Source organism: Carcharhinus amblyrhynchos, chromosome 21 (genome assembly GCF_965287045.1).
Source record: "Carcharhinus amblyrhynchos chromosome 21, sCarAmb.v2.hapA, whole genome shotgun sequence".
Taxonomy (NCBI): domain Eukaryota; kingdom Metazoa; phylum Chordata; class Chondrichthyes; order Carcharhiniformes; family Carcharhinidae; genus Carcharhinus; species Carcharhinus amblyrhynchos.
The window spans coordinates 43,460,746-43,532,834 of NC_137344.1; positions in this window are offsets into that span (position 1 = coordinate 43,460,746).

Sequence of the window (72,089 nt, forward strand, 5' to 3'; positions counted from 1 at the left end):
ATGGGTTGAATGGCCTCCTTCAGCACTGTAGGGATTCTATGATTCGAAAGATCCCAAAAAGCAGACCTGCCTTGAATTCCGTGTGCAAGCTTAGCTACACCCAATTATATGACTTTACCTGTCAATCAACCTCCTTATCTGCATTATCCCAGAGGAAAACTCAAAATAACAGAAACCTGCATTAGCTCAAATCAAAACAAAGATTGTAGCAATTAAGATGAATTATGCTTCCACAGTAACAATACAGTGCTGCTGGATCCAGACAAAAAGGATTCAACGATAGAAACAAATTGCTACAACAGATCCTGCACAAGAAACATGACTAAAATACAACTCTTAAAGGCACAGTATCATCACATTATGAAAAAAAATTAATTTCCTGTTGAGTATATGAAGGAGTGCAAGAAAACTCTGAAATTGTGCAGCTTAGGTTGGCTGGCCATGCTAAATTAACTCTTAGTATCGGGGGACTAGTTAGGGTAAATATGTGGGGTTACAGGGATAGGGGCTTGGGTGGGATTATTGTTAGTGCAGATTCAATGGGCTGAATGGCTTTCTGCACTGTAGAGATTCTATGAAGTATACTTATTAGAAGGATATTGACCAATTTGTATACTTTTGTGGTATTCACTGAAATATAGGCTGAACTTTACTGCCCCGCCCACAATGGGAATTGGAATGGATGGGGAGGTTAGGACCTTATCCTCACCAATCTACCTGTCACAGATACATTTATCCATGGTAGTATTGGTTGGAGTCCAATCCCTGTGGAGATAAACTCTCATCTTCACACTGAGGATACCTGCCACTGTGCTAAATGGGATGGATTTTGAACAGATCTAGCAACTCAAAACTAGTCACCCAAGAGGTGCCCTGGGTCATCAGCAGGTGAAGAATTGCATTCAACCACAATCTGTAATCTTACGGCCCAGCATTTCCCCCACTCTACCATTACCAGCAGATCAACCCTGGTTCAATGAAGAGCTCAGGAGTTTGCCAAGAGCAGCACCTGGATATCTAATAACGAGGTGTTAACCTGGAAAAAGCACAGGACTATTTGCGTGCTAAACACGTGAGCAGCAAGTGATAGAGCTAAGCAACCCTACAATCAACGTATCAGATACAAGCTTTGCAGTCCTGCCACATCCAGCCGTGATTGGCGGTGAATAATTAAACAACTCACTGCAGGAGGAGATTCCAGAAATATCCCCATCCTCAATGCTGGGAAAGCCAAGTACGTCAGTGTAAAAGATAAGAACATAAGAACATAAGAAATAGGAGCAGGAGTAGGCCATCCAGCCCTTCGAGCCTGCCCCGCCATTCAATAAGATCATGGCTGATCTGTCGCTGCTCAGTTCCACTTTCCCGCCCTCTCCCCATAACCCTTAATCCCCTCTCCTATCAAAAACCCATCAACCCGCGTCTTAAAAATATTTAGCGAGGCAGCCTCCACCACTTCAACGGGCAGAGAATTCCAGAGATTCACCACCCTTTGAGTGAAGAAGTTCCTCCTCAACTCCGTTCTAAACCGCCCCCCTTTTATCTTGAGGCTGTGCCCCCTAGTCCTATTGTCTTTTTTGAGCGGGAAGAGTCTTTCCACCTCTATCCTATCCATCCCATTCATCATCTTATACGTCTCAATGAGATCTCCTCTCATTCTTCTAAACTCTAACGAGTACAAGCCCAGTTTATTCAGCCTCTCCTCATAGCTCAACCCCCTCAACTCCGGTATCAGCCTAGTAAACCTCCTCTGCACTCCCTCCAAGGCCAAAATATCTTTGCCCAGGTGCGGCGCCCAAAAATGCACACAGTACTCCAGTTGCGGCCTCACCAATGCCCTATACAGCTGCAGCAAGACCTCCCTACTTTTATATTCAATCCCCTTCGCTATGAAGGCCAGCATCCCATTCGCCTTCCTGACCACCTGCTGCACCTGCAAGCTGGGTTTTTGCGACTCATGCACAAGGACCCCGAGGTCCCTCTGCACCGTTGCCTGCTGCAGTTTTTCGCCCTGTAAGTAATAGTCCTTCCTACCATTCTTCCTACCAAAGTGGACCACCTCACACTTGCCAACATTAAATTCCATTTGCCATTTCCTGGCCCATTCGCCCAGCCTATCTAGATCCTTCTGCAGACTCTCCACACCCTCCGCACAATTTGCCGTTCCCCCAATCTTGGTGTCATCAGCAAATTTCGACACTCTACACTCGGTTCCCTCCTCCAGATCATCTATATAAATGGTAAAAAGCTGAGGCCCCAGCACCGACCCCTGGGGCACTCCACTAGTCACCATCTGCCAATCCGAATAGCACCCGTTGACCCCCACTCTCTGCCTCCCATTTGACAACCAATCCTCTATCCACGCTAACACCCTACCCCCAACTCCATGTCCCTCGACCTTCTGCAATAACCTCTTGTGAGGTACTTTGTCAAACGCTTTCTGAAAATCTAGAAAGACCACATCCACCGGCTCTCCTCTATCCACCGCCCTAGACACATCCTCATAGAACTCCAGTAAATTTGTCAGACACGACTTCCCTTTAATGAAACCGTGCTGCGTCTGCTCTAACAAGCAATTCCTTTCAAGATGCCTCGCAATTTCCTCCTTAATGACAGATTCTAACATTTTACCTACCACAGACGTTAAACTAACCGGCCTATAATTCCCCGCCTTTTGCCTGGCACCCTTCTTAAACAACGGCGTAACATTAGCCGTTTTCCAATCATCCGGCACTTCCCCGGAATCCAGCGATGTTTGGAAAATAACCACCAAGGCATCCACTATCACCTCCGCCATTTCTTTCAGAACCCTTGGATGCATTCCATCCGGTCCTGGGGACTTGTCCACAATCAGCCCCTCCAGTCTGTCGAGCACCGCCTTTCTAGTAACAGTAATGTCATTAAGACCCTCCAGTCCTACCACCTTTCCATCGCTAACACCCGGCAAATTATTCACGTCCTCCTCCGTGAAGACAGAAACAAAAAAGTTATTCAATACCTTAGCCATATCCCCATCCCCTACCACTAGGTCCCCTTTCTCATCCTCTAAAGGACCAACATTCACCCTAGCCAGCCTCTTCCTTTTTATATATTTATAAAAACTCTTGCTATCCTTTTTTATATTAAGCGCTAGCCCAGCTTCATAGTTTCTCCTACCCTTCCTTATCAACTTCTTTGTCAATCTTTGTTGACATTTAAACCTCTCCCAATCCTCTTCTCGCCCACTACTCTTAGCTACTCTAAATTCCTCCGCTTTTAGTTTAACACTTTCCTTCACCTCCTTTGTTATCCACGGCTTATTACCTCTCCTCCTACTATCCTTTTTGACCATCGGAATAAATTTCCGTTGAGCACCAAGAAAGATCTCCTTAAAGATCCTCCACTGCTCCTCAACAGACCCTCCCTCCAACGCGCTCTCCCAGTCCACATTCGCCAATTCTTCTCTCATCCTACCGTATTCCCCTCTATTCAAACAAAGGACGCGTGTCCGGGAACCCACTTTCTCCTCCTCCATCTGCACCAGAAACTCCACCATACAATGATCACTCTCCCCAAGAGGATCCTTCACCACAAGGTCCCTAATTCTACCCGCCTCATTACATAGCACCAGATCCAAGATAGCTCGCTCCCTCGTCGGCTCCAACACACACCGTTCGAGGAAACTATCCCGGCAGCATTCCAAGAACTCTTCCTCGAGCCCCCCACGTCCAACATGGGTCGACCAATCAATATGCAGATTGAAATCCCCCATAACTACGGCCATCCCATTCCTGCACGCTGCACTGATTTGCGCGTTAACAGCCCGCCCCACCTCCAGATCATTATTCGGGGGCCTATAGACGACACCCACCAGCGTCTTCCTCCCTTTGCTGTTCCTAATCTCCACCCACAACGATTCCACCCTCTGCTCCTTGGCTCCAATATCATCCCTTGCTACCACCGTGATGCTATCCTTAATCAGCAGAGCTACGCACCCCCCCTTTTCCCTCCTGCCTATCCTTCCCATTCACAATCACCTTTCACCAGATGTTTTTGACTTGGTTGGATTTTAATTTGATCTATTATTGCCACATGTGTACAATGAAAGGTATTGTTTCTTGTGTGCTATATAGACAAAGCAAACCATTCATACAGAAGGAAAGGAGAGAATGCACTTAGATTTTTGTGCCAGATGGGATGATCCACCATGGCCTTCTCCAGAGATCCCAAACATCACAGATGCCAAGTCTCCAGCCAATTCAATTCACTTTGTGAGATATAAAGAAATGGCTGAAGGCATTGGATACTGCAAAGGCTAATGGTCCTAACATTTCAACAATAGTGCTGAAAACTCGTGCTCCAAAACTAGTCATACTCCAAGCCAAGCTGTTCCAATACAGCCACAGCACCAACATCTACAATGTGGAAAATTGCCCAGCTATGTCCTGTACACAAAATGTGGGTATGCCGGCGTTGGACTGGCGTAAACACAGTAAAAAGTCTGACAACACCAGGTTTTAGTCCAACCTATTTATTTGATAATATACTCACAAGCTTTCGAGGGGACTGCCTCTTCGTCAGGTGAATGGAGCGTTCTGGCCTCAGACAGAGCATATAAAGCACAGACAGTTTAGAGATTACTGATTAAAATGCAAATCCTTACACCTAACCTGCTGTTCAAGACCTGAAGTGGCTGATAATGCGGCCTTCACGACACACGACAGCGCAGAGTCGCTGAGCAGAGACTGATAGCCAAGTTCCGCACACATGAGGACGGTCTCAACAGGGATCTTGGGTTCATGTCGCACTATCTGTAACCCCCGTGACTTGCCTGGGTTTGCAAAACCTCACTTACTGTACTGTCTGGAGACAATACACATCTCTTTAAACTGTGATCAGTGCTCCTTCCACTCACATTATCAGCCACTTCAGGTCTTGAACAGCAGGTTAGGTGTAAGGATTCGCATTTTAATCAGTAATCTCTAAACTGTCTGTGCTTTATATGCTCTGTCTGAGGCCAGAACTCTCCATTCACCTGACGAAGAGGCAGTCCCCTCGAAAGCTTGTGAGTATATTATCAAATAAATAGGTTGGACTAAAACCTGGTGTTGTCAGACTTTTTACTGTACACAAAAAGCAGGACAAATCCAACTTGGCCAATTACTAGCCCATCAATCTATTCTCCATCATCATTAAAGTGATGGGAGGTACCATTTACAACACTACCACTTATCCAGCAATAATCCGCTTACTGCTGCTCAGTTTATGTTCTGTCAGTGCAACTCAGATCCTGACTTTGTTACGGCCTTGGTTTAAACATGGACAAAAGAGCTGAACGCCAGAGATGAGGTGAGAGAGACATTGACATCAAGGCTGCATTTGAATGAGTCAGGCATCAAGGAGCTCAAGCAAAAATGCAAGCAAATTGAAGTCAAGGAATCTCTCCACTGGAAGGAGTCATATCTTGCACGTAGGAAGAGCAAGGGTCAATGATCTCAACTCCAGGACATCGCTGCAAGCATCACTCAGGATAATATCCTAGGTGCAGCCATCTTCAGTTTCTTTATCAATGGCCTTCTGTCCATCATAAGGTCAGAAGTGAGGATGTTCATTGATGGTTGGACAATGTTCAGCATCATTTGTGCTTCTCAGGCATTGAAGCAGTCTGTGTCCACACGCAGCAAAACCTGGACAAGATTCAGGCTTAGGCTGATAAATGGAATGTTTGTGCCACGCATGTGCCCAGGCAATAACCATCTCCAATACGAGAGAACCCAGCCAATACCCCTTGACATTCAATGGTATTACCATGCTGAATCCCCACTATCAATATCTTGGGGGTTACCATTGACCCAAACCTGAACTGGACCAATGATATAAATACTATGACTACAAAGAAAGTCGGGAGACTGGAAATGTTGTGGTAATTAATTCATCTCATGTCTTCCCAGAAAGTCTGTCCATCATCTACAAGTCTGGAGTGTGATGAATACTCTTCATTTACCTGAATGAGTGCAGCTCCAACAACTCTCAAGAAGCTTGACATCATCCAGGACGAAGCAGCCCACTTGATTGTCACCCAATTAATCACCTTAAGTAACCGTTCCCTCCACACCATCCACAAACATTCGCTCCCTCCACAACTGATGCACAGTAGCAGCAGTGTGTACCATCTACAAGATGCATTGCAGCAACTCACCAAGGCTCCTTCCAAACCTATGACTTTTACCACCTGGAACAAGAAGGTTAGCAGATATGTGGGCACACCATCACCTCCAAGCCCCAGACCATACTGACGTGGAAATATATTGCCATTCCTTCACTGTCATTGAGTCAAAATCCTGGAACTTCCTTCATATCAACACTTGGGAGTATGCCTACACCCTATAAGTGTAGTGGTTTGAGAAGACGGCTCATCACTACCATCTCAATGGCAATTTGGGATGGTCAATAAATGTTGGCCTAGCCAGCAATGCATACATTCCATTAAATAATAATTTGTTAAAAAGTATCATATTCTCTTATCTGCTCGATGTTTAATTAACATGTTGCAGTGCAAAATCTTGTGTATAATAAATATCTGATTCCACTTTAGGTTATTTGAATATGAAAGTTGGCAAACTGGCTTCCTGTGAACAATGTGCACTCTTGGGAAAATATTTATAGTTTCTTAGAAGTAGAAATTGCACTATGTCTTGGCTGTCTAAGTCTCCCTATACGAGCAGCACAATTGTTAGCACTGCCGCCTCACAGCGCCAGGGACCCAGGTTTGATTCCCAGATGAGTCACTGTCTGTGCAGAGTCTGGATTTTCTCCCCATGTCAGCATGCGTTTTCTCCGGGTGCTCCGGTTTCCTCCACAGTCCAAAGATGCGATGGCCATGCTAAAAATTGTCCCTCAGAGTACGCAAAGGGGTGCTGGAATGCGGCGATTAGGGGATTTTCACAGTAATTTCACTGCAGTGTTAATGTAAGCCTACTTGTGATATTAATAAATAAACGTTAAGCTTTACTTCAACTCATGTTGACATGTCGTTTGCAGAGGAATGACATAGTGCCTCTTAAAGACACGAGCACATGTGTGTGCTCTGCTCAAACCAGAAGTAAAACTAAAAGTGGATCACATGATATATTTCCCTCCTAGTGATGTGATGCTGATATTCCTTAATGTTACATTACAACACAAGGTTCTGCTGCAAAGCGAACATGAAATGCTGTTTCTAATTCTGACCACCAAAGGAACTTTGAGGTATTTCAACTCATAAAAGGGAAGCATTGAAAATAGACATTAGGAGTTAGGAATATGGATAATTAGACATTAACATTTGAAAGTAGGATATTTATCTCAATGATTGGAATGATGTGGCAGGCATGATAGTATAGATAAGTCATTGGGAACATTTCTGGTTTCCTCCCTCAATCCAATAATGTACAAATTAGGTTGACTGGCTGTGATAAATTGCCCCTTAGTGTCAGGAAGACTAGCTAGGTGGGGTTACAGGGATAGGGCCTGGGTGGGATTGTTGTCGGTGCAGAATTGATAGGCCAAATGTCTTCCTTCTGCACTGTTGGGATTCTATGATTCACACCTGATAAGACGTTGATTTTGGTGAATTTGGGTTCCAATGAATCTTGCCTTAATAAACTGTAATTCAGAAGACATAACACTCAGGAATAAATGTGTTTCAAAAGCAGTGAATGTGGAGGGATTGAGATAATATTGTAAACCACAAGAGTCATCATCAAATCATTGATTAATTTTACCTCAGCGACAAGGTGGATTATGCCCACTCCAGCCATTTCTATTCCTCACAAAATATATAGTTATTCATAACGGTTGCTCTCTTCAGCTTTTGGTAGCTGTGTCTCGGGCACCATTGATGACAATCGGCGATGCTTTTGCAATCAAGTCACATTTTGGATCATCAGTCTCAATTCCAATGTTTATAGCTCTATGTATTTGACAAATGAACGTGGCAGACAAATTACTAACATCAACATCATGGCTAGGTACAGAATATAATCAAAAATCAGGCAGGATACAGTGAGTGTGGGAGGAAATTGAAGAAGGACAGAAGTAGGGTAAAGGCAGCAAAGTAGAAAAGATTGGTTGGTAACATAAAAAGGAATTCAAGAATCTTTTATAAATAGAAAAAGAAGTAAAATGATGGCTAAAGGTGGTGATGAACATCATAGAATTGTAGAACACTACAGTGCAGAAAGAGGCCCTTCAGCCCATCGAGTCTGCACTAACCACAATCCCATCCAGGCCCTACTCTCATATCCCTAAATATTTTACCCGCTAATCCCTCTAACCTAAGCATCCTTGTACACTAAGGGGCAATTTTAGCATGGCCAATCAACCTAACCTGCACATCTTTGGAGTGTGGGAGGAAACCAGAGCAGCCGGAGGAAACCCACTCAGACACGAGGAGGATGTGCAAACTCCACACAGACACAGTGACCTGAGCCGGGATTCGAACCCAGGTCCCTGGAGCTGTGAAGCAGCAGTGCTAACCACTGTGCCGCCCGGTATATGGACAAGATTGGAAATGTTCATGTGGAAGAAGAGAATGTGACCGAGTTACGAAATGTTGACATTTTGGCTGGAATCTTACCATCCCACCTGCCTTGGGAATTGGAGCAGGCGAGAGGCGGACCACGGAAAGGTCCATTGATCGCGGGCGGGATGTTCTGGTTTTGGGGCGAGTGAGGCCAGAAAATGGCACCTTTCATCTATCTCACAGACAAAGAGGGTGAAGTTAACGTTGTAGTTGAATAGAATAGAATCACTACAGTGCTGGAGGAGTCCATTCAACCCATTGAGTCTGCATCACCCACAATCCCACCCAGCCCCTATCCCTGTAACCCCACTTACCCTTGACACTAGGGTTGATTTAGGGCCAATCACCTAACCTGCACATCTTTGGATTGTGGGAGGAAACTGGAGCACCCGGAGAAAACCCAGCACGGACACGGGGAGAATGTGCAAACTCCACATTGACACTGACCCAAGACCAGAATTGAACCCGGGTCCCTGGCGCTGTGAGGCCCTCGAACCTGCCCCGCCATTCAATAAGATCATGGCTGATCTGTCATGGCTCAGTTCCACATTCCCACCCTCTCCCCATAACCCTTATATAAATGTTTCTGCCCAGTTGCAAAGTAGGTTGCAATCAATCATGATGGGAATTTCACATTTCACTAATTGGGTCATGCATGGCACCATGGATTGTGTGGGGTTGCCAGCTCTCACAAGTGGACGTTTTGGCCCAAGTTAGAGAGTAGGTTGGTACTTGGTCTAAGCAGCCAATGAGAATAATCCGTCATCCTATGCTCTTCCCAAACCCCACTGTGCAGATGGATCTCGGTTTGCTCGATCTGAAGCTGCCGTGTTGGTGGCGGCAGTGGAGGAAGAGGAGGAGGCGACTCAGGAGGTGGCGGGCATGGAGAGACCACCGCAGGAGCAGCCACCACCAGACCCTCAGGAAGGAGGGCAGGGTGGTGCCGCTCAGGGCCAGGAAGCAGGTGAGTAGGCTCCCGAGAAGGTGCACAGAAGGCAGAGGGTGCCGAGGTCAAGGAGGTACAGACCCCACAATTCCTTCCTCGGAGGGGATGTACCGTCACCAGCTGCGTCTGTCCAAGACCACGGTGTGTCACATTTGTGAGGTGCTCTCACACCTGGCACCTTAGGGGAGGGACGGCTACTGGGCTCCCTGTGGATGTGAAGGTGACAGCTGCCCTCAATTTCTATGCCTCTGGGTCATTCCAGGCTCCCAATGGCGACCTAGCTGAGATCTCCCAGGCCTCTGTGCACAGATGTGTGCGGCAGGTCACAGATGCCCTGTGTGCCCGGGCAGGGCAGCCCATTAATTTCGATACGGGCCATGCACAGCGGGAGGCCCGGGCTCTCGGCTTCACTTCCATCGCCGGGATTCCCAGCGTGCAGGGCACAGTGGATGGCATCGCCTTGTCAGCCCCCCATGCAGGGCCGCAGCAATTTGTGAACCGGAAGAGGTTCCACTCCCTGAACGTCCAAATCGACTGCGACCATCGGCTCGAGATCATGCAGGTCACCACGCAGGGAGCGTCCATGACAACTTTGTGATCCGGCAGTCGGAAATCTAAAATTTTAATGTTTGTAAGGTGTTACCAAACTTGCCAAGGACAGGAGCAGAGATCAGGAGTAGTGATCTGGGCAAACGTAGATATTTGCAGGTCAACGTAGATGAGTGTGAATTGAGCCTCTTTGGGGGGAATAACATGGGCAGACAGTGCAATCTTGACTATATTATTTTGATGGATGTACAAGAACAGGTGGATCTGGGGGTGTATACCCAGAAATCATTGACGGCAAGTTGACAGTATGATTAAGAAAACATATGGGACAATTGATTTTGTAGGGAATTGACTACTAATCATTGAATAGAATCATAGAATCTGACAGTGCAGAATCTGGCCATTTGGCCCAACGAGTCTGCACTGGCCACAATCCCACCCATCCCCACAACCCCATGCATTCATCCTAGCTAGTCCCCTGACACTAAGGGGCAACCCAGTACGGCTCATCCACCTAACCCGCACATCTTTGGACTGTGGGAGGAAACCGGAGCACCGGGAGGAAACCCACGCAGACATGGGGAGAATGTGCAAACTCCACACAGGCAGTGACCTGAGGCTGGAATTGAACCCCCGGGTTCCTGGCGCTGTGAGGCAGCAGTGCTAACCCACCGTGCCACCCAATGGAAATCTCAACCTTTGCTAAGTACTGTTTAACCCTTTAGGAAGAATGTCTCGAAGAGGATACAACTAAAGTTCACCAGGACAATTCCAGGGCTAAGCGACTTCAGTTATGTGTAAAGATTGAAGAAACGTAAGGAGCAAGCTGGGACAAACTGTTTTCCCTGCTCAGTAACAGGAGGTCATTAGATTAAAATACTTGGTAAGCTATCAGTAGAGGAGAAATTAGAGAAAATATTCCTTCAAATATTCAGATCAGGAAGGCACTAATAGTGGAATCAGATCTCTCAGGAACTCATTTAAAGTTTGAAATATTTTTGAAAAACACCAATTTACATGATAAAAAAGTGGTGTGCAACTCAATTAGATAGTTCAAAGGGCCAGCATAGGCACACCAGGGCTGAATAGACTCTCAGTGCTTTATTCATCTATTCTACAATTATAGAATGAGGCTGATTATGCGGTTTGTCCCAAAAGCTGCAGGGTTAATAACAAAATAACTCAGATTCAAGCAGCATTGTCAGCATCCTTGGTTTCAATCACGATTTAATGATATATTATTGTTTGCGATCCATCAGGGTGGAAGGCTATATTAAAAAAAACTGGGCGCATTAAAATAATAATGCAGAATCAGATAATCCTTTCATGAATCTTGAGTGTTCACAACACATTAAGTGAGCTGCCAGCTTTAGCTCAGTTTATACCTTCTATAGAAACCAGCGGGAAAGAGAAAACATTTTAGATTGCCAACCGGAACAAAAGACAAGCAAAAATTTCATTCAAGGCAGCTTTGCTTTTAGGAATAAGCATGGGGTAAATTAGTAATGGGTATTTTCGTTGACTGATCCGAACCTTGAAATGACACTGTCTGATAATACGTGTTGGCTTAAGCCTTTCATATTAAATTTCTTTTTTGGCATTATTATGTATATGACAGCCTATTTAAAATAATTATTCAAATACTCCAGTCCCAGGAGGAGACAGGAGAACCTGGCATTAAGATGTAGCGTGATAATACTGCACGTCATAATTCCCCGACTTCCCTCGGATAACTGATGGATTAGTCCTGCACAACACCACAGGTCTGTGATTAATTCGCCTCGGATGGAAGAATGAGTATTCACAAGCCAGTGGAGATGTTGATACTGGTCCCTGCTCACGGCAAACGCTGTGGGCATTGTTGTAATGTGGTGATCATAGCCTTGGGCTTTTAACTCCCACACTGTTTTTAATAGAAACCAGCCTGACACCCCCTTCCAGTGAATACTCCACGTGGATTATTATCAGCCCACGCTAACCAATTTCATTATCAATAGACCTTGAATAGAAATTACATAATATTCAGCCTCATATGACTTTTTTGGCCATGTCTCAAGTATCAGGAGGCTGATACCGGAGATGAGGGGGTTGGTATGAAGAGAGACTAAATAGACCGGGTCTATACTCGTTGGAGTTTAGAAGAATGAGGGGGGTTCTTATAGAGACGTATAAGATAATGAAGGGGATGGATAGGGTACAGGTAGAGAGATTCTTCCTGCTTAGAAAGGATAGCAGGACTAGAGGGCACAGCCTCAAGATAAGCGGGGGGGGGGATGCAGTTTAGATCGAAGTTCAGGAGGAACCTCTTCACTCAAAGAGTGGTGAATCTCTGGAATTCTCTGCCCGTTGAAGTGGTGGAGGCTGTCTGGCTAAATATATTTAAGTCACGGGTAGATAGGTTTCTGATAGACAAGGGAATTAAGGGTTATGGGGAGAAAGCGGGAAAGTGGAACTGATCCACTTCAGATCAGCCATGATCTTATTGAATGGCGGGGCAGGCTCGAAGGGCTAGATGACCTACTCCTGCTCCTACTTCCTATGTTCTTATGATGTGGAGATGCCGGCATTGGACTGGGGTAAACAAAGTAAGAAGTCTCACAACAGCAGGTTAAAGTCCAACAGATTTATTTTGGTAGCACAAGCTTTCAGAGTGCTACTCCTTCTTCGGGTGAGTGAACTGAAGAAGGAGCCGTGCTCCAAAAGCTTGTGCTACCAAAATAAACCTGTTGGACTTTAGCCTGGTGTTGTGAGATTCTTACTGCGTCTCGTTTATACAAACTCACCCCTATATTAACGGGAATCGGAAACTTATACGGAGTTTGAATCATTGAATGGTTTCAAGAGGGAAATAGACTTATTTCTAATATAAAAAAAGGGAAAGAGGGATATGGAGAACAGGTGAGGAGATGGATTTGAGACCAAGGAGAGATCAGCCATGATCTGATTGAAGGGCCGAGCAGACTCGAAAGGTTGAATTTGCCCTTATTTGTTTGCCCTCATATTATTTTATTGGCCATGTCTGGATTAGACAACCTCACCTTTGTCAAATGGGAATTGGAACGTACTTGGAGTCTGAATCATTGAATGATTTTAAGAGGGTGTTATCGGACAACAGGTTTTATGAAATTGGGTACACAATAGGGAAGCAAACTACACTCAGAGCCTCCCCGCTAAAGGTCACAAGGGAACAGACACAGACGAACAGGCAAGGACATGCTTTTAGAATGCAAATGAGGGCTAGCACACAAAGGGAACCAGATAGGATGGCACCTACAGGAACTAAATTAAAAAGTACACCAAATCAGCACCTCTGATCTAATCAAGCAACCCTCTATGGAGACACCTAAAGATTAGCATAACTAAGGAAGCATCCCTGGCCCCACAAACCAGCCAAACACCCATTGTTCAAACCCCGGAGATTGTAGACCATTAATAAACCCATCAGACAGAAACGATTAACACACACTTAAAAACATTGTTACAAGGCTTAAAAGACATCAAAACAGGATGGTCAGAGTCGAATACGGCAGACAAACCTTTAGCGTTTGAATTGTACAATGTATCAAGTTCAGGTATAACTGTAGCCCATTGCGGCGGGCCTTTAGAGTGCTTTCGGGACAGTTCAGTTTGTATGTCCTGACTGCACCTCCGTCGATGTAAAAAAATAAAGCTGCACTGCTGTTGAACCTGACCCTGAGTCCGTAGTGGTTGTGTTCACCCACTCGCGCTAACATGGGAGGAGATAGCCATATTTCTAATTAAAAAAAAGGAAGAGAGATATGGGGAATAGGTGAGGAAGTGGATTTGAGACCAGGGAGAGATCAGCCATGATCAGGTTAAAGGGCGGAGCAAGCTCGAAGGGCTGAATTTGCCTACTTCTGTTCCTAATTCTTATTTCTACGTTCCTAACCAATTGTAAACAATGTTATGGAAATTTATTCAATTCTGCGCCTTCTACAACATATGTAATTGTTACTTGTCAGAGGGACCCAATTAGAATAATAATACACCAGTTATTAGTTAATTAACATGTTGAGCAATAAAGGGGTTAATTTTATTCCCCATTATCAGGCTAAAGTGTTTGCTGCTTTCCCCTTGATTTCCCGTTACCAGGTAAGTTGGCCAAAAGCAGCCAACTCACTGATACAAAATTGTCTTGATGGCAGTTCTTGTGCATGTACTCTTTAAACTAAATATCGAGATCTGGGTTGGAGTCATAAGAACATAAGAAATAGGAGCAGGAGTAGGCCATCTAGCCCTTCGAGCCTGCCCCGCCATTCAATATGATCATGGCTGATCTGAAGTGGATCAGTTCCACTTCCCTGCTTTCTCCCCATAACTCTTAATTCCCCTGTCTGTCAGAAACCAGCGCACACGGGTAAAATTAAAGTCACCTCTTTCCGCTGGTCTGACCTTCACAACAATATATGATAACAATTACATAACAGAACCTGCCAAGACATTCTATGGAGAAAAGGTGGCCATGCCAACAAGGGAAAGTACTGGGCCAGAGACAACCCTGAAAACTATCTAGCTGGTTGTAAAGACATTTGCTAATTGCCCGCTCCCTATTGAATTCAGCTTTAGATTTTTCTTTCACATTCACTGCAGATTTATTCTTGGCACAGTGAGAGACACAGGGCAAGATTTTCCAGCCGCCTTCGCTCCAAGACCAGAAAGTCTTGCCCGAGGTCAACGGACCTTTGCATGATCCTGTCCCTCTGCTACAATTCCTGTGATAGACAGGACAAGAAAATTACGCCCACAATGTCCAATTCCATTTTCTCTGGTATCCTGGCCAATATTTATCCTTCAACAAACATCAATAAAATAGATCATCTTGTCATGGTCACATTATTGTTTGAGTTGCACTTCCTACAGCACATCAGACATTACCCTTGAAAGGAGTCAATTAGTTTAGTTAAAAGCAAAATACTGCAGGTGCTTCAGCTCTGTCGAAGTGTCATCCAGACTCAAAACATTGGCTCTATTCTCTCCCCACAGATGAGGTTTTCCAGCATTTCCAATTAGTTTAGTTGCCTGGACAGCTTGTTTGTGATGCAGAGTGATGCCAATAAAATGGATTCAATTCCCATACCAGCTGAGTTTATTCATGAAGGCCCCGCCTTCTCAACCTTTCCCCTCAGATTATATCCCACCAGTCAGCTCTCCCCCTCAAAGGGAAGAGCAGCCCATGGTCATCTGGGATTACGGCAACCTAAAGAAACATATTGAATTCTGAGATTGTGAAAGGTGGACGGAGGGAGGGAGGGAGGGAGTCAATGAGTGAGTGAGTGAGTCAATGAGTGAGTGAGTGAGTCAATGAGTGAGTGAGTGAGTCAATGAGTGAGTGAGTGAGTCAATGAGTGAGTGAGTGAGTCAATGAGTGAGTGAGTGAGTCAATGAGTGAGTGAGTGAGTCAATGAGTGAGTGAGTGAGTCAATGAGTGAGTGAGTGAGTCAATGAGTCAATGAGTGAGTGAGTGAGTCAATGAGTGAGTGAGTGAGTCAATGAGTCAGTGAGTCAATAAGTGAGTGAGTCAATGAGTGAGTGAGTGAGTCAATGAGTGAGTGAGTGAGTCAATGAGTGAGTCAATGAGTGAGTCAATGAGTGAGTCAATGAGTGAGTCAATGAGTGAGTCAATGAGTGAGTCAATGAGTGAGTGAGTGAGTCAATGAGTGAGTGAGTGAGTGAGTCAATGAGTGAGTGAGTGAGTCAATGAGTGAGTGAGTGAGTGAGTCAATGAGTGAGTGAGTGAGTCAATGAGTGAGTGAGTCAATGAGTGAGTGAGTGAGTCAATGAGTGAGTGAGTGAGTGAGTGAGTCAGAGTGAGTGAGTCAGAGTGAGTGAGTCAGAGTGAGTGAGTCAGAGTGAGTGAGTCAGAGTGAGTGAGTGAGTGAGTGAGTCAACGAGTGAGTCAACGAGTGAGTCAACGAGTGAGTCAACGAGTGAGTCAACGAGTGAGTCAACGAGTGAGTCAACGAGTGAGTCAACGAGTGAGTCAACGAGTGAGTGAGTGAGTCAACGAGTGAGTGAGTGAGTCAACGAGTGAGTGAGTGAGTCAACGAGTGAGTGAGTGAGTCAACGAGTGAGTGAGTCAACGAGTGAGTGAGTGAGTCAACGACTGAGTGAGTGAGTCAACGAGTGAGTGAGTGAGTCAACGAGTGAGTGAGTGAGTCAACAAGTGAGTGAGTGAGTGAGTCAACAAGTGAGTGAGTGAGTCAACGAGTGAGTGAGTGAGTGAGTCAACGAGTGAGTCAACGAGTGAGTGAGTGAGTCAACGAGTGAGTGAGTGAGTCAACGAGTGAGTGAGTGAGTCAACGAGTGAGTGAGTGAGTCAACGAGTGAGTGAGTGAGTCAACGAGTGAGTGAGTGAGTCAACAAGTGAGTGAGTGAGTCAACAAGTGAGTGAGTGAGTGAGTGAGTGAGTCAACAAGTGAGTGAGTGAGTCAACGAGTGAGTGAGTGAGTGAGTCAACGAGTGAGTGAGTGAGTGAGTGAGTCAACGAGTGAGTGAGTGAGTGAGTCAACGAGTGAGTGAGTGAGTGAGTCAACGAGTGAGTGAGTGAGTGAGTGAGTCAACGAGTGAGTGAGTGAGTGAGTCAACGAGTGAGTCAGTCAGTCAACGAGTGAGTGAGTGAGTCAGTCAGTCAACGAGTGAGTGAGTGAGTGAGTCAGTCAGTCAGTCAACGAGTGAGTGAGTGAGTCAGTCAGTCAGTCAACGAGTGAGTGAGTGAGTCAGTCAGTCAACGAGTGAGTCAGTCAGTCAGTCAACGAGTGAGTGAGTGAGTCAGTCAGTCAACGAGTGAGTGAGTGAGTGAGTCAGTCAACGAGTGAGTGAGTGAGTGAGTCAGTCAACGAGTGAGTGAGTGAGTGAGTCAGTCAACGAGTGAGTGAGTGAGTCAGTCAGTCAACGAGTGAGTGAGTGAGTCAGTCAGTCAGTCAACGAGTGAGTGAGTCAGTCAGTCAACGAGTGAGTGAGTGAGTCAGTCAGTCAACGAGTGAGTGAGTGAGTCAGTCAGTCAGTCAACGAGTGAGTGAGTGAGTCAGTCAGTCAACGAGTGAGTGAGTGAGTCAGTCAGTCAACGAGTGAGTGAGTCAGTCAGTCAGTCAACGAGTGAGTGAGTGAGTCAGTCAGTCAGTCAACGAGTGAGTGAGTGAGTCAGTCAGTCAACGAGTGAGTGAGTGAGTGAGTCAGTCAACGAGTGAGTGAGTGAGTGAGTCAGTCAACGAGTGAGTGAGTCAGTCAGTCAACGAGTGAGTGAGTGAGTCAGTCAGTCAGTCAATGAGTGAGTGAGTGAGTCAGTCAGTCAACGAGTGAGTGAGTGAGTCAGTCAGTCAGTCAACGAGTGAGTGAGTGAGTCAGTCAGTCAACGAGTGAGTGAGTGAGTCAGTCAGTCAACGAGTGAGTGAGTGAGTGAGTCAGTCAACGAGTGAGTGAGTCAGTCAGTCAGTCAACGAGTGAGTGAGTGAGTCAGTCAGTCAACGAGTGAGTGAGTGAGTCAGTCAGTCAACGAGTGAGTGAGTGAGTCAGTCAGTCAGTCAATGAGTGAGTCAGTCAGTCAGTCAGTCAACGAGTGAGTCAGTCAGTCAGTCAGTCAACGAGTGAGTGAGTGAGTCAGTCAGTCAACGAGTGAGTGAGTGAGTCAGTCAGTCAACGAGTGAGTGAGTGAGTGAGTCAGTCAACGAGTGAGTGAGTGAGTGAGTCAACGAGTGAGTGAGTCAGTCAGTCAGTCAACGAGTGAGTGAGTGAGTCAGTCAGTCAACGAGTGAGTGAGTCAGTCAGTCAACGAGTGAGTGAGTGAGTCAGTCAGTCAACGAGTGAGTGAGTGAGTCAGTCAGTCAACGAGTGAGTGAGTGAGTCAGTCAGTCAACGAGTGAGTGAGTGAGTCAGTCAGTCAACGAGTGAGTGAGTGAGTCAGTCAGTCAACGAGTGAGTGAGTGAGTCAGTCAGTCAACGAGTGAGTGAGTGAGTCAGTCAGTCAACGAGTGAGTGAGTGAGTCAGTCAGTCAACGAGTGAGTGAGTGAGTCAGTCAGTCAACGAGTGAGTGAGTGAGTCAGTCAGTCAACGAGTGAGTGAGTCAGTCAGTCAGTCAACGAGTGAGTGAGTGAGTGAGTCAGTCAACGAGTGAGTGAGTGAGTCAGTCAGTCAACGAGTGAGTGAGTGAGTCAGTCAGTCAACGAGTGAGTGAGTCAGTCAGTCAACGAGTGAGTGAGTGAGTGAGTCAGTCAACGAGTGAGTGAGTGAGTCAGTCAGTCAACGAGTGAGTGAGTCAGTCAGTCAACGAGTGAGTGAGTGAGTCAGTCAGTCAACGAGTGAGTCAGTCAGTCAATGAGTGAGTGAGTCAGTCAACGAGTGAGTGAGTGAGTGAGTCAGTCAGTCAATGAGTGAGTGAGTCAGTCAGTCAACGAGTGAGTGAGTGAGTCAGTCAGTCAACGAGTGAGTCAGTCAGTCAATGAGTGAGTGAGTCAGTCAGTCAACGAGTGAGTGAGTGAGTCAGTCAGTCAACGAGTGAGTGAGTGAGTCAGTCAGTCAACGAGTGAGTGAGTGAGTCAGTCAACGAGTGAGTGAGTGAGTCAGTCAGTCAACGAGTGAGTGAGTCAGTCAGTCAACGAGTGAGTGAGTGAGTCAGTCAGTCAACGAGTGAGTCAGTCAGTCAATGAGTGAGTGAGTCAGTCAGTCAACGAGTGAGTGAGTGAGTCAGTCAGTCAACGAGTGAGTGAGTGAGTCAGTCAGTCAACGAGTGAGTGAGTCAGTCAGTCAGTCAACGAGTGAGTGAGCGAGTCAGTCAGTCAACGAGTGAGTGAGTGAGTCAGTCAGTCAACGAGTGAGTGAGTGAGTCAGTCAGTCAACGAGTGAGTGAGTGAGTCAGTCAGTCAACGAGTGAGTGAGTCAGTCAATGAGTGAGTGAGTGAGTCAGTCAGTCAATGAGTGAGTGAGTGAGTCAGTCAGTCAACGAGTGAGTGAGTGAGTCAGTCAGTCAACGAGTGAGTGAGTGAGTCAGTCAGTCAGTCAACGAGTGAGTGAGTCAGTCAGTCAGTCAACGAGTGAGTGAGTGAGTGAGTCAGTCAACGAGTGAGTGAGTGAGTGAGTCAGTCAACGAGTGAGTGAGTGAGTCAGTCAGTCAACGAGTGAGTGAGTGAGTCAGTCAGTCAACGAGTGAGTGAGTGAGTCAGTCAGTCAACGAGTGAGTGAGTGAGTCAGTCAGTCAACGAGTGAGTGAGTGAGTCAGTCAGTCAACGAGTGAGTGAGTGAGTCAGTCAGTCAACGAGTGAGTGAGTGAGTCAGTCAGTCAACGAGTGAGTGAGTGAGTCAGTCAGTCAACGAGTGAGTGAGTGAGTCAGTCAGTCAACGAGTGAGTGAGTCAGTCAGTCAGTCAACGAGTGAGTGAGTGAGTCAGTCAGTCAACGAGTGAGTGAGTCAGTCAGTCAGTCAACGAGTGAGTGAGTGAGTCAGTCAGTCAACGAGTGAGTGAGTCAGTCAGTCAGTCAACGAGTGAGTGAGTGAGTCAGTCAGTCAACGAGTGAGTGAGTGAGTCAGTCAGTCAACGAGTGAGTGAGTGAGTCAGTCAGTCAACGAGTGAGTGAGTGAGTCAGTCAGTCAACGAGTGAGTGAGTCAGTCAGTCAACGAGTGAGTGAGTGAGTCAGTCAGTCAACGAGTGAGTCAGTCAGTCAATGAGTGAGTGAGTGAGTCAGTCAGTCAACGAGTGAGTGAGTGAGTCAGTCAGTCAACGAGTGAGTGAGTGAGTCAGTCAGTCAACGAGTGAGTGAGTGAGTCAGTCAGTCAACGAGTGAGTGAGTCAGTCAGTCAATGAGTGAGTGAGTGAGTCAGTCAGTCAACGAGTGAGTGAGTGAGTCAGTCAGTCAACGAGTGAGTGAGTGAGTCAGTCAGTCAACGAGTGAGTGAGTGAGTCAGTCAGTCAACGAGTGAGTGAGTGAGTCAGTCAGTCAACGAGTGAGTGAGTGAGTCAGTCAGTCAACGAGTGAGTGAGTCAGTCAGTCAGTCAACGAGTGAGTGAGTGAGTCAGTCAGTCAACGAGTGAGTGAGTGAGTCAGTCAGTCAACGAGTGAGTGAGTGAGTCAGTCAGTCAACGAGTGAGTGAGTCAGTCAATGAGTGAGTGAGTGAGTCAGTCAACGAGTGAGTGAGTGAGTCAGTCAGTCAACGAGTGAGTGAGTCAGTCAGTCAGTCAACGAGTGAGTGAGTGAGTCAGTCAGTCAACGAGTGAGTGAGTGAGTCAGTCAGTCAACGAGTGAGTGAGTGAGTCAGTCAGTCAACGAGTGAGTGAGTCAGTCAATGAGTGAGTGAGTGAGTCAGTCAGTCAATGAGTGAGTGAGTGAGTCAGTCAGTCAACGAGTGAGTGAGTGAGTCAGTCAGTCAACGAGTGAGTGAGTGAGTCAGTCAGTCAACGAGTGAGTGAGTCAGTCAGTCAACGAGTGAGTGAGTGAGTCAGTCAGTCAACGAGTGAGTGAGTCAGTCAGTCAACGAGTGAGTGAGTGAGTCAGTCAGTCAATGAGTGAGTGAGTGAGTCAGTCAGTCAACGAGTGAGTGAGTCAGTCAGTCAACGAGTGAGTGAGTGAGTCAGTCAGTCAATGAGTGAGTGAGTGAGTCAGTCAGTCAACGAGTGAGTGAGTGAGTCAGTCAGTCAACGAGTGAGTGAGTGAGTCAGTCAGTCAACGAGTGAGTGAGTCAGTCAGTCAACGAGTGAGTGAGTGAGTCAGTCAGTCAACGAGTGAGTCAGTCAGTCAGTCAGTCAACGAGTGAGTGAGTGAGTCAGTCAGTCAACGAGTGAGTGAGTGAGTCAGTCAGTCAACGAGTGAGTGAGTGAGTCAGTCAACGAGTGAGTGAGTGAGTCAGTCAGTCAACGAGTGAGTGAGTGAGTCAGTCAGTCAACGAGTGAGTGAGTGAGTCAGTCAGTCAACGAGTGAGTGAGTGAGTCAGTCAGTCAACGAGTGAGTGAGTGAGTCAGTCAGTCAACGAGTGAGTGAGTGAGTCAGTCAGTCAACGAGTGAGTGAGTCAGTCAATGAGTGAGTGAGTGAGTCAGTCAGTCAATGAGTGAGTGAGTGAGTCAGTCAGTCAACGAGTGAGTGAGTGAGTCAGTCAGTCAACGAGTGAGTGAGTGAGTCAGTCAGTCAACGAGTGAGTGAGTGAGTCAGTCAGTCAGTCAACGAGTGAGTGAGTCAGTCAGTCAGTCAACGAGTGAGTGAGTGAGTCAGTCAGTCAACGAGTGAGTGAGTGAGTCAGTCAGTCAGTCAACGAGTGAGTGAGTGAGTCAGTCAGTCAACGAGTGAGTGAGTGAGTCAGTCAGTCAACGAGTGAGTGAGTCAGTCAGTCAGTCAACGAGTGAGTGAGTGAGTCAGTCAGTCAACGAGTGAGTGAGTGAGTCAGTCAGTCAACGAGTGAGTGAGTCAGTCAGTCAGTCAACGAGTGAGTGAGTGAGTCAGTCAGTCAACGAGTGAGTGAGTGAGTCAGTCAGTCAACGAGTGAGTGAGTGAGTCAGTCAGTCAACGAGTGAGTGAGTGAGTCAGTCAGTCAACGAGTGAGTGAGTGAGTCAGTCAGTCAACGAGTGAGTGAGTGAGTCAGTCAGTCAACGAGTGAGTGAGTGAGTCAGTCAGTCAACGAGTGAGTGAGTCAGTCAGTCAGTCAACGAGTGAGTGAGTGAGTCAGTCAGTCAACGAGTGAGTGAGTGAGTCAGTCAGTCAACGAGTGAGTGAGTGAGTCAGTCAGTCAACGAGTGAGTGAGTGAGTCAGTCAGTCAACGAGTGAGTGAGTCAGTCAACGAGTGAGTGAGTGAGTCAGTCAGTCAACGAGTGAGTGAGTGAGTCAGTCAGTCAGTCAATGAGTGAGTGAGTGAGTCAGTCAATGAGTGAGTGAGTGAGTCAGTCAGTCAACAAGTGAGTGAGTGAGTGAGTCAGTCAGTCAGTCAACGAGTGAGTGAGTGAGTCAGTCAGTCAACGAGTGAGTGAGTCAGTCAGTCAGTCAATGAGTGAGTGAGTGAGTCAGTCAACAAGTGAGTGAGTGAGTCAGTCAGTCAGTCAACGAGTGAGTGAGTGAGTGAGTCAGTCAGTCAGTCGAGTGAGTGAGTGAGTCAGTCAGTCAACGAGTGAGTGAGTCAGTCAGTCAGTCAATGAGTGAGTGAGTGAGTCAGTCAATGAGTGAGTGAGTGAGTCAGTCAGTCAACGAGTGAGTGAGTGAGTCAGTCAGTCAACGAGTGAGTGAGTGAGTCAGTCAGTCAACGAGTGAGTGAGTGAGTCAGTCAGTCAGTCAATGAGTGAGTGAGTGAGTGAGTCAGTCAACGAGTGAGTGAGTGAGTGAGTCAGTCAACGAGTGAGTGAGTGAGTCAGTCAGTCAACGAGTGAGTGAGTGAGTCAGTCAGTCAGTCAACGAGTGAGTGAGTGAGTCAGTCAGTCAACGAGTGAGTGAGTGAGTCAGTCAGTCAGTCAACGAGTGAGTCAGTCAGTCAACGAGTGAGTCAGTCAGTCAACGAGTGAGTGAGTGAGTCAGTCAGTCAACGAGTGAGTGAGTGAGTCAGTCAGTCAGTCAACGAGTGAGTGAGTGAGTCAGTCAGTCAACGAGTGAGTGAGTGAGTCAGTCAGTCAGTCAACGAGTGAGTCAGTCAGTCAGTCAACGAGTGAGTGAGTGAGTCAGTCAGTCAACGAGTGAGTGAGTGAGTCAGTCAGTCAGTCAACGAGTGAGTGAGTGAGTCAGTCAGTCAGTCAACGAGTGAGTGAGTGAGTGAGTCAGTCAACGAGTGAGTGAGTGAGTCAGTCAGTCAACGAGTGAGTGAGTGAGTCAGTCAGTCAACGAGTGAGTGAGTGAGTCAGTCAGTCAACGAGTGAGTGAGTGAGTCAGTCAGTCAGTCAACGAGTGAGTGAGTGAGTCAGTCAGTCAACGAGTGAGTGAGTGAGTCAGTCAGTCAGTCAACGAGTGAGTGAGTGAGTCAGTCAGTCAACGAGTGAGTGAGTCAGTCAGTCAACGAGTGAGTGAGTCAGTCAGTCAGTCAGTCAACGAGTGAGTGAGTGAGTCAGTCAGTCAACGAGTGAGTGAGTGAGTCAGTCAGTCAACGAGTGAGTGAGTGAGTCAGTCAGTCAACGAGTGAGTGAGTGAGTCAGTCAGTCAACGAGTGAGTGAGTGAGTCAGTCAGTCAACGAGTGAGTGAGTGAGTCAGTCAGTCAACGAGTGAGTGAGTCAGTCAGTCAGTCAACGAGTGAGTGAGTCAGTCAGTCAGTCAACGAGTGAGTGAGTGAGTCAGTCAGTCAGTCAATGAGTGAGTGAGTGAGTCAGTCAATGAGTGAGTGAGTGAGTCAGTCAGTCAACGAGTGAGTGAGTGAGTGAGTCAGTCAGTCAACGAGTGAGTGAGTGAGTCAGTCAGTCAGTCAACGAGTGAGTGAGTGAGTGAGTCAGTCAGTCAATGAGTGAGTGAGTGAGTCAGTCAGTCAACGAGTGAGTGAGTGAGTCAGTCAGTCAGTCAACGAGTGAGTGAGTGAGTCAGTCAGTCAACGAGTGAGTGAGTGAGTCAGTCAGTCAGTCAACGAGTGAGTGAGTGAGTCAGTCAGTCAGTCAACGAGTGAGTGAGTGAGTCAGTCAGTCAGTCAACGAGTGAGTGAGTGAGTGAGTCAGTCAGTCAATGAGTGAGTGAGTGAGTCAGTCAGTCAACGAGTGAGTGAGTGAGTCAGTCAGTCAGTCAATGAGTGAGTGAGTGAGTCAGTCAGTCAATGAGTGAGTGAGTGAGTCAGTCAGTCAATGAGTGAGTGAGTGAGTCAGTCAGTCAACGAGTGAGTGAGTGAGTCAGTCAGTCAACGAGTGAGTGAGTCAGTCAGTCAGTCAACGAGTGAGTGAGTGAGTCAGTCAGTCAGTCAATGAGTGAGTGAGTGAGTCAGTCAGTCAACGAGTGAGTGAGTGAGTCAGTCAGTCAGTCAATGAGTGAGTGAGTGAGTCAGTCAGTCAACGAGTGAGTGAGTGAGTCAGTCAGTCAACGAGTGAGTGAGTGAGTCAGTCAGTCAGTCAATGAGTGAGTGAGTGAGTCAGTCAGTCAATGAGTGAGTGAGTGAGTCAGTCAGTCAACGAGTGAGTGAGTGAGTCAGTCAGTCAGTCAACGAGTGAGTGAGTGAGTGAGTCAGTCAGTCAATGAGTGAGTGAGTGAGTCAGTCAGTCAACGAGTGAGTGAGTGAGTCAGTCAGTCAGTCAACGAGTGAGTGAGTGAGTCAGTCAGTCAACGAGTGAGTGAGTGAGTCAGTCAGTCAACGAGTGAGTGAGTGAGTCAGTCAGTCAGTCAACGAGTGAGTGAGTCAGTCAGTCAATGAGTGAGTGAGTGAGTCAGTCAGTCAACGAGTGAGTGAGTGAGTCAGTCAGTCAGTCAATGAGTGAGTGAGTGAGTCAGTCAATGAGTGAGTGAGTGAGTCAGTCAGTCAACGAGTGAGTGAGTGAGTCAGTCAGTCAGTCAACGAGTGAGTGAGTGAGTGAGTCAGTCAGTCAACGAGTGAGTGAGTGAGTCAGTCAGTCAACGAGTGAGTGAGTCAGTCAGTCAACGAGTGAGTGAGTGAGTCAGTCAGTCAGTCAATGAGTGAGTGAGTGAGTCAGTCAATGAGTGAGTGAGTGAGTCAGTCAGTCAGTCAATGAGTGAGTGAGTGAGTCAGTGAGTCAATGAGTGAGTGAGTGAGTCAATGAGTGAGTGAGTGAGTGAGTCAATGAGTGAGTAAGTGAATATATATTATTTATATAAAAATGCAAGTCTTTCTTTTATTTCTATTACCTCACGGGCTCCAAAATGATTATCGTCTGGTGGCTCTGACATCCATCATTATGAAGTGCTTCGAAAGGCTAGTCATGGCACGAATCAATTCCGGACTACCTGGATCCACTACAGTTCGCCTAGTGCCGCAACAGGTCCACAGCAGATGCCATCTCCCTGGCCCTGCAGTCAACATTGGAACACCTAGATAACAAGGACACCTATGTCAGGCTCCTATTGACTGACTACAGCTCAGCGTTCAACACTATTATTCCCATGAAATTCACCTCCAAACTCCATGGCCTGGGTCTCTGCACCTCCCACTGCGACTGGACCCTGAACTTCCTAACTCTCAGACCACAATCAGCAAGAGTAGGCAACAATACCTCCTCCACGATCATCAACAACACCAGTGCTCCACAAGGCTGTGTTCTCAGCCCCCTACTATACTCCTTATATACTTGAGACTGTGCGGCCAATTTCCTTTCCATTTCGATGTTCAAGTTTACTGACGACATCACCATAGTGGGGTCAGATCTCAAACAATGATGAGACAGAGTACAGGAATGAAATAGAGAATCTGGTGAACTGGTGCGGCAACAATAATCTCTCCCTCCATGTCAACAAAATGAAGGAGATTGTCATCGACTTCAGGAAGCATAAAGGAGAACATGCCCCTCTCTACATCAACAGGATGAAGTAGAAAGATCCGAGTGCTTCAAGTTTTTAGGTGTCCAGGTCACCAACAACCTGTCCTGGTTCCCCCATGCCAACACTATGGTAAAGAAAGCCCACCGATGCCTCTACTTTCTCAGAAGACTAAGGGAATTTGGCACGTCAGCTACAACTGTCACCAACTTTTACAGATGCACACTTACAGAAAGCATTCTTTCTGGTTGTATCACATTGTGATATAACTCTTGTTCTGCCCAGGACCATAAGAAACTACAAAAGATCATGAATGTCGCCCAATCCATCACTCAAACCGGCCTCCCAGCCATTGACTCTATCTTCATTTACTGCTGCCTCGGCAAAGCAGCCAGCATAATTAAGGACCCCATGCACCCTGGACATTCTCTCTTCCACCAGGAAAATGATACAAGAAGTCTGAGGTCACGTACCAACCGACTCAAGATCAGTTTCTTTCCTGGTGACTTTTGAATGGACTTACCTTGCATTAAGTTGATCTTTCTCTCTCACCCTAGCTATGACTGTAACACTACATTCTGCACTCTCTCCTTTCCTTCTCTATGAACGGTGTGCTTTATCTGAATGGTGCAAAAAGTATTATTTTCACTGTGTGTTAATACAAGTGACAATAATAAATCAAATCAATGCCATTTGTTCACCAACCTCTGTACAACATAATTAAATCTAAACGTTCTGAGCGCGATTCTCTTTTTAACCTTGACCCTGTTAGGGAAAAGTATTACCATTAGATGTTAAATCTATTCCTCAGAAATCAATAGAATTCTTGAAACGCTGATGTCAAGCGATTTATCAAGCTCATAGTTCTTGCAGTTGTACACTTCCAACACTTGTGAGGACAACTTATCGTTGGGATTCTGAACACGGCACAGTTCCGGGCTCATTATGCAGGCTGCTCAAACCTTTCAAATCCAAGTCTTCATTAAAATCTTTTCATAGTTTCCTGAACAACAAGTTCCTTATCAGAATGTCAGCAAGGCATGCAAACGTAATCATATCTTGCTCACTTGAACAGCTTTACATCTTTCAGCTGTGTAGTGTTAGGGGGTAATTTTATAACACTTAAATTAATTGAGATGATGGCACTACAAATACCTTGTATTCAGCTTTCTAAGGCCTTTTAATTTCTCCACTTGACCCTCAGTACGTCCCTACCTTACACAGTTACAACAGAAGTTAAATTATAACTCCATCTAAAATTAATCTATTTTAACACCCATTCCTTACCAATTCTTTGGTTAATCACCTGATTTCATACAATCATAGAACCCTACAGTGCAGAAAAAGGCCCTTCGGCCCATCGAGTCTGCACCGAACACAATCCCGCCCAGGTCCTACCCCCATATCCCTACATATTATACCCACTAATCTCTCTAACCTACACATCCCTGGACACTAAGGGGCAATTTTAGCATGGCCAATCAACCTAACCCACACATCTTTGGACTGTGGGAGGAAACCAGAGCACCCAGAGGAAACCCACACAGACACAAGGAGAATGTGCAAACTCCACACAGACAGTGACCCGAGCCGGGAATCAAACTCAGGTCCCTAGAGCTGTGAAGCAGCAGTACTAACTACTGTGCTACCGTGTCGCCCCCTATGATATGGAATCATAGAATCCGTATAGTGCAGAAGAGCCCATTCGGCCCATTGAGTCTGTACCGACTCTCCGACAGAGTATGGTTATTTCCTCTCAGTTTGCAGCAGAAGGTCACGTGCACCAGGAGGCAGCACAAAAGATGAAAGGACTACCTTAACTAGAGCCTGAGACCCCTTAAAAGATCTTGGCAGTAAGGCAGTTGAGGAAATGGGCCAACACCCTCAAGGTGGCACAATCTTTTTTCCTTCTCATACTTCCTAGACATTTGTATAAAATGATGGCCATTACAGAGAAACAAAGCAGGATTTTCTCGCTTCACTCACCTTCAAACCAGAAAATCCCAGCCAAGGTCATCGGACCTTTCAATGATCAGCGGTCACTCGCTCCGATTTCCGTAACGGGCAGGACCATGGTTGCACTGTGACTATGGCTGGAGCCTGAATACGCAAGGCTATTTGACATTTCAGAAGGATGGAAGAATGCGCAACGATTTGGGGTAGCTTTGTTAATCATGGATGAAAGCGATGTAGTAGTTGAGAAACGATCTTGGTTGAGAGTAGAATCAGTTTGGTGGAAATGATTAACTAAGGACATAAGTCACTGGTGAATGTAATTTATGGATTCCCTGACAGCAGTGACACTATAGGCTGGAGTATGAATCAAAGAAATGATAGAATTCTCTGGAAAAAGCAATTCAATAATTGTGGGAGATGTTAATTTTCACAAGGATTGGATAAATCAAACTGGCAAATGTACTTTTTGAAGGGTGAGTTCATGGAATGTATTCTGGAACATTTCAGTAATGAACCAGGGAACAAGTTTTTAGACGGGTAATGAGACAGGATTAATTAATAACCCTCACGGGAAAGGATCTCCTCGCTAAGAATGATCATAACGTGATAGAATTTCACAATCAGTTTGAGGGTGAGCACTGTGGATCTGAAACTGGTGCCTTAAAGTAAAATAAAGGCAATAAAGGGGTACAAAGGCGAAGTTTATTGAAGTAGAATGAGAAATTTGGCTGGTGGGTAAGAGGCTAGGGAAGCAATGGAAGACATTTCAGGAAATACTTCATAACTCGCAGCAAAGATGCATTCCATGGCTAAGTAAGTAAGTTAAGGGTAATATCAAAATGAATGAACAGATGTACAACGTTGAACAGATTATTGGTAGACCAGGAGAAAGTTCTGTAACCCAACAAAGAATGACTAAAAAATAATAAAGAGAGAAAAGTATAAAAACAGACAGTTAACACTTCTATGAAACAGAAAATCTGTGACAGTGAATGTTGGCCATTCAGAGGGTGGGTCTGGGAAATTCATAATGGAAAACAAGAAAATGCCAGAGACTAATAATAAATATTTTGTATCTGTCTTCACAGTGGAATGCACATTAACATCCCAAGATTATTCAAAAAGCAGGAGGCAAAAGGGAGGAACTTAAAATAATCACAATCACTAGAAAAATGATGTTAGGAAACTAAAGGATTAAAGGCTGGCAGGTCCATAGAATCCCTACAGTGCAGAAAGAGACCATTTAGCCCATTGAAACTGCACTGATTGTCTCTGAAAGAGCATCTCACCCAGGTCCATCCCCGCCCTATCTATCCCTATAACCTTGCACATTTAGTATGGCCAATCCACCAAACCTACACAGCTTTGGGCTGTGGTAGGAAACTTGAACCCCCAGAGGAAACGAGGAGAATGTGCAAATTCCACACAGTCACCAGAGGCTGTTGAGATTGAAAGACGTGCTGGTCAGATACATTGCCCATGCTAAATTCTCCCAGAAAAGGGGCTGGAGTATGGCGACTAGGAGATTTTTCACAGTAACTTCACTGCAGTGTTAACGTAAGCCTACTTATGACTAATAAACAAACTTTGAAGTTTCCATCACTCACATTTGGTGTATTGAAGCTTTGCTACGTGAGCTCTGGGTTACAGGATCACTTTATTGTCATCATCCAAAACTGACTGGATTCAACCAAACACCACCCGCTGCAACAGTGGGTGAGCACCATCACAAATAAATATATATACATTCCCTGGGGTTAGGTGCTGAATAGGACGTTTGTAGAGTACAGAACACGTGTGAGGAGGAACAACGTCATGCCTAGAAGATCAGTGCCGAACCTTCATAATAGTATAAAATCCCCACAGGAGGAGGCCATTTGGCCCATCGAGTCTGCACCAACCACAATCCCAACCAGCCCCACGTATTTACACTAACTAGTCCCCCTGACACTAAGGGGCAATTTACCATCGTCAATCCACCTAACCCTCACATCTTTGGAATGTGGGAGGAAGCCGGAGCATCCAGAGGACACCCATACGGAGGAGAAGGTGCAGACTCCACACGGATCGTGACCCAAGCCGGGAATTGAACCCGGGTCCCTGATGTTGTAAGGGCAGCAGTGCTAACCACAATGCCACCTTCTTCAGTGGCTTCCCGACACTAACGCCTCAGAGTAGGCTGATCAGACCACGACCAAATCCTACAGTGCTTACCATTTCCTGTTTTATTCACAAGGCATCTGGGATAGATTCCTAGCAAATAAAACAACCAACTGTGGTTAATTTACCAAAGTGCAGCCCAAAAACATGTAAAGATTTACAAAGCAGATAATGTGACTTTTCTATTTCTCAATAAACAGCAGCCTGGAAACCTGTCCTCTCAGCATGAGATATTAAAAGGGTTAATGCTCCATTAAAATAGCAATCAAAGTGACATCATACAAATGTGTTAAGTGTTTGTACTCCATCTCATTCAAGAGCATTTCCAGGCTACCAGTATTTTACACTGGGTTTTCTTTGCAATGGATGCAAATTGTTGGTGCTTACATGACTTGCCTCTTATGTGGACAATAAGCCTGAATTTCCATGTTAGACATCCCATGTAGAATGATAGGACCCCAACAGTACAGAAGGAGGCCATTCAGCCCATCGAGCCTGCACCAGAAACAATCCTACCCAGGTCTTATCCATGGAAACCACTGTACTTACCCTTCTAATTCCCCTAACACTAAGGGGCAATTTTAGTATGGCCAATTTACCTAACCCGTACATCTTTGGACTGTGGGAGGAAATTAGAGCACGTCGAGGAAATGCAGACAAACACGGTGAACGTACAAACTCCACACAAACATGTACCAGGAGGTTACCTCACAAAATGGCCTCACTTTATTCAACTGCCCAATCTTATCTTCAGCTGCCACTTGATGTTCACTTGAAGACTGGAATCTGCGGCATGCTTTGTATGTATCACTTTGTTGTCCCCTATAACCAAAGTCGTGTAACCTGAACTCCAGATCATCCAGGCTTCCTGGTACTGGAGATGATTCTCCCAGTCCGTTACACTGCTCTGGTGATCAGAGGGTGGGGAGAGTTGCATGGCCAGCGATGGTGGGTTGCTATGCTGGCCAAGGATCGAGCTGGCCAGCCGTTAGGAGGCTGGCAGTGTGGGGCCACTACGCACGTGCCAATGTCCACTCTGACAGATTGGCCTATGCTCAGTGGCTGGCTCAGCTCTCTGCTCGCAGCCTCTTCAGAGGAAATAGGTCTTATCCCTGGATTTTCAGTGTGGATCTCCCTGAGGCACTCTACAGTGCTCAGAGTGTTGGAGATTCATTTTGAAAATCCCGCTTAAAAAAAAACAGCAGGAATTACTCAAGGTTATTCACAAATTTGGCACTTAGAATTGTCTTGGGAGAATCCTGACCCATATCTGTCAGTACAGAGCTAGAACCTTCTTAAATTCTGTGGGTATGGTAGCAACAGAGATTGGAGACCAGACTTGTACCAGAATGGTCCCTATGTAGTTTGTCGACCAAAAGAAGCCAGGATCCGTATTCTCCACCGTAAAGAGGAACATTTCCAAGAGGAATGGTGCTTCCTTCAGGAATTACTTTAATAAGAATTGCAACAGCAACTTGCATTTCTACTATGTGTTTTTACTGAGGTGCCTCACAGGCATGTGGTCCAGCAGCATTTAACACTGAGTCACATGGGGAGTTATTAGGTGACTGGTGACTGGGAATTTGGTCAGAAGGGGATAGAGGTTCAGAAAGCAGCAAGCAGGTGGAGGGGTTGAGGGAATGGAATTCTGGAGCCTAGGGAATAAAACAAACTTTGTTCACGTCTGAGATTGAATTCTGAAATTCCTACCCGCAGAATCACGGAGCAAAACAGTGAAGCTTCATCGCAGTCGAGTGCCTCTAAGGGCTAAATCAGATCAAAGCAAATTACTGCTGCAATCTAAAATAGAAAATGCCGGATAATCTCAGCAGGCCGACAGCATCTGGGGAGAAGGGAACACAGCTGATGTCTTGAGTCTGAATGATTCTTCGCCAGAGCTAAATTAGTGTGAGATTTGAAAGCTTTCATGTTGCTGTGAGGTGGCATGGTGGCGCAGAGTGGGTGGCATAGTGGTTAGCACTGCTGCCTCACAGCACCTGGGACCTGGGTTCAATTCCGGTCTCTGGTCACTGTCTGTGCGGAGTTTGCACGTTCTCCCTGTGTCTGTGGGGGTTTCTCCAGTGCTCCGGTTTGCTCCCACAGTCCAAAGATGTGCAGGTTAGTTTGACTGGCCACGCTAAGTTAACACTAATGCCGGGGGTTTAGCAGGGTAAATATGAGGGGTTATGGGAATAGAGCCTGGGGGATTGTGGATGGTGCAGACTTGATGGGCCGAATGGCCTCCTTCTGCACTGTCGGGATTCTATGATATAACAAGGACATCTTTCCTCAGATAAGGACAACAAAACTGCGCACAATACTCCAGGTGTGACGTCACCAACACCACAAACAATTGCAGCGAAACATCCTTGTCTCTATGTTCAAATCCTCTTGATATGAAGGCCAACATACCATTTGCCTTCTTTACTATCTGCACACTTATTTTCAGTAACTGGTGCATGAGGACACCTCTCTCAATTTACACCCATTCAAGTACATAGAACATAGAACATAGAACATAGAACATTACAGCGCAGAACAGGCCCTTCGACCCACGATGTTGCGCCGACCAGTTTTTTAAAAAAAAACACTGACCCACAAATCTAAACCAATCCCTTTTCGTCCATAAACCTATCCATAGATCTCTTAAACGCCCCCAAACTAGGCGCATTTACAACCGCAGCAGGCAGGGCATTCCAATCCCTTACCACCCTCTGGGTAAAGAACCTACCCCTGACATCCGTCCTATAACTACCACCCCTTAATTTAAAGCCATGCCCCCTCGTGCTAGCATTCTCCATCCGAGGAAAAAGGCTATCACTATCCACCCTATCTAAACCTCTAATCATCTTATATGTTTCAATAAGATCCCCTCTTAGCCTCCTTCTTTCCAGCGAAAACAACCCCAAATCCCTCAGTCTCTCCTCATATGACCTCCCCTCCATACCAGGCAACATCCTGGTAAACCTCCTCTGCACCCTCTCCAAAGCCTCAACGTCCTTCCTGTAATGTGGGGACCAGAACTGCACACAGTACTCCAAGTGCGGCCGCACCAGAGTTGTGTACAGTTGCAACATGACGCTGCGACTCCTAAATTCAATCCCCCTACCAATAAACGCCAAGACACCGTATGCCTTCTTAACTACCTTATCTACTTGATTCCCAACCTTCAGGGATCTATGTACACATACACCTAGATCCCTCTGCTCCTCCACACTATTCAAAGTCCTCCCGTTAGCCCTATACTGAACACATCTGTTACTCCTACCGAAATGAATTACCTCACACTTCTCCACATTAAACTCCATCCGCCACCTCGCGGCCCAGCTCTGCAACCTATCTAAGTCACCCTGCAAACTATGACACCCTTCCTCACAATCTACCACACCACCGACTTTGGTGTCATCAGCAAACTTACTAATCCACCCAACTATACCCTCATCCAGATCATTAATAAAAATTACAAACAGCAGTGGCCCCAAAACAGATCACTGAGGCACACCGCTCGTAACCGAACTCCATGACGAATATTCACCATCAACCACCACCCTCTGTCTCCTATCTGCCAGCCAATTCCTGATCCAAGTACCTAGATTACCCTCAATCCCATACATCTGCATTTTCTGCAGAAGCCCACCATGGTGAACCTTATCAAACGCCTTACTAAAATCCATATATACCACGTCAACTGCCTTACCCCTATCCACCTCTTTGGTCACTTTCTCAAAGAACTCAATAAGGTTAGTAAGGCACGACCTACCTGCTACAAAACCATGCTGACTGTCTCTAATCAATTCATTACTCTCCAGATAACTATAAATCCTATCCCTAATAATTCTTTCTAAAACCTTGCCCACAACAGAAGTAAGACTCACCGGTCTATAATTCCCGGGGAAGTCTCTGTTCCCCTTCTTAAACAATGGGACAACATTCGCTGTCCTCCAATCTTCCGGTACTATACCAGAGACCAACGATGACCTGAAGATCAGAGCCAGAGGCTCTGCAATCACCTCTCTAGCCTCCCAGAGAATCCTAGGGTAAATCCCATCCAGACCAGGGGACTTATCTATTTTCAAGCCCTCTAGAATATCCAGCACATCCCCGGTTTCAACTGCAATACTTTCTATTTTACACCCCTGCACCCCAGTGTCCTCCACAACTACATTCATGTCCCCCTGCGTGAATACCGAAGAGAAATATTGGTTCAATGCCTCTCCAATCTCTTCCGGTTCCACACACAACTTCCCTCTACTGTCTATAACTGGCCCTAATCTTGCCCTAACCAACCTTCTGTTCTTGACATACCTATAGAACGCCTTAGGATTCTCCTTAATCCTATCAGCCAAAGTCATCTCATGTCCTCTTTTAGCCCTTAACTCCCTCTTCAACTCCCTCCTAGCCAATCTAAAGCTTTCTAATGCACTACCTGAGCCCTCAAGCCTCATCCGAACATAAGCCTCCTTTTTCTTCCTAACCAACGAATCAACTTTTTTAGTACACCACGGTTCCCTAGCCCTACCAAATCCTCCTTGCCTGACAGGGACATACCTATTGCAGACCCGCAGTAGCTGTTCCTTGAAAAAATTCCACATTTCGGACGTTCCCAGTCCCTGTAATCTCATAGTCCAACCTATGCTTCCTAATTCTCTCCTAATAGCCTCATAATTACCCTTCCCCCAGCTAAAACTACTTACCCGAGGTTCATGCCTATCCCTATCCATCACTAAGGTGAACGTAACCGAATTGTGGTCACTATCACCAAAATGTACACCAACTTCCAAGTCTAGCACCTGGTCTGGCTCATTACCCAGCACCAAATCCAATATAGCCTCACCTCTAGTTGGCCTATCAACATACTGAGTCAAAAAACCTTCCTGCACACTTTGAACAAAAACTGACCCCTCTAACGAGCTAGAGCTATAGCAATTCCAATCAATATTATTAAAGTTAAAATCCCCCATAACAATTACCCTATTACTTTCACTCCTAACCAGGATCATCTCCGCAATCCTTTCCTCAACCTCTCTAGAACTTTTTGGAGGTCTATAAAAGTAATAATCTGTCTTTTTATTACTGCTTTCAAAATGAATAACCTAACATTTATCCACATTGTACTGCATCTGCCTTGCAAATGCCCACGCACTCAGCCTGTCCAAATCACACTGAAGCATCTCTTCATCCTCCTCACAGCTCACCCTCCCACCCAACCTTGTATCATCTGCAAATTTGGAGATAATACATTCAGTTCCCTCTTCCAAATCATGAATATACAATGTGAACTCTTGGGTTCCGAGCACAGATTCCTGCGGAACCCCACAAATCACTGACTGCCCATCAGAAAAAGAACTATTTATGCCAACTCTTTGCTTCCCATCTTCTAAGTGGCTTTCTATCCATCTCAAAACATTATCTGCAATCCCATGTCTTTAACGTTACACAGAAGTCTGTATGTCAGACTTTGATGAAAGCGTTCTGGAAGTCTAAATAAATCACACTCCATGGTTCTCCTCGGTCAACTCTACTAGTTACATCCTCAAAGAATTCTAATAGACTCATCAAGCATGATTTCTCTTTTGTAAATCCATGCTGACTTTGTCTGATTATACCACTGCCTTACAAATGCTGAGTTGTGAAATCCTCGATAATAGACTACAGCAACTTCCCCAGTACCAGCGTTAGGCTCACTGGTCTATAATTCCCCGTTTTCTCTCCACCTCCCTTTTTCAACAGTTGGCTTACATTAGCTGCCCGCCAATCTGTAGGAACTAGTCCAGAGTCCAAAGAATTCTGGAAAATAATTGCCAATGGATCTACTATTTCCAGGACCACTTCCTAAAGTATGCTGGGATGAAGATTATCAGGACCTGGAGATTTATCCACCTTCAATCCCATCAATTTCCACAAAACCATTTCTTTACAAATGCTGATTTCCTTCAGCTTCTCATTAAAATATGTTTCTCTTAGCACTTCTGGTACATTATGCTTCAGTCTTCACAAAGGAAGACATGAAAAGTACAAATTTAATTCCTTAGCCATTTCTATATTCCCGTTAATAAATTCTCCCATTTCTGAATGTAAGAGGCCTATATTTGTTTTTGTCAGTCTTTTTCTCTTTAAGTACCTATGCAAACTTTTACATTCAGTTTTCATACTCTATTTTTCCCTTCTTTAATCAATCCCTGGGCCCTCCTTTGCTGAATTTTAAACTGCTCCCAATCCTCAGGCCTGTGGCTTTTTCTTGACAATTTGTATGCTCCTTCCTTAAATCTGACACTATCTCTAATTTCCCGTGTAAACAATGGTTTGGCCACAATTCCTTTTCCACTGCAGGAACCATTTCCCTCAATAAGACAAGGCTGGTTCGTTTCTACCGTTTGTGCTTCTCCAATCATATTGCTGACAGGAAGGGGGGAAGAGGGGGAATAGACTAGAATCTCAGGCAACACAAGCCATTAAAGGTGTGCTCAATGACCAATACCAATTCAACTACAGAACAATGGAGAATGCAGACAAAGGGAAAGGAAAAGATTGAGGGAGGATATTGAAAAAGGAGCAGCAAAGGAATTAAAATGAACTTACCTTTTTTTAAACTTAGGGCTTCTCCTTCACCACCTAATCCAAATGGGCAATGGGAAGCTGAGCACTTTTGAGGCATCCAGTTGTATTATTAGAACAAAGAACAACACAGCACGGGAAACAGACCCTTCGGCCCAACGAGCCCGCACCGCCATTTTAACATTGTGAGTGCCCTCTTCTGCCTATGACCTATTATGATGTGGACCCTTTGGTTAAATACTTTTGGGAGGGTTTATTAAGCTTTCCAAGCACCCAGCCCTCAGTTTTGCTTATCTGCCCATGGGTACGCAATGAATCTCTACCATGATTATTGGCGAGTGGACATTTGATGAGTTTCAGTGCATTGGGCATCCATGATTACTTCATAGGGCCATCTGAACTCTTAAACAATGAATAATATTTTTAATTAGCTGCTCTATCCGTTCCTCAAAGCCAGTAAGTTTATTCAAATGTCGAGGTCAAGCGCTGACTTATGGAGTAAGTCAAGTTCCCTGACCATTATTTATCCCTCAAATAAAAATCTAAAAACAGATGACATGTTGCTATTTGTAGAAGTTTGACATTCTTTCATTCCTTCAAGGGATGTGGTCATCGTTGGCTTAGCCAGCATTTATTGCCCATCCCTATTTGCCCCTGAGGTGGTGGTGGTGAGTTGCCTTCTTGAACTGTTGCAGACCATGTGCTGTAGGTACACCCACTGTGCTGTTAGGGACAGAGTTCCAGAATTTTGACCCAGCGACAGTGAAGGAGTGGTGAGATATTTCTGAGTCTGAATGGCGCGTGGCTTGGAGGGAAATGTTCATATACTCTCAGCATCTACCCCAACAATGATATTTTTTCTCTCTCACTTTTTGTTGGTGTACTGCAAGATGGAAAAGCAGCTTGTGAGGAAATTCACATTGGTAGTACTAGAATGTTTCTGCCTGTGATTTGCTTAGGAGCTCCACATTTTAACGTGTTCACACCCATATCTCCTCAGTGTCACTGTTTGCTTAGGACCATTTTTAAGATTTCAATCTATTGTGGATGTGCCAATTTTTTTGAAATTATTAGCTTATTTTTTGCATGTTGGCATGGCTAATGAGATATTTCATCAACTTCTGTATCTGTGTCCATTATAAAGCACATCGCAATCTTTGTTGACCATTGCAGCTCTCTCCATTTGTCCACTTCTCGGATTTAGGATGAGGGTGGGAACTTTTTCTGTTTCCCCATCCTCAGTGGTCGGGCACCCACCAGCCTGAACATCGAGGCTGGGTGGGAAAAGGCCACGAGGTGACCGCTTATGGGCCTTAATAGCAGCGTGGCTGAGCTTCGTGTCGGAGGACCTGTGTGCTTAGAGGTGAAAGACTGGTTGCTTATTTTTAACCACGTGGTCTGAATTTTCAGGATGGCATGCACTGGGCATCTGTCAGAGAGTTGGCAGGAATCTGGATGGGTACATGAATAAGGAAGGAATAGAGGGAGCAAGGGCAGATGGTTTTTTTTTAGTTTAGTTAGGGCATCATGATTGGCACAGGCTTCGGGGGCCGAAGAGCCAGTTCTTGTGCAGTACCTTCTTATGATTTGTTATTGAATGCATTCCTGTTGACTCCGACAGGGCTGACTGCCATCGTGTAATGAGTGGTAATCGGCAGCAGGCAGGACAGTATTGCAGTGGCCGGAAGAGCTACTACAGCGCTGTGCCCGAGACCAATTCCCAGGAACCACAGTGAGGAGATGTAGCTGGGGTCCTGGGAAAGGCAGGCTAGGGAATGCCCTACGAGATGGAAAAGGGGCATAATGTCACCGGCAGGGCATAGGGTAAGGGTTCTAGGAGAAAGGGAGGACCAGAGGTCTGAGAGGGAGGTCATCCGCAGTCTGAAGGGGTGGTGTGTCCCCCAACCTTTCCTGCCTGAGATCGAGGGTGGGGACTCTTTCTGTCTCCCCATTCTCAGTCATCAGGCACCCATCAGCCTGAATATTGAGGCTGGATGGGAAAAGGCTATTAAATGTCCATTTAAGGGTCTTAATAGCAGAATAGTTTTGACTTGGTGTATTATTGTCACATGTATTAACATACAGTGAAAAGTATTGTTTCTTGCATGCTATACAAAGCATACCATTCATAGAATGTAGTGTTACTGTCATAGCTAGGACGTAGAGAAAGATCAACTTCAAGCAAGGTAGGTCCATTCAAGTCTGGCAGCAGCAGAGAAGAAGTTGTTCTTGAGTCGGACCTCAGACTTTTGTATCTTTTTCCCGAAGGAAGGTGGTGTGTGGGGTCCGTAATTATGCTGGCTGCTTTGCCGAGGTGACCGGAAGTGTAGAGAGAGTCAATGGATGGGAGGAGTTGACTTCCAATCAGAGGACCTGTCAGCCCCACGGTAAAATTGCACCCAGGTTGGGACAGGTGGGTTCCAGGAGGGAATTTGTCCATGCTACATGACATATACCCCCACCTCAAATCCCACCAGGGCAGGAGCATTAAGTTCCGGCCTCTACGTCTGTGATAGATTCACCCCAAATACATCTCCCATTAACATGTTACTTCTTTGGTGAACAATCTGCTATCTTCTGAAGAGCTTTGAAAATGTACTTCATTTAACACTTCAGTGTAATTGTCCTGTAAATCCAAATTGTTTTTTTAATTAGACCATTTAAGGATCCAATTATCGTAAAATTGGAGAAGTGAAGAAAATGCTGACATCGGGTACAGAAAAATTTATTTCATTGAAGAATTTTTTGGTAACTTTTATACATTAAAACTTTAAAGATGGCTACAACAAAGTAGGATGCAATTATATTCAAGTATACTAATTATTCCAATGGATGAAAGGTACGTATTTATTTACATCTACCAGTTTATGAGTTCCATTAGTTCTGCTTGAGCACATGATGATGATAACTAACTTACACATCTCTCACTGGAGGTTACCATAAGTCAGCCGAGTTGGCAGATCCAGTTCCACTGATATAGGATGAAGCTTTCCTATGGCTGTATGAATATTAAACACTGGGATTTGCAATCGACTGGAGGATTTAGGTTATTCAAGCTTCTACAAACCACAAGTCAGGAGTGTGATGGAATGGTTCCCACTTGCCTGGATGTGTGCAGCTCCAACAACACTCAAGAAGCTGGACACCATCCAGGACAAAGCAGCCTGCTTGATTGGCACCACACCTACAAACATTCAATCCCTCCACCAATGATGCTCAGTAGCAGCAGTGTGTACTATCTACAAAATGCATTGCAGCAATTCACCAAAGATCCTTAGGCAGCACCTTCCAAACCCACAACCATCTAAAAGGATAAAGGCAATGGACACATGGGAATACCACCACATGTAAGTTTCCTTCCAAGCCACTCACCATCCTGACTTGGAAATATATCACTGTTCCTTCACAATCGCTGGTTCAAAATCCTGGAATTCCCTCCCTAACATGGTAGATCAACCCACAACACGTGAATCATAGAACCATACAGTGCAGAAAGAGGCCCTTTGGCCCATCGAGTCTGTACCAAACACAATCTTACCCAGGCCCTACCTCCAATATCCCTACATATGATACCCACTAATCCCGGTAACCTACGCATCCCTGGACACTAAGGGGCAATTTCTTAGCACGGCCAATCAACCTAACCCACACATCTTTGGACTGTGGAAGGAAAGCGGAGCACCTGGAGGAAATCCACGCAGACACGAAGAGAATGTGCAAACTCCACACAGACAGTGACCCGAGCCAGGAATCGAACCCAGGACCCTGGAGCTGTGAAGCAGCAGTACTAACCACTGTGCTACGTGACTGCAGTGATTCAAGAAGGCAGCTCACCACCACTTTCTCAAGGGCAATTAGGGATAGATAATAAATGCTGGCCAGCCAGTAACACCCACGTCCCGCAAATGAATGAAGCAAAACCCTGCAAACTCTTGATCAGGCAGAGATTCAACTTGGAAGATGGGGCAGGGTAGATGGCATTGGACTGATCCACTGGATAGACCAAACCAATGTGTCATCACGTTGGCTGCAATGGAATGGATTTTTTTATTCTTTTAGGGATGTGGGTGTCATTGGTTCAGCTAACACTTATGCCTATCTCTAAGTGCCCTTGAGAAGGTGGTGATGAGCTGCCTTCTTGAAGTCCATCTGGTGTAGGTACACTCACACTGCTGTTAGGAAGGAAGCTCCAAGATTTTGATCTGATTATTTTAATATTCATTGAAACATAGAAGACAGGAGCAGAAGGAGGCCATTCAGCCCTTTAAGTCTGCTCTACCATTCATCACGATCATGGCTGATTGTCTAACTCAATAGCCTAATCCTGCTTTTTCCCCATAGCATTTGATCCCACTTGCTCCAAGTGCTAGCCGTCTCTTGAATACATTCAATATTTTGGCTACTTCCTGTGGTAATGAATTCCAGGGGCTCACCACTCTTTGGGTGAAGAAATGTCTCCTCATCTCCATCCTAAATGGTCTACTCTGTCACCTCAGATTCATTCATCAGACGTGGGCACCACCGCTAAGCCAACAATTATTATCCATTCTTAACTCCCTGCTTAAGGGCATTTAAGAGTCAACTGCATCACTGTGGATTTGGAGTCAGATGAAGGCCAGACCTGGTAAGAATGGCAGACTTCCTTCCCCAAAGGACGTTAGTGAACCAGCTGAGTTTTTATGACCATAGACAATGCTTTCATCATCATTAGACTCTTAATTCCAGATTTTTATTGAATTCAAATTTCACCATCTGCAGTGGTGAGATTTGAACCTGGAACCTCGGAGCATTACCCTCTGGATTACTAGTCCAGTGACAATGCCACTGTGCCATTGCCTCCTGATAGAATGGTGATATTTAGTCAGGATGGTGTGTGGCTTGGAAGGAAACTTACAGGTGATGGCGTTCCCATATGGCTGCTACCTCTGCACTCCTAGGTGATAGAGGTCAGGGGTTTGGAAGGTGCTGTTGAAGGAGCCTTTGTGATTTGCAGATGGTACACACTTGCTGCCACTGTGCGTAAACGGTGGAGAGAGTGGGTGTTGAAGGTGGAGGAAGGGTTGCCGATCAAATGGGTGCTTTTCCTGGATAGTGTTGAGCTTCCTACACTCATCGAGGCAGGTGCAGAGTATTTTATCACACTCCTGACAATCAGACAGGCATGTCAGAGAATCATAGCATCATCATAGAACCCCTACAGTGCAGAAGGCGGCCATTTGGCCCATCGAGCTTGCACCGACAACCTCACCAAGCCCCAACCCTGCAACTCCATATATTTTCCCTGCTAGTCCCCCTGACAGTAAGAGGCAGTTTACCATGGACAATCAACCTAACTCACACATCATTGATACGTGGGAGAAAACCTGAGCACCCAGCAAAAATCCATCCAGACACAGGGAGAATGTGCAGAATCCACGTAGACAGTGACCCAAGCCAGGAATCAAACCTGGGCCTGTGGCACTATGAGGCAGAGGTGCTAACCGCTGTGGCTCTGTGCCGCCCTTGGAAGCGCAATACAGTTCAAGCCAAGTTCAACCCTGGAACACCTAGATAACAAGGACACCTATGTCAGACTTCTATTTATTGACTACAGCTCAGCCCTCAACACCATTATTCACACAAAACTCATCTCCAAACTCCAAGGCCTGGGCCTCAGCACCTCCCTCTGTGACTGGATCCTGAACTTCCTAACTCACAAACCACAATCAATAAGAATAGGCAACGCCTCCTCCACAATCATCCTCAACACCGGTGCCCCACAAGGCTGTGTTCTCAGCCCTCTATAGGTATACACCAATAACCATTGGGCCAAATTCCCCTCCGATTCAATTTTCAAGTTTGATGTCACAACCATAGTGGGTCGGATCTCAAACACTGACGAGACAGAGTACAGGAACGAGATTGAGAATCTGGTGAACTGGCAACAATAATCTCTCCCTCAATGTCAACAAAACAAAGGAGATTGTTATTGACTTCAGGAAGCATAAAGGAGAACATGCCCCTGTCTACATCAGTGGGGACAAAGTAAAAAAGTTGAGAGCTTCAAGCTTTTAGGTGTCCAGACCACCATCAATAAGGTGTCCTGTCCTGGTCCCCCCATGCCAATGTTAGAGTTAGGAAAGCCCACCAACGCCTCTACTTTCTCAGAAGACTCAGGAAATTTGACATGTCAGCTATGACTCTCACCAACTTTTACAGATGCACCATAGAAAGCATTCCTTGTGTTTGTATCACAACTTGGTATGGCTCCTGCTCTGCCCAAGGCCGCAAGGAACTACGAAAGGTCATGAATGTAATGCAATCCATCAAGCAAACCAGCCTCCCATCACTGACTCTGTCTACACTTCCCGCTACCTCGTCCAAGTGGCCCGCGTTATTAAGGACCTCATGCACTACGGGCACTCTTTTCCATCTTCTTCCTTCGGGAAAAAGATATACAAGTCTGAGGTCATATACCAACTGACTCAAGGACAGCTTTTTTCCTGCTGCTGTCAGACTTTTGAATGGACTTACCTTGCATGAAGTTGATCTTTCTCTACACCCTAGCTGTGACTGTAAAACTACATTCTGCACTCTTGAACAGTATGTTTTGTCTGTATAGCGCACAAGAAACAATATTTTTCATTGATTTGATTTATTATTGTCACATGTATTAACATACAAAGTTCTTACCCTTTGTGTTTTTGCAATACTGTAAGCAGAAGTCTTGGACTTCCTAACAATGAGAATACTGTAGCTGAGACAAAGTGGCATAATGATATGGGTGTGTAGAGATGTGAAGAAGACTGAGATGTAGGACCACATTATCACGTCAGTATGGTGTATAGAGTGGAAGCATGGTCAACATTTAACTAGTTAACTAGCAGAGCACTTTCAAAAGGCCAAACACCTTTCTTATCACAGTTTCAGAATTAACTCATTCTTTTGTGTTTCCATTGCCTCCAATAAAAGGTATTGTTTGGAAAGCTCTGCAGCACTGAGATCCATTAGTAACAAACAGCATCAATACAATGCATAAAAGGAGCTTTAAGAAAGGCACCGTCACTCCTGACATTGCCAGGTTCCAGGAACAGGTGCAGATGTGAACCCGGCTCACACTGCCTCCACTAGCAGATGTGCAGTTTCTCCCATTTTTAGTGTGTTCCTGTCAGCCTGTGCTGAGACTGATTTGTTGCTCCTGCCTCCCACTAGTCCACACTCACAGGCCCACTGCACGGTGATCCTGTCACCAGCTGTAGTGGGCAGTAGTCCATCTGGAATCCCATTTTTGAAGATAATTCAAGCTCTCTCCTTATTACGCTACCTAAAATCTTCTGGACAAATGCATGTTTCTAAACAATTTCATCTCTCAAAATAAAACTTCAACTTTCAAATAAAAATATGAGTAGATCTTAATTTCCGCAAAAGTCTATGTGAATAACCTATCAGTGTATATATGAAAGAAAGAGAGTGTCGAGAGTTGCAGCTCCAGACGCTGTATTTAATATTGCAGTCAATACTAGTTCATGATATGGAGTTGCTGGTATTGGACTGGGGTGGGCATGGTAAGAAGTCTCGCAACACCAGGTTATGCTTGTTTGGTGCTTATATTTTGAAAATGGAATATTGCAATATGATATTCCCCTTTTAATAAGAGAACAAATGTAATGCACTGAAAATTGCAATGTACATTTTGTGCACTTTGAAAATGAATGTAGTGCATTAATAATTGCAATTTACATTTTTCCCACTTGAAGCTATGATGTACACTTGTACCAGCAGAGAGTCTGCAACAAGAGAAGTGAAAGGAAACTATCTGTTTGCTCATTTATACTCATAGGGATCATTTCTATAGTGTTTTCCTAGAGAAATGTGTTTCTAAAGTCTTTGATTTTAATTCTGGCCATCTCTGATTGTTTCTGTCCCAAGAACCTCATATAAGGCTATAACATTTAGGCCTAAACTTAATTCAAGGCTGAAATAAAATTAAAATTTTGGTCTTAAAAGATCTTCCACTCATTTTAACCCACCTCCACCCCCTCAGCTGCTATAGAATTACCAGAATTTCTGCCCTAAATGTTGGGAGCTCCCACACGAAGATGGCAATCCACTCAGTAGCCCTCCTTCAACAATTAATGAACTCTAAACCAGGAAAATAAGTCAGGTTCGAATATCAGCAAATTCCATACCTAAAAACTAAACAATTGTGTTTAGCTCCAGTTTATTTGTCACAATAAATGCACATATTTCAGGCATCAATGATATCCCCAGGATATGTCAAAGAGAATGAAGAAATAATCTTCAAACCAAGTTAGTGCTATGCAGGACATTGGGATTTGAGTGCTTTCTGGATTCATTGCTACTTCTCAGTCTCCTTCTTCTGCCCTGGGCTGTTCTTATGTCAGCCCATCTCCAATTGACTTTCTTTGGCCATTGACTGATAGCCATCAACACATTTTTTTATGAAGTCCGTTTTCATTACTGAGTCCTTTTGTCCATTTGACAGATGTTTCCTTTTCTCCGTCCTTTTCTTTAGAAAATCTCTCTTCTGCCACTCGCCCGTGCATATCTGAAACCGATAACATCTGGCAGTCGCTTCACAGACAATCTATTCTCGTTGTGATGTGAAGCGAGTTCACCACTCAGTAACATAGTATGTGGATTTGAAAACTTCTTCCTAGTAACTCACTAAAATGACTTGCAATATTTAGACATCAGTTCAAATTGGTCAGAGTTCTGCAGCTCGCTGGCAAATAGTATACATGATGTGGGGATGCCGGCGTTGGACTGGGGTAAACACAGTAAGAAGTCTCACAACACCAGGTTAAAGTCCAACAGGTTTATTTGGTAGTAAACGCCACTAGCTTTCGGAGCACTGCTCCTTCGTCAGGTGAGTGAGGAGTTCTGATCACAAACAGGGCATGTAACTGCACAGTTTATAGAGTACTGATTGGAATGTGAGTCAATTGATTAGCTGTAAAGACTTGCATTCTAATCAGTATTCTGTAAACTGTGTGCGCCTTTATATGCCCTGTTTGTGATCAGAACTCCCCACTCACCTGATAAAGGAGCAGCGCTCCAAAAGCTAGTAACATTTGCTACCAAATAAACCTGTTGGACTTTAACCTGGTGTTGTGAGACCTCTTACCAAATAAAATAGAATAAAATAGAATTAGTTTATGATTGTGTTAGTGTCACAAGTAGGCCTACATTAACACTGCAATGCAGTTACTATGAAAATCCCCTAATCGCCACAATCTGGCGCCTGTTCGGGTGCACTGAGGGAGAATTTAGCACGGCTAACGCACCTAACCAGTACATCTTTCGGACTGTGGGAGGAGACCCGAGCATCCAGTTGAAACCCACACAGGCACAGGGAGAACGTGTAGACTTCACACAGACAGTGACCCCAAGTCGGGAATCAAACTTGGGTCCCTGGCACTGTGAGGCAGCAGTGCTAACCACTTCTGTGGAGCAATTCAGTTCAACTAATCTAAATTTCTGTTTATATTCTCTATGAACATCTTCCTTATGCTTCCCCTTAAAAAAATATTTATGCATTAATGACATCGTATGGTCACAAGTTCCGCATTTTAATCACTCCCCAGACTAAGAAGTTTGCCCTGAATTTCTTACAGAACGTTTCAGCGATGTGGAGGGGGGGGTTGGTGTAGTAGAAATACTACAGTGAGGAAGCCCTTTAATGATATGTAAATGTATGGTAGTTGGATTCTCGACTTTTCATGGCAGGCACCCCATTACACCATTGCTAGTGGACAGGGATGAACGAGTGTGGAAATCCCACCAGTGTGCATTTTGGGACTCCCCTGTCAATTCTCTACCCCTGCTTCCATTCCCACCAGGCCAAAAATCCTCCTTGAAGTATAACAATTGTAAATTCTGAAACGTGTTGACCCAACTGGGCACATCAAAAGCACAATTGACCTTGCTAGGACCTCTTCACTAACATCTGAGCACTTGTCCAAAAATTGGGAGCACTGTCCCGTTGTTTAGTCAATTAACAGCCCAGTCTGTCATTCTCACAGATACTCACATACCTTTCTGCTAATGTCACAGATGCTCCAGCAATATTTCTGGATGTGTCCTGTCCCAGCAGTAGGATGGACTCCACAAGTACTGCAGTGTTACATTGTTGTGATGGAGTGGCACTGGGAGTCCTCAATATTGACTCCATGAAGTTTCATGGCATCAGGTCAAAAATGGGCAAGGAAACCTCCTGCTGATTCATTGATACTGCCTTCACTCAGCTAATAACTCAAAAATGCTTCAATGATGGACATTACTTGGAAGAGGCACTGAGGCCAGCAAGGGGACAGAATGTACATGGGTGGGAGAGATTTCAATATCCACCCTTGAAAGACTCAGTAGTACCACGGCTTGTGGAGCTTGTCAAGGCCTGAAGGACATAGGTACCAGGCCAAGGTTGGTGGCAGATGGTGAAATACACAATATGAGAGAGGAAGCCTGTTTGACTTCGCGCTCACTAATCTACTTGTTGTAGATTCACCCATCCCTGACAGTATTGGCACAAGTGATTACCACACTGTTCTTGTAGAAACCAAGTTCCATCTGCACACCAAGGACACACTTCTTCATATTCTGTGGCATCACCGTGTTAAATGGGATAGATTCAGGACAAATCTGGCAATTCAAAACAGGGTCTGCATCGGTGGCATGGTGACACAGTGGTTAGCACTGCTGCCTCACAGCACCAGGGACCTGGGTTCAATTCCGACCTCGGATGACTGTCTGTGTGGAGTTTGCACGTTCTCCGTGTCTGTATGGGGCTTCCTCCTGGTGCTCCAGTTTCCTCCCAAAATCCAGGTTAGGTTGATAGGCCATGCTAAATTGCCCCTTAGTATCCCAAGATGTGTAGGATTAGCAGGATAAATACGTGGGATTACAGGGACAGGTGGGATTGTTGTTGGTGCAAGCTTGATGGGCTGAATGGCCTCCTTCTGTGCTGTAGGGATTCTATGAGGTGCTGTGGACTATCAAAAGCAGCAGAAATTGTACTCATTCACGTGCGCAAGATCATGGCCATGCATGTCACTCAATCTGCCATCTCTATCAAGCCAAGGACCAACCTCGGCTCAGTAAAGAATAGCAGAGGTTATGCCAGGAGAAGCTGTAGGAATACCTATCAATGAGATGCCAGCCTGATGAAGTTACAGCATTGAACTGTATGCATTCTAAACAGTGAGAAGAAAAAGAGCCAAGCGATCTCGCAACTACGGGATCATATCAAAACTCATACGTCTTGCCATACCCAGCTGTGAATGACAATTCAACAACTAACAGGTAAAGCATATTCCAAACATTTCCATACTCAATGATGGTGGAGCATTACAGGTTAGTGCTAAAGGCAAGGCTGAATTCATAGCTTACATCTTCAGCCAGAAATGCTAAGAAGGTGACTCATCTTGGCCAGGTCTCAAGTGGCAACGCACGTGATATCAAGAAACATCAAAGGCAATGGGCCCTGACAACACCCTGGCAATAGTACTGAAGCCTTGTGCTCCACAGCTAGTTACACCACGAGCAAGCTGTTCCAATTCAGCTACAGTGTTGACATCTAACTAACAATGTGGAAAATTGCCCAGGTAACTACCCTTTCCATAAAAGCAAAACATAGCCAGTCCACCCAATTACCACATAATCAAACTCGGTCTCTATCAGCAGCACATTGATGGAAAGTGGCACTTACACAGCAATAGCTGACACATTGGGTTCCACCAGCTCCAAACCCAATTACAATCTTGGTCCAAGCATGGAAATAAAGCTCAACTCCAGTGGTGGAATGAGAGTGACTGCCCTTGATACCAAGGGCAGCATCTGACTGAGTGTGGCATCAAGGATAGCAGTGAACTTGAAGTCAATGGGGATCAGGAGGGAGATTGGTCAGAGTTTTGCCTAGCACAAGTTACTAGAGGCCAATCATTTTTAACCAAGAACATCACTGCAGATGTTCCTCAGGGTAAAGTCCCAACTATCTTCAACTAATTCATCAATGACTGTCTCACCACTATAAGTTCGGAATTTACATAAGAACATAAGAAATAGGAGCAGGAGTAGGCCATCTAGCCCTTCGAGCCTGCCCCGCCATTCAATAAGATCATGGCTGATCTGAAGTGGATCAGTTCCCCTTTCCCGCTTTCTCCCCATAACCCTTAATTCCCCTGTCTGTCAAAAACCTATCTACCCGTGTCTTAAATATATTTAGCGAGGTAGCCTCCACCACTTCAACGGGCAGAGAATTCCAGAGATTCACCACCCTTTGAGTGAAGAAGTTCCTCCTCAACTCCGTTCTGAACTGCTCCCCCCCCCCCCTTATCTTGAGGCTGTGCCCTCTAGTCCTGTTATCCTTTGAGCAGGAAGAATCTCTCTACCTCTACCCTATCCATCCCTTTCATTATCTTATATGTCTCTATAAGATCCCCCCTCATCCTTCTAAACTCCAACGAGTACAGACCCAGTCTATTTAGTCTCTCTTCATAGTTCAACCCCCTCAACTCCGGTATCAGCCGAGTGAACCTCCTCTGCACTCCCTCCAAGGCCAAAATATCCTTGCGCAAGTGCGGCGACCAAAACAGCACACAGTACTCCAGCTGCGGCCTCACCAACGCCCTGTACAGTTGCAGCAAGACTTCCCTACTTTTATATTCTAGTCTGGGATGTTTGTTGATTATTGCACAGTGTTCAGTATCATTTGTAGCTCCTCAGATACTGAAGCAGTCCATGCCAATCGACAGCAATGATGTGGAGATGCCGGCATTGGACAGGATGGGGGCACAGTAAAAAGTCTCACATCATCAGGTTAAAGTCCAACAGGTTTATGTGGAATTGTGAGCTTTCAGAGTGTTGCTCCTTCATCAGGTAAGTCTGTGTCAGGTGCTTGTGATACCAAATAAACCTGGTGGACCTTAACCTGGTGTTGTGAGACTTCTTACAATTGACAGCAAGGCTTCGACAACATTCAGGTTTGAGTTAATAAGTGGCAAGTAATGTTCACACTGCACAAGTACCAGGTCATGACCATCTCCAACAAGACTGAAGTTGACCATCAGTGCTTGACATCCAATGACATTACCATCCCTGAAATATCCTTTATGGCACAATTTACCAAAAACTCAACTAGACCAGCTGTATGAATACTGTGGTTACAAGAGCAGCTCAGAGACCGGAAATTGTGCAGTGAGTAACTCACCTCTTCATTCCCCACAGCTAGTCCAAGATCTACAAGGCGCAAATCAAGATTGTAATGAATATTCTCCACTTGCCTGGATGAGTGCAGTTCCAACAACACTCAACAACTTCACACCATCCAGGACAAAGCAGCTTGCTTTATTAGCAACTCATTCGCTATTATAAATGTTCCCACTCTCCAATGTAATAGTTGCAGTTTTCTCTATTATCTACAAGATGGAGTGCAGCAAGTCACCAAGCTGTCTTTGACAGCACCTTCCAATCCCACAGCCATTACCAATTGGAAGGGCAAGGGCAGTAGACGCATGGGAACACAATCACCTGCAAATTCCATCCAAGACACACACCATCCTGACTTGAAATCAAATTGCCATTCTTTCACTGTCACCAGGTCAAAATCCTGGAAATCTCTCTTGAACAACACTGTGGGTGAACCTACGTCACGTGACAAGAGGTTGGTTCCCCAGCTCCTCAAGATCAGGTAGACATCGATAATAAATGCTGGTTGTTCAGATTGCTCACACCCCTACAAGAAGTATTATATTCACCACGAGTGACATGGTGGCACACTGGTTAGCACTGCTGCCTCACATCATCAGGGACCAGGGTTCAATTCTGGACTTGGGTCACTGCCTGTGCGGAGTCCGCACATTCTCCTTGTGTCTGTGCGGGTTTCCTCCTACAGTCCAAAGCTTTGCAGGTTAGATTGATTAGCCATTCTAAATTGCCCCATGGTATCCCAAGATATATAGGTTAGAACGGTAAATACATGGGGTTACAGGGTATGTCTGGATAAGAGTCAGTGCAGACTCAATGGGCTGAAGGGCCTCCTTCAGTACTGTAGGGATTCTATGAAATGCTATTTTCTGATAGCCCTGTCTTTTTAATAGAAAGATCTATTTTATGAATCATATGATGATGAAAAGAACAAAAGCGGCAAGGAACTTGGCCTATATTCTGTTTCCTGTCAAAATAAATTGCATCCCAGAGGCAGTAACAGTGATGAAAGGTTGACTGTAATGTGGAGCTCTCCAAATCATGGTCAGCTTTTCGAAACAGCGACACATGCAATGGAACGAGGGCTCAGGAGAAACAAAAGGTGGAAGAAGGTGGTTGAAGCAAAGCATTGTGAGAAGAAAGCAGAAAATACTCAACAGGTCAGGCAGCACATCACAGGGAGAAAAACAGGGTTAATGGTGAAGCTCCATATCCTTCAGCAAAACTGTGGGAAGTTGGAGATTTAACTGTTTAAAACCAAACTCAGTGTCAGGGAAAAGGCTAGTGGAGACTGGGTAGGGAAGAACACAGGAAAGGTCTGTGATAGGGTGGAGGGCATGAAAATTCAAGTGACAAACGGAATAGGGTATGATAATGGAATAAACAAAGAAACAAAAGGAGCAAATCTTCCAGTCACCAGATCACTACAGTGGTTAGCACTGCTGCTTCACAGCATCAGGGATCCAGGTTCAATTCCCGGCTTGGGTCACTGTCAGTGGAGCGTATGCACTGTCTCCCCATGTCTGCATGGGTTTCTTCCGGGTGCTCCGGTTTCCTCCCATGCTCCAAAGAGGTGACGCTCAGTGGATTGGACATAGTAAATGCACAGGGTTATGGGATGGGTCTGGGCAAGGTGCAATTTTGGAGACTCAGTGCAGACTCAATGGGCCAAATGGCCTCTTTCTGCACTCTAGGGACTCGATGAATGTACGGCTAAAGATACACTTCAGATCCCTATGGAAGTCCAAACGCCCTGACCTATGTGGGAATTGCCCTGGAAGTCTTCATTTACTATGGGTAATTCCCTTGTTCCCCGGGAGCCTCTGAAAATGTCTATGATGTTGTTTTAGAGTTAAAATCTCATCTAATACCTGAATAACTACAACCATCACCTCCCCAGCCATCTGACCATCCCCAACCTGAACTGACTGCCTCCTCCAATCCAACCTGAACAGACTATAACCTCATTCCTCAAACTACTACCTTTCCCAGCCTGTGCATTGTCCCCATGTCAACTATACCCCCCAACACCCAATTACCCTCCCCACCAGCCAATAACCCCCAGCCCTCAACCCGAATACTTCATTAATCCAACAAGCCCCCAAACCCGGCCTCCCCTCATGTCTCGCCCACTGACCTGACCTGACTACCAGTCCCCTACCACTGACTAACCCACCAACCTCACCTGACTTGTTAACCTCTCGACTATGAACTTCGCCACTCACCCAACACGATATGGGGAAGTGTTCGCTCTGGGAACGCCCGCCGCGGGGCCCCCTTGCTCGGGGAATGCTTGCCATTTTCTGTTGTCTGATCTTTATCAGCACTAAAGCTCCATAAACAGCAGGAATATAGTGCAGCCGTTCTCAGGTCAGCCGCTCTTCCTCAGAACTCAGAAGCAATCAACAAGCAATTTGTCTGACTGTGACACAGCCGTCACTGGGTGAACCAGCCTGTCACTGTCTTGTATTTCTCTTTCGGAGCTGACAAGCTCACCTTGTTCCAATTTCAATTAGAAAAACCTGGGACAAAACAGTCTGAGCAATCAGCCGTGCTGTATCAAACACCTTTGTTTTAGCAAGAACCGTAACATCTCCCTCCAAAAGGTTTACTTAATGCCAAACGCAAGAATGTCTACAGAAATTTTATTTTTAGCATTTTGTATTCATCAGGATTAAACTTTCGGTCAGGTATCCCACTTAATCTTCAAGGTTTTATTTGAAAAAGGTTCTCAGTGTCGATCTGTGAGACATGGGTCAAAAGCATTTCGGATTGCCTCTTATCAGAGGACATCCGCGGTGGAATAAAGTTTGATGCTCTTAGACTTTGAAGTTGAATGTGTCGCGGAGAAGAAAGCAACAACATATCATTCTCGCTGCCTCAACGTATTGTCATTATTTCACACATCATTTTGACTTTCGCTTCTTCGACATAAAAGAACCTTGCTACTTTGTGTTGGAATGCAAAGATCCCACTCATTCCTGTCGGGTGGCACAGTGGTTAACACTGGTGCTCTCAGCACCAGGTACCCAAGTTTGGTTCCAGCCTTGGGTCACTATTTGTGTGGAGTTTGCACGTTCTCCCCGTGCCTGCGTGAGTTTCTTCCCGCACTCCAAAGATGGATTAGCCGTGCTAAGTTGCCCTTAATGTCCCAAGGTGTGCTGGTTTGTTCAATTGTCCATATTAAATTACCCCTTAGTGTTGAATGACATGTTGGTTAGGTGGATTGGCCATGTTAAATTGCTCCTTAGTGTCCCAAGATGTGCAGGTTAAGTGGATTGGCCATGCTAAATTGCCCCTTAGAGTTGAAAGATGTGTACATTAGGTGGATTGGCTGTGTTAAATTGCTCCTTAGTATCCCAAGATGTGCAGGTTAGATGGATTGGCCAAGAAGACTTGTCTCCCATTTATGAATCCCATAAACAATATAGTTAACCCACTTCATTCACAGCACCTGCTGAAAGATTGGGAAGTAAGAGTGTGTGAGTGGCTAGTCAAATCACTTTCAATGATGCAACAAATGTCAGAAATTTATGTTGCGGTCCTGCAGCCAAGGAGATAACTTAGCCACAGATTTCCAAAATACAAGTCGGCCTGTGGAAAGCAATAGCAATTAGAAAAAAAATGGGGTTTAAGTTTGGTGGCGGGTGTGGAGGTGGGTATGATTTCCACTGGGGTGGCAGGACCGCTGACCAGGCATGTTCAGCTCATTAAATATGCACCCGTGAGGCAGTGGCAGTGACCTTATGAGGTTGAAGGTGCGAGCACCATATTTAAGGGGCACTTGGACTCCCACACCATCCCTCCCCGGACATCCTGCGCTATATCTCTGCCACCTTTGCCCGATCACCACACCACCCTTCCCCGCTAACCTTTCCTCCCCTCCTTTGCCATAACTTGTCCTGCCACCAGCCGGTCTCAAACATAGGATAGCATTTACACACTCCTCCCCTCCCCCAAAGAAGACAACTACACGTCATGGTCAAAGTCCATCCTTGCCAGGTGCATGCCAGTTAAGTGCTATCGTAAAAGTGAATATTCTAATTTCTCACGGACACGGATCTTAATTTGGAGGGGGAACTTAATTGTAGTAAGCCGGCCTATCAATGAGCTTGCATGACAGGTTAACAAATGCAAAAGGGCTTCTCAAGATTATTTGTCAAGGTGCGCGAGCTGCTTTTAAACTGCTCTTAAAGCCCCACGAAGCTCATTTCTAAAGTTCATCGTGGGAAATTGATTTTTGGCCTCAAATTACATTCCTACCCCTCTGCCACACACCCTGCTGCTTGCAGAACTGGGTTATTTGACCTATGGAAAACAATGATTCATAGAATCCCTGCAGCACAGAAGGAGGCTATTTGGCCCATTGAGCCCGCACCGACAACAATCCCACCCCAGCCCTTCCCCTGCAACTCCATGTATTCATCCCACGTTGATAAAGGGTCATCCAGACTGGAAACATCATCTCTTTTCGCTCCTGACAGGTGATGCCAGACCTGCTGAGATTTTCCAGTATTTTCACTTTTGGTATTTACCCTACTAGTTCCGTTGATACCAAGGAGCAATTTAGCACGGCCAACCAACCCAACTTTTGGACTGAGGGGGGAAACCGGAGCACCTGGAGGAAACCCACGCAGACATGGGGAGAACCTACGAATTCCACACAGGCAGTGACCCAAGCCTGGTATTGAACCCAGATCCCTGGAGCTGTGAGGCAGCAGTGCTAACCACTGTGCCACCCATGTTCCTTATGTTATATTTACAAGGGAAATGAGACAGTTTTAATTGGATTTAGGAGAATTTGGCCATGCTAAATTGCCCCATATAGTGTCCAAAGATGTGTGGGTTGGGTTGATTGGCCATGGCACAGTGTTGCATGGGTGGGCCTGAGTGGAATGCTCTGGCATCAATGCAGTCTCAATGGGCCAAATAACCTCTTTCCACACGGGATTTTATGAATTGGCTGCCTATCCAATCCCAAAATGTTGCAGCGTCTAAAAATCAAGCTCATTTATGTTTCACTCACGGGTTGAAGATGTAGAGTAGAACATACACAACTCAGTGTACCCAGGCTTCAGCAGTGCCAAAGTATATGGGGAATGACCATTTTATTAAGGGTGGAAAAAGTTGCATATGATATTTTCCCCCCTTCGAAAGCAAAACGACCCCTCCACTACCGATTTGGCTACTTTTAATCAGTGATGATTCATATCTGCACTGAACTTTTCTTAATGATTGTAATGATGGTTTGGGAGCTTTGATGGATGTTTCCTTACTTAAGTAAGTGTTAGTTTGAGTATGTAATTTAGAGCTGTTCCTTTGGCAATCGATATCTGCCATGTATTAATTAGGCAATCGATCTGATCTAGCCTGAATGATTGCGAAGATTGAAGAGGGAGTTGAAGAGGAGAGTCTGAATTGCGTAAGATAAATACACAGCTCTAAATATTAATGTTCTGATCTGCGTCGCATTCAATCTTAAATTTATTATGAACCCGATCAGGCCAAGTTCAAAGTGATGAATTTTGCAGAGGCTGGGAATATCTGTATGTATCCGGAGAAGCTAAAATCTGCGGGGGATCCTTAATTGACAGAGGTGAGTGCCAAACCTAATCCCCGAGTTGAGATTCGGGTGAACAAAGACCTGGGTGCAGTGAAGTGGTCAATGCAAGGTTTTGATTGACTTGCGAACATCTGAATGCAACGGTCCACAAAGCACAGTGTGAAAGCTGAGAAAGCTGATTGCCAGTGAGTTGTGCTCGCGAGTTGCATCTGTTTCTGTGCAGGATTGGGGTCACCACTCGAGTCAAATGAATCTGATTTCTTTTACAGTTGTTATTAAAAAAATGCATTACACCAGACCTTCTCCGAGCACAATCCCCGAGCAGTGCTTTGAATTCTATTTTGCCATTTTCCGTCCTCGGGTAAACAACTTCACTGTGAAGCTTAATGCAAATGAAACACCAAAAGGAAGGTATTAGCTACTGAAAGAAATGCAGCAATTTCACCAGCAGCATTTTTTTAAAATTAATTTGTGGGTCGTGGGTGTCGCTGACTGGGCCAGCATTTATTGCCCATCCCTCATTGTCCGAAGGCAGTTGAGTGTCAACCACGCTGCTGTGACTCTGGAGTCACATGTACGCCAGACCAGATTAAGGACGGCAGATTTCCTTCCCTAAAAGCTATTAGTGAACCAGATGGGTTTTTTTCTGACAATCGACAATGGTTTCATGGTCATCAGTAGATACAATTTTTTTTTCCTGAATTTTAATTCCACCATCTACTGCGGTGGGATTCGAACCCGGGTCCCCAGAACATTAGTTGAGTTTCTAGATTATCTAGCACTAATAACATGAGGCCATCACCTCCACATTACATATTGGCCGACTTATCCAAAATATTACAATCCCAATGCGACTGACTGTGATGTGGGCATATAAAGAGTGTGTTGGGGTTTGGGGTGTGGACTGCCCCTTTAAGAGTGCAGGTCAAGTGACCCCCTGTGGGACCCAGTTGGGCACTCTGAGTTCCAACTAGGAGCAGTGCACAATTCCAGGACAGGATTTTCCGGTCACACTTGTCACAATCCCAGAAAATCCTGCCTGACATCAATGATCAATGGGCCTTTGCATGGTCCATTGTTCACACCATCAGCTCCAGGGAACCCACCGTGGATTGGAGGCGGGGGGAGGGGGTGGGTGAGGTGTTGCCATTAGTGGGACCAGAATATCCCGTCAACAGAAACGACCAGAAAACCCTGTTCCATTTCATAGAATCATAGAACAGAATCCCTACAGTGCAGAAGGAGGCCATTCAGCCCATCGAGTCTGTACTGGCAACAATCCCAACCACACGCTATCCCCATAACCCGGCATATTTACCTTGCTAATCCCTAAAACTACACATCTTGGAACACTAAGGGGCAATTTAGCATGGCCAATCAACCTAATCCACACATCTTTGGACTGTAGGAGGAAACCGGAGCACCTGGAGGAAACCCACGTAAACGCGGGGAGAACGTGCAAACTCCACACGGACAGTCGCCCCGAGGCCGGAATTGAACCTGGGTCTCTGGCGCTGTGAGGCAGCAGTGATAACCACTGTGCCACCCATATCTTCCAGGTATCCACTTCTGAAGTACTAGCCTAATATGATGCTGTGATGTGCTTGAATTTCTGGATATTTGGGGGGAGGTGTTGGCCTGGTGGTATTATCGCTAGACTATTAATCCAGAAACTCAGCTAATGTTCTTGGGACATGGGTTCGAATCCATGGCAGATGGTGGAATTTGAATTCAGTAAAAAATATCTGGAATTAAAAATCCACTGATGGCCATGAAACTATTGTCGATCATCGAAAACCCATCTGGTTCACTGATATCCTTTAGGGAAGGAAATCTGCCGTTCCTAACTGGTATAGCCTACACGTGACTCCAAACTCACAGCAATGTCATTGAGTCTCAACTGCCCTCCAATAGCAACTAGGGAAAGACAATAAATCATAGAAAACCTACAGTGCAGGAAGAGACCATTCGGCACATCGAGTCTGCACCGACCACAATCCCACCCATTCCCTACCCCCATATAATTGCATATTTACCCGCTAATCCCTCTAACCTACGCATCTCAGGACACTAACGGGCAATTTTAGCATGTCTCATCAACCTAACCTGCACATCTTTGGACTGTGTAAGGAATCCAGAGCACCCGGAGGAAACCCACGCAGACACGAAGAGAATGTGCAAACTCTCCACACACACACACACACACACAGTGACCCAAGTTGGGAATCAAACCCAGATCCCTGGAGCTGTGAAGCAGCAGTGCTAACCACTGTGCTATCATGCCACTCCATAGCTGGCCAGCCAGCAAATCCCATGTCCCACGAATGAATAATAAAAAGAAAACTGGTGGTTTCCGACTGGAACTGAAGACGTTACAGCATTTCATAGTCTGTGAGTCCGTAATCTGTCCGCGATGTGGAGAATTTTATATGCACAAGAATACATAAAATGTCAAAGAATGAGAATTTCCTGTGAACAGATTTCCCATGCTAATGGAAGTGCAACAGAATTCCTGGAAAGGAATCTCTGGTGTGAGGGAGGAGCTGGAAAGGCAGATGCTAATGGTGCTGGGGAAGGGGGAGTGGGATGAGGGCTGATGAATGAGTGGAGCAGAATGTTTCAGATGCAACGGACCCTCCGCCATTCTGAAAGGTACAGTGAAGGGAAAGGTGTGTTTGGCGCCGGTGGAAATGGTAGAGGCTGATCTATTGAATGTGGCGGATTGGTCATCTCAAAGATACGGATAAGGGGCTCAAAGTTGTGCTCCAGGAATGGAGGGGCAAGATTGAGGGCAGAAGTGCCAATATTGAGGACTCTAGCGAGGGAATTTTTCTTTTATTCACACAATTTCAGTGCAGAAGAGGCCTTTCAGCCCATTGAGTCTACACCAACATGTGAAAAACACCTGACCCCCTCCGCCATTTACCAGCACTTGGCCCATAGCCTTAAATGTTATGACGTGTTCTTCCAAGTATTTCTTAAAGGATGTGTGGCAATCTGCATCTGCCACTCTCCCAAAAGGTCACTACCCTCTGATTTTTCCTCAAATCCCCCCTAAGCTTCCTACCCCTCACCTTGAACTTGTGTCTCCTCATGACTGACCCTTCAAAGGGGAATAACTGTTCCTTATCCACGCTGCCCATGTCCGTCATAATCTTGTACCTCTCAATCAGGCTGCCCTACAGCCTTTGAAAACAGCCCTAAAATTATCCAATCCCTTTTCATAACTTAAATGTTACACCCCAGGCAACACCCTGGTGAACCTTCCTCTGCATCCCCTCCAGTGCAATCACATCTTTGCTATAACACAGCGACTGGAACGTTGCACATTCCGCCAGCTGTGGCCTCACCAATGTTCTATACAACTCCAACATGGCCTCCCTGTTTTTGTAATCTATGCCTCGATTGATAAAGATGGAAAGGCAGATGCACTAATGGTGCTGGTGAAAGGAGAGTGGGATGAGGGCTGATGGATGAGTGGAGCAGAATGTTTCAGTGGGAACGGATCCTCTGCAATTCTGAAAGGTACACCGAAGGGAAGGTATTTTGGCACTGGTGGAAACGGTAGAGGCTGGTCTGTCGAATGTGGTGATTGGTCATCTCGATTTCCATGTGGCTTTTTCACCACCTCATGAGCATGTCTTTCTGTCCTCAGAGATCTGTGGACAAACATGCCAAAGTCCATCCGTTCCTCAGAATTTCCAGTGTTATGCTGTTCATTGAATACTTCCTTGTCAAATGACTTCTTCCAAAGTGCATCATCTCACAGTATTTAGGGTAAAATTCCATCTGCCATTTATTGCCCTTGTGACCAACCCATCAATATCTTCCTGTAGCTCCAGGCACTGGAGTTCTCACTTAACCAGCTGGCTAATCTCTGTGTCATCTGCAAATTTACTAATCTTACCTTCCACATAGTCATCTATGTTGTTTATATAAATGACCAACAATAGGCAACCCAGCACAGATCGCTGGGATATGCCATTGGACACCAACTTCCGGTCACTAAAACAGCTTTCTGCCATCGCCCTCTGTCTCCCACAACTTAACCAATTTTGAGTACATTATCAGATTCATTCAAAGGATATCTGCATTGCCAGCATTTACATACAATACTAATTGCCTTTGAGAAGATGGTTGTGAGCTGCTGTCTTGAACTGTTGCAGTTCAGTAGGTACACTTACAATGCTATTAGGAAGGGAGCTCCAGGATTTTGAGCCAGCAACTGTGAAGGAGTAGTGATAAACCTCCAATTCAGGATGGTGAGGGGAACCTCCAGGTGATGGTGTGCCCAGGTATCTACTGCTCTTATCTTTCTAGATGATAATAGTCATGAGTTTGGAAGGTGAATACTGAATGTGATTTCGAGTGTAGTTTTTAAAAATCTGAGATTGTTCTTCTGAGAGCAGGGAAATTTGAATGGAGATTTTAAAATGGTGCTATTGGTGGAATTATTTGGTTAAAGAAACCAAAAATTGGTTTGTCACATTAACTTTGAAGTTAGTTGGTAAAATAGGTGAGTGGAATTTTCCTGTAGTTTTGAGTGTAATTTCAGCTAATAATAGGTGGCATGGTGCCACAGTGGTTAGCACTGCTATCTCAGAGACAGCAACCTGGGTTTGATTCCTGGCTTTGGTCACTGTCTGTTTGGAGTTTGCATGTTCTCCCTGTGTCTGCGTGGGTTTCCTCCGAGTGCCCTAGTTTCCTCCCACACTCCGAAAGACGTGCTGGTTAGTTGCATTGGCCATGCTAACTTCATCTTAGTGTACCCAAACAGGTGCCGTACTTGGGGACTTTCATAGTAACTTCATTGCAGTGTTAATATGATCCTACTTGTGACATTAATAAATGAACTTTAAACTTAAACTCTCCACTGCTTTAAGAGGTCTGACATAAGATTGAGCAATTTAACTCAACACAAGTGTGTCTCAATTGTACGCAATAAATTGGCATTCTCAATTCAAACAAGCACTGTGGAAGCTGGTTAGAGAGTGGAAATCTCAGTGAGACAAGAGAAATTGTGATGTCCCACTTTATTGAGATGAAATTTAGCTGGGAAGGAACTGCAGAGAAACGTCCTAAACTTAGTGCAAACAGAAGGTGACGACTAAAGTTTCACCGTCCCTCCCGCTATGAGAATTGGAGTGGGTGAGGGTGGACCATGGAAAGGTCCGTTGACCTCGGTGGGATTTTACGGTTTCGCGACGAGCTAGGCTGTAAAATTCTGCCCGATATCTTGTACTGTATCCGGTCTGACTTGGGGTGCTCAATGTTGAGTGCCTGAAGGCATTTATTGTCTCACGCTCGCCACTATGCCTAAAGATCGCAAAAATCCACTTTCTAAAATTCCAGTAACTTGAAGCGAACTATCCTTATCGAATAGTTCAACGGTGTATAAACACAAGACTCGTACAATCGCTTGTCACTACAGGAACAGTGGCTATTTTCACAGAACACACAGTTTGTCACTAGCCAAACAAGCAGCTCTTTAAGAACAGCTTTCTGTACAAACATTAACATGATTTTAGATAAAATCCATGTATTCAATAGCATGTGTAATACTGGAGCATTAGGATGCACAGTTACCAAGACAGATTTGGACATGCAGCCTTATTCAATAAGGCGGTCGGATCAAAGTAAACAAATGGGTACATTTGTGTTACAATTTACTTAACTGCCTTGGTGCATGCAACCAGAAATCCGAAAGATTTCTGCTTAGCTTCTGAGCCAGTGACATTTTATTCAGCTGTAAACACATTTTGGTTAGTATGAGGGTGGATTATGTTCCTTCAAACAATGAATTTGCTCTCAAAAATCACAGTCTGATAAAGGAACATGTCTGGTCTCATTTCTACGCACTTGAAATCTTACAACAAATCAGAAATTAGGAAATCAAAACATTTAATGTTCTTCTGACTCCGGTGGGTGGCATGGATATGAAATAATAATTTAGGTGAAAGCAAGAGCATCTCGTTTTTGGCTATATTTAACACATAATTGCTGCCTGCTATCAACGGTTAATTGCATCAATGGGTGGAATTTAATGCCCTCCCCTGCTCATAGAGTCATAGAGGTTTACAGCATGGAAACAGGCCCTTCAGCCCAACTTGTACATACCGCCCTTTGTTTTAAAACCCCTAAGCTAGCCCCAGTTGTCCACATTTGGCCCATATCCCTCTATACCCATCTTACCCATGTAACTACTTAAAGGCTTTTTAAAAGACAAGATTGTACCCGCCTCGACTACTACCTCTGGTAGCTCGTTCCAGACACTCACCATCCTGTGTATGAAAACATTGCCCCTCTGGACCCTTTTGTATCTCTCCCCTTTCACTTTAAACCTACGCCCTCTAGTTTTAGGCTCTCCTACCTTTGGGAAAAGATATTGACTATCTAGCTGATCTACGCCCTCCATTATTTATAGACCTCTGTAAGATCATCCCTCACCCTCCTACGCTCCAGAGAAAAAAGTCCCAGTCTATCCAGTCTCTCCTTATAACAAAGCATCAAGTCCCAGTAGCATCCTAGTTAATTTTTTTCTGCACTCTTTCTAGTTTAATAATATCCTTTCTGTAATAGGGTGACCAGAACTGTACACTGTTCTGGTCACCCATTCAAGGTGGGTTTGGTGGGTGGGGGGGGCATTTACTTGGGCAACAAGATGGCAGGTCCCCAGCACCCAGCACCTTCCCACCTCTGCCCCAATTGATCCCTGGGTTTAAAGGCTCATGGGTTGTTTAGTGACTCAGGAAGCCTGACTGGAAAGTTCATGATATGGAGATACCGACGTTGGACTGGGGTAAACACAGTAAGTCGTCTCACGACACCAGGTTAAAGTCCAACAGGTTTATTCGGTAGTAAACACCACTAGCTTTCGGGGCAAACTCCTGGTGTTGAGACTTCTTACTTTGGAAAGTTCATGACAGAATGCAAAGTAAAACCATTATCGTGATAAACCCCAGTTTAGCAGGCCCAGTCCTGGGCCTGCCTTATACAAAGCTTGGGTAATGAGCCCTAGTTGGATAGGCCACTGCCTACTACCAGGGGAACTCATACTCAACAAGCCCCACAGGGAGATCAGTCAATGATTCCCCATGGACCTTGTGGAGGTTATCACAAGCTGTCTTCCTGCCCTGGAAACAACTGAATAAATGCCCACTTAATGGCCTCATCCTACCATTGATGGTATTCACTAAGCAGTGGGTGGGATCTTGTCACATGGGAAGTCTGAGAAGTAAACCCTCCTGGGATTGCTTCCAGATGTCAGGGAGTGTTCTTCTTTCAAAAGCACTCAGTGACAGTTTGAAGGTCGCAGTATTGGAAAGGGGAGCATGGGGTTGATGGATTCCCATCCCCATCTGCCCCCTCCCCACCATACCCCATGTGGCCCCACCCCATGACCCCCAACCTGCCATCACTCACCTGGCCTGGTCCCACGGCAATCCTGGGCCTGAGGTGAGTGCATAGCTGGCATAAGCCACCAGTTTCCCCTCTCTCTGTTGTGCTGTTGAGGAATGCACAACAGTGATCTCAGGAAAGGCCTATCACTGATTGGCAGATGCCCAAAATGGGGTTCCCACTGGCCCTCAAGCCAGCATGCAAGAGCCCTATCACCTCCATGAAATAACCCCAACATGTCTTGACTTGAAATATTATCTTGCAGAGGCCTGAATGATGACTTATTTTATTTTTAATTTTACTCCATAAAGCCAATGGACTGGGAAAACCCTTAATCCATCTCCCTGCTTGCTCCAAAAATCAATTCAAATTGAATCCAATTCATAGTCCTCACAAGAGGGATACAAGATCCAAACTGATGAGAGAGAGAAATTGTACCCGATCTTGGGCTTGGCCTGACACTCGATCTTAGCCAACAGGCTGAGAAGTGATTGATGTAGCGTCAAGGTTGCTAATTAATACATCCCAATTAGACACACCAATTTCAGCCAAACAAGTAGCCTCTGCATTATTTTTCAAACATTGAATATCGCTAGATGAATTTTCTGAAATGGGATAAATATTCAGCATCCTGTATTTCTCCACCTCCTTGTAGATGGATATCAGAGTGAGGGAAACCTCTGGGATTAATTCCTGCAATATTTGTCTCAGTCTCTGTAGATGAGAGGATATAGTCATTCTGCCCTTCTGTTCTCTCCTCTATATATGATACATCATTATGATAACAAAGCTAATTGTAACCAACATCACGATTCAGAATTGATCTTAGCCACAACATGGGTCGTCCCGTCAACAGCAGAATTTCTTTCCTCGTCAACCCGCCACAAAACATCTGTTGGGTGGGATTTTCCAGCCGCACTCACCCCGAAACTGGAAAAATCCCACCCAAGACCAACAGACTTTTCCATGATCCATCTCTCGCTCACTCCGATTCCCATGGTGGGCGAGACGGTAAAATTTGCCCCGCTTAGTTTGACCGACAGCTTCGATCCTTTGTTAACTCACCCCGGAGTGGATAACACTGTCAGCTGATTAAAAAGATGTTCGAATGTGCATTTTCGAGCATATTTGCCTCTTTGCCCCCTATTGGGGTTCATCACAATGATGTGTTGTATTACAATTTACTCAGTAGTGCACAATAGAGATTTTGGATTGGACCTGCCTATTTCACAGGAGGACACCCTAAACTGGTAATTCAAATGAGTAATCCAGTTACCCATGATGTGGATCAAAATTGACAATGGCCTTGAACTGTAACAACATTATTGCCACATCACTAGCTGGTGTTTCTACGATTTAAAATTGAAGTCCAAAGACGTGCAGGTTAGGTTGACTGGCCATGGTAAATTGCCCCTTAGTATCAGGGGGATTAGTAGGGTAAATCTGTGGGGTTATGGGGATAGGGACTGGGTAGGATTGTGGTCAGTGCAAACTTGATGGGACAAATGGCCTCCTTTTGCATTGTAGGTTTCTATAATAACAGTTAATCTTGTTTCATAGAAATGTACAGGCCCTTCAGCCCTCAATGTTGTACCAAGCTATGCCTAAACCCAGATCAAGCTATCCCACTCCCTATAATTCTGGTGTGCTACATGTGCCTATCCAATGACAGCTTGAAAGTTTCCTTATTTTGGGGAGAAAACTCTCATATGTGCATTTAATAACTCAAATTTATTTAACCAATATATTTCCAAGTCAGGCTGGTGAATGGCTTGGGGGCGGGGATCCTCCAGGTGGTGGTGTTCCCCTGCGTCTGTTGCTCTGTCCTTCCAGCTGGTAGTGGTTGTGGCTTTGGAATGGGCTGCTGACGTTTCCAGCCTATTGTAGCTACTTGCAAAGTGCAGTCGCTGTCGTAGTGTAGGAAATGGCAGTCAAATTGTACACAGCAAGCTCACACGAACAGCAATGTGATAATGACTGGATAATCTGTTTTTGCAATATTGTTTGTAAGATAAATATTGACCAGTTAATAACTCTCCTCTGCCTATTTAAAATTACGCTATTTTTATGTGAACTGGACAGAGCCTCAGCTGGAGGCAGCGGTTCCCAAACTGTGGGCGGTGACCCTAACTGACGTCACAGAAACAGCGACTGAGGGACGCCAGCTGTACCTCCTCTGAGACTCCATTCTGCATTAGCGCCAAGGTACAGGTGGCATGCGGTCCTCCCCTTTGCCCTGCTGGTCTCTTGATCTCTCTCTCTCTCGGTGAGCCTTCAGCTTCTCTCATGGCTGCTTCACCGAGTCTCGAGGCTCAGCCCTGACCAGGAACCCAGTGATAAAGCCCCTGCTACAAATTCAGCTTTGACAAGGGATCATCTGGGCTCGAAACGTCAGCTCTTTTCTCTCCTTACAGATGCTGCCAGACCTGCTGAGATTTTCCAGCATTTTCTCCTCGGGTTTCAGTTCAGTTCAGTTCAAGGGCCTGGCTATGAAGCCAATCTCCAAGTTTACTTTTCTTTTGTTTCTGGCATTTTATTTTTTAAGTTCTGTTCAACAAATGAAACCCATTTTAAAACTGGTACCAGTGTGGTCCTCTTGCTCTCTTCAAAATGAATGAATGGACCCAACAGAGAAAAACAACTTAGGGAGCATTGGTTTAAGTCTGATCTACATGATGACACCTCTGATGGTGTTATATTCTCTCAATATTGCAACGTGGTATCAACCCAGGTCAGTGGGGATAGCGGAATCCTACATCAGCCAGAATTAGAATTATTCACCAGCATTTCCAGAGTAGCAGCAATAGAAATTTGATTACTTCTCATTGCATCTTTTACTACAAGGTTAAAGCTGTTGGAAGCCAGGAATTTGATATTATTTTCGCATAGACGTTAAATTGCCAGCAAATAACTCTTTACCTTGAAAGCAATGATGAATGACTATTGAAAGTTAAGCTCTTTGCTTGCTTGCTTACTCAGGGAAGTATTTTTCACCCAAGTGCAGAAATCCTGAGTGATAAGGGTTCTGGTCTGCCGGACCCTGCAGTTATTCTGGGCTTGACTCTGCAGACTGATTTCACCTCCTGGCTCCCCAAACCAGCCACGGAGCACAAGTCAGGGGTGGGATGGAATATTCTTCTCTTCCAGCAACACTCAACAAGCTATCCAGGGCAAAGCAGCTCGATTGGCATCACTGTCAACATTCGCGCCAGAGTGCCAACGGTGTACCATCTACAAGAGGCACTGTAAGCAACTCACTGTGGCACCTTTGACAATATTATGCAATCCCACGACTTCTACCACCTAAAAAGGGCAAGGACAGCAGATGCATGGGAACACCACGACCTGCATATTCTCCTCCAAATCACTCATCATCCTGACATGGAAATATATTATTGCTCCTTCATTATCACTAGGTCAAAATCTTGAACTTCTTTATCTGTGGGACATGGGTGCTGCTGGCTAGCCAGCATTCATTGCCCATCCCTAGTTGCCCTTGAGAGGATAATGTGAACAGCCTTCTCGAACCGCCTTTTCTAACAGCTTTAGAAAACCCCTTTCCTAAAAACACTGTGGGTGTATCTACACCATGTAGAATCATAGATACCTTGCAGTGCAGAAGGAGGCCACTTGCCCCATCGAGTCTACACCGACAACAATCTCACTCAAGCCCTATCCCCATAACGCCACATATTTAACCTGCTAATCCCTCCGACACTAAGGGGCAATTTAGAATGGCCACTCAACCTAACCCATATATCTCTGGGCCATGAGGGAAAACCGGAGCAGCCAGAGGAAACCCACTCAGACACGGGCAGAACATGCAGACTCTGCACAGACAGTGACCCGAGGCTGGAATTGAATCCGGGTCCCCGGCACCGTGAGGCAGCAGTGCGCCCCCGTGAAATGAAACGGTTCAAGAAGGCAGCGTACAGCCACTTTCTCCGGGGCAATTAATGCTGGCCTTGCCAGTGATGTCCAGGCCCCATGAACAAATATACTGAAAACAAAACAGCCTCACTTAACCAAGTCTCAAGATTCAGAGGATAGCTAATCCTGTGGCACATTTACCCGGAGCTCAGAACTATTCGGGAGTCAGCAGCAAAAGTGATGATGTTTTCCTAATCTGAAAGAGGTACACCAGATACTCAATGGGAGTTGGTAGGTAGCTAATCAGCTTCACTTAGACACTTGAGAGAGTAATCATTGCAACTGAGTCCTCTCCTTGTACCGGAGATAGCAGATCCAGACCGCGTCAATAATTCCTTGTTACAACTGACTGAATTCCCAGATTCAATTGCGACATTCCAGGTGACTGCCCACAGTCAGTTTTGAGGATCTGGAATCTCACACTTTCATTTCTTCATTATTTAAAACCACACTCGCATGAGGAATTCCTAAGCACTGTGCTCGACTGTCAATTGGAGACTTTCTGCTTTTATTAAGAGTTACTGTTCTGGTGCTGTGGGGTGCGATAATAAATAAGATAGAGGTGCCATGCGAAGGTTAGAACAGAAACAAATGGGTTTTATTCCAGAGATGTTCACTGTACAAGGTTAATATCTAAGCCCACAAGCCTCTGGAAGGCGTGAAGCTGTCACGGGGTGATGATATGACCATTCTCTTAAAGGGACTATGTCACAACGCTGTAACTACCCCAAATATATAACAGTTACCATTTTCAAAATAATATCCTGAGGCTGGGGGTGGGAAGAGTGTCGTTAAAGCCCCAGCAGTGACTTTCACCTCCATATTGCTCACAACTTGGAAAATAAAACACTCCAAAGGGTGAGTCCACAATGTCCAGCTGGACAAGCAATGCCAGGGTGTGGTGCCTGAGCAGAACTACGCTAAAAGATGCCCTCATAAGAACAGGATATGGCGCTCGACTCATCGATTGACAGTTCCGATGCACCACAGCGAAAAACCGCACCAACCTCCTCAGAAGACAAACCGGGGACACAGTGGACAGAGTACCCTTTGTCGTCCAGTACTTCCCCGGAGCAGAGAAGCAACAACATCTTCTCCAGAGCATTCAACATGTCATTAATGAAGACAAACATCTCACCAAGGCCATCCCCACACCCCCACTTCTTGCCTTCAAACAACCGCACAACCTCAAACAGACCATTGTCCGCAGCAAACTACCCAGTCTTCAGAAGAACAGTGACCACGACACCACACAACCCTGCCACAGCAACCTCTGCAAGACATGCTGGATCATAGGCACAGATGCCATCATCTCACGTGAGAACACCATCCACCAGGTACACGGCACATACACTTGCAACTTGGCCAACGTTGTCTACCTAATACGCTGCAGGAAAGGATCTCCCATGGGACGGTACATCGGGGAGACCATGCAGAAGCTACAATAACGGATGAATGAACACTGCTCGACAATCACCAAGCAAGACTGTTCCCTTCCTGTTGGTGAACACTTCAGCAGTCACGGGCATTCGGCCTCTGATCTTTGGGTAAACGTTCGCCAAGGCGGCCTTCATGACATATGACAGCGCAGAGTCACTGAGCAGAGACTGATAGCCAAGTTCCGCACACATGAGGACGGTCTCAACCAGGATCTTGGGTTCATGTCACACTATCTGTAACCCCCATGACTTGACTGGGCTTGCAACATCTCACTTACTGTCCTGTCTGGAGACAATACACATCTCTTTAACCCGTGCTTAATGCTATCTCCACTCACATTGTCTGCACCTTTAAGGCTTGATTAGCTGTAAAGACTCGCATTCTGAATCAGTATTCTGTAAACTGTGTGTGCCTTTATATGCGCTGTTTGTGATCAGAAATCCCCACTCACCTGACAAAGGAGCAGCGCTCCAAAAGCTAGTGGTGGTCACTACCAAATAAACCTGTTGGACTTTAACCTGGTGTTAAGAGACTTGTTACTGTCAGAACCATGGGGCGATTCCTGGGCAGTGCCCGGGCATCACCGCTCCCTCTCCCCAAGTGATGGAATCATCCGATCTCTATCGTCAGTTGGCGCACCAGGTGCACACTGTGGGACACCTGTTATAATGCATACCACCTTGTTCAGGCCGGTGTGAATAGGTAATGCAATAGCATGGTGAGGGGATGGGGCATTTATCAGACATAGGGGCCTAATAAAGAGGTGCAGGTTTATTGTAATGGGTTTCTCAATGTTAGACATTCAGATCCCTATTAGGTCACATTCTGGGGGAGACAGTTGTGTCACAGAATCCCAACAGTGCGGAAGGAGGCCACTCAGCCCATCGTGTCCGCACCGACCACAATACCGCCCCCCCCAGGCCCTATCTGCATAACCCCACATATTTACCCTACTAGTTCCCCTGACATGAAGTGGAAATTTAGCATGGCCAATCAACCTAACCCGCATGTTTTTGGACTGTGGGAGGAAACCGGAGTACCCAGAGGAAACCCACACAGACACAGGGAGAACATGCAAACTCCATAGTGACCCAAGCCGGGAATCGAACGTGGGTCCCAGCACTGTGAGGCAGCAGTGCTAACCACAGTGTTATCATGCCGCCCCACTGTTTAGACTGTTAACTCTCTCCCCAGTGTTGATCCCTTTTGCTTTCCTTAGTTTTCCCCAATACGACCCCACCCCTCCCCCACAGGGCCAACTGTCACTTGTGCTTTCAATTTGCTTTCACTGACCTCTCTTCCCCTATTAACACATTCTGCTTAGTGACACCATTTACACCCCTTTTGTCTTGTGTGTAGAGACTTTAATCAATCACCCCTTGGCTCCACACAATTCCAGGCCTTCTATTCTGCTCCAACCCCTCTCCAACGATATAATCATCACATTTCTATCCCTCCGGCAGCTCTGTTCCTCTCTCCACAGATGCTGCTAGACCTGCCAAGTTAATTCTCGTTTTACTTCGTAACCAAAGGGACAACAATCCAATTTGCAATTTGTTTTGAATTCTGTAAAAGGGGGAAACAAATAGATGTTGTTAAAAGGGGAGTTTTAATGCGTGCTGCATTAGAGTAAAGGGCACATGCCGATTAAACTTATATCCCAAAGGATCTGAGATCAGCAGAATGCACCAGCAAGATATTTGCCTTGTTAGGGGAAGAGGTAATCTCTAGCTAAGAGCAGATAGTGGTGCTGTTTTTGGATGAGGATTTAACAATAAAGTGTGCTGTAGACAAGACTGAAAATTGAACCTTGTTGTGTGGACTGATTAAGTGTGTTTCTCTGAATTGGAGGAGAGTGCAGTATTCGAATCCTCTTCCTATGAAGCAACATTAGAGCAGAGTGCTGTATTAGAGAACAGTGCAGTATTAGAGTGCTCTCTCTCTAGATGCTGCATTAGAGGGGAGTGCGGCATTGGATTAGCGTAGAGTGCTCTATGGCAACGTGAAACACAATTTCTGCCTCCCATGGGATTTTCTGTTCCTGTTGTTGATCTCATGCGAAAAAGTGGGGACAAAAAGTGCCATCACCAGCCCCCCGCCCCCATCCACTGGTCCACTTCTTCACACCAGTTAAGGTATGGATACAAATATTAATTGTCAGTCAATATGCAACAGGACAAAAATAAAGTTTGCCGAGTGCTCTTTGAACTTGCCGTTTTGTATAATTGTTTATACCTGTTCCGCAGTGCTCCATAACACATCCTCCAGTGACCTATTCAGATTAAACGTCCTCTGGCTCGGAGCTGAATGTCCTCCATCGCTTACCTTGGCTCTTAGATGGTGAGGATTGATTACCAGCTTAGTTTTGTGGGGTGAATATTGAGTACGCTCACGTGGAGGTTAAGACAGGGTTGTGACATCCACTTGGAGGGGGGGGTAATAGGGGTTATCCAGGGAGTGGTCCGCCAGCAGCACCTTCTGCATATTTTATCCTTTCTTCATGTGGATATGGAAAGAGGAATCATGAAGGCCGGAAGAGGCTGACACGCATGGCATGTCTGAGTCTGAGGCATTGTGGTTCATTGATACACAAGTCTTAGGTAGGGCCTAAACTGGTCAATCCTGTTCGGGATGAGGGGGGGATTTTCTTTCGCGCCCACGTTGTGGATGCAAATAGCTTTATGATTCACTTTTGGAAGGCGGAAAACACTGATATGTCCTACTTTCATTACCCATGATGTGTTTGCTTGTTGGGTCACATCTAGGATGGATGTATAGGACAAGAGTTTCCACAAAACTAAGCTGGTAATCAATCCTCACCATCTAAGAGCCAAGGTAAGTGATGGGAGGATGTTAGGACCATCAGTGGTGAGCCTTCTTCTCACCTCATAGTATAATAATAATAATGTTATTGGACTGGTAATCCAGAGGCCTGGACTAATGCTCAGGAAGTATGAGCTCAAGTCTCACCATGGCAACACAGAAATCTGGAATAAAAATGTTCGTTGTTGATGTCTATGAAACTACCAGAGAATTCCCACAGTGCAGAAGAAGGCCATTCAGCCCATCAAGTCAGCACCAACTATCCAACAGAACATCTTACCCAGGCTCTATCCCCATAACCCCATGTATTTGCCCTCTAATATCTCCTAAACTACACATCTGAGAGACAATTTGGCATGGTCAATCCACATCTTTGGACTGTAGGAGGAAGCCGGAGCACTGGGAGGAAATGCACGTAGACACAGGAAGAATGTGCAAACTCCACACTGTCAGCCAAGGCTGGAATCGAACCCAGGTCTCCGGAGCTGTGAGGCAGCAGTGCTAAGCACTGAGCCACCAACAGGTTGTCACAAAAGAAAACCCATCTGAATCACAGCTGACCCGGAACGGGGAGACAACCTACCACCCTTACCCATTCTGGCCTACATGGGAGTCCTGTGCATACCCTCTACAAGATGCACTAATTCTTCTTTGACATTTTCCAAAAAATGTGAGTGATTCCTATCAAGTAGAAGGACAAGAGCAAGTTCCCCTGCTAGCCCAGCAACGTCCTAACTTGGAACAAATAGCCATTCCTTCACTGTTTGAGTCAAAATGTTTAAACTCCATTCCTAACATCAATGTGGATGTACCTCCACCACACCACTCACCTTTAGTTTATTAATTTATGGTCAATAATGGTTTATGTTGGTCCAGATGCAGGTCAGTGGAATTAGACAAAAAATGGTTCAGCACAGACAAGAAGGGCCAAAAGGCCTGTTTCTGAGCTGTAATTTTCTATGGTTTCTAAATGTTGATGTTGCCAGTGATTCACACAACAACAGTTTATATTTATTTTCATTATACATTTACTGTCCTAAAACACACCATGGGAGTCTTATGAAATCAAATATAGTGCAGAAACATGGAGGTAGATATGAGGTCAGATAGCTCAGTTTTAAAAATGGTCTTGAAAGGGGGAAGGTAAGGTAGAGAGACAGAGGCATAATGAGGAGGAAATTTGTTAAACACAATTGTGGCCTGGGGCAGGTACAGTTGGCGCATTGGCACACAGCACCAAGGGCCCAGGTTCAATTCCCAGCTTGGGTTACTGTCTACGCGGAGTCTGACCGAGTTTCCTCTGGGACCTCAGGTTTCCTCCCACACTCCAAAGACGTGTGATTGATAGGTTAATTCGCCATGATAAATTGCCTCTTAGTGTCAGGGGAATTAACAGGGTAAATACACGTGGAGTTACGGAGATAGGGCCTGGATGGGATTGCTGTCAGTGCAGGTTCAATGGATCGAATGGCCTCCTTCTGCACTGCAGGGATTCTATGACTCTAAAGGTTGTTGAACTCCATGTTGAGTCCAGAAGGCTGTAACATACCTAATCAAAAGATGAGCTGTTGTTCTTCCAGTTTGCGTTGGGCATCACTGGGAGCATTGCAGCAGGCCAAGGCACGAGTTAAAATGGCAAATGA